At 35.0% G+C, this 72,089-nt stretch overlaps 1 protein-coding gene across 1 annotated transcript; it reads right to left on the reverse strand.

Annotated features, from left to right (window-relative positions):
* Window positions 1-20,038: 20,038 nt before the first annotated feature.
* Window positions 20,039-25,000, reverse strand: LOC123547903 (uncharacterized). Its single transcript, XM_045335152.2, has 4 exons — window positions 24,887-25,000; window positions 24,623-24,741; window positions 20,595-20,755; window positions 20,039-20,380 (listed from the first exon to the last, which is right to left on the reverse strand). The coding sequence occupies exons 1-4, from the start codon at window positions 24,892-24,894 to the stop codon at window positions 20,129-20,131; spliced, it is 540 nt and encodes a 179-aa protein (XP_045191087.2). The 5' UTR covers window positions 24,895-25,000; the 3' UTR covers window positions 20,039-20,128.
* Between the last annotated feature and the right edge of the window lie 47,089 nt (window positions 25,001-72,089).

Below are 72,089 nucleotides of genomic sequence, written 5' to 3' on the forward strand. Positions count from 1 at the left end.
TACGTGAATTTGATGTGAAGATTGCATTATTAAAATTGCAAGAGATGGCTAGTGAACATGATAATTTGAGTGAATGAAGTGTTGCATTGTTCATGATTGTTCCTATTGTTTGTTGTTTCGCAGTTTTAACTAGACTTCTGAGGTACCAAATTTATTTCAAGTATGTTTCAATAGAAGGGTGCCTAAACATTGCAGAACAGTAGCTAGAATGATAAACTGAGCAGAAACAGTGTTGTTTAAGACTTATTTGTTTGTGTTGATCAGTTCTTATAGTTAATATATGATATGTTGATATCTCTCTCTAGAGTAAAGTTTATGTATGTTATATATATTCTTTAATGATTTATCTCAAATAACAAAGCAATGCCCTTGGTAGAACAATAACAACTGAAGGTAACACTAACAGTAACTGAAATAGAATAACTTTTTGATTATCCAGGAGGATAATTTTCGGCAAAGGAGGGGGAAGTGCAATAGTCAGTCTAGCTGACACTGGTAAATAAATATACAATCACAAAATAACTGGGTGAGGAACTATTTCAGATCAAACCAAACATGTACTATGCATAAATCATCTTAATAGACCAGTAACTAGTGTGAATTGGTACACAAATGGCAAAGACATGAATTCCATCAAGATTTGTTATGATCGCGGAAATGCGTTACAATTGCAAATTATGTTTCAACAAACAAACGCACGGCAGCTATTCATAGTCATAGATATTTACCATCATCAATAGAGTTCATGCCAATAACAATCTCGTTCAATAATGTTGACAAACGTATAAACTCTGGATTGCTTACATTTACTCGTCAAACTTTTGACGGAAGCTAGTTCCTTCCATGCCAGACGCTGTGAGAAATTACCAACAAGCAGCATAACTACCGTTAGTAAATATTAAATCCCCTAAGACTGCCAATTACAAAGCTGTAACCCTTTTAGGGATCCGTTCTGTGTGGACCTTGTAATCGTGCTTTTACTGGACCTTTGACGGATCTATCTCGCATGACGGCGATTTGATACAGACGATGATCGTGATGCGTAACGATTTCATTGGCTAACTGGAGCCGCTGTGCGAGCTGATTGGACAGCGCTATGTTTGAAACTTTTCTGGCGGGACTATTCACCCTGGGGATATTAGTACTCAAAAGGCTATAAATAAAGCGAATGCCGTCAAGTTTTCAGCTTTTCCACCGTCAAAACGGGTAAATGGTTGAAACCCGTAGGTCACCAGAGATAGGTCTATAGTCCGTCAAATTTCACTGGTTCCGTCAGCCGTCAAGGTATACCGTCAAAAGAGCATTAATAATATTGATTTCTACATGACAATACTAAACGCCGTCAATTTCGCGAATGCCGTCAAAAGGTGGTTGCCGTCAATACTGTAAAATCCGTCGAAACCTGTGGACGCCGTCAAAATAGTGAATTCCGTCAAAATAACACAAAAACAGCAAAAACGTGTACATCTCCTTTGCCAAAGTGACATTTTCATAACATTTTAACAATCAAGAACATTGAAATACAGAAGTTTACAGCTACAGTGACACTACCAAGGGTTATGAAATATAAAACAACACAATAACGTATTAATTACATGATTTAATTCAACATCGCTATAATAATATAGCAAATATTTCAACATCATTAAAAGTAATTGAAACGAATAAATCTTTCTATTGAATTACGTCTCTACCATCAGATATACGTGAAGGTTACAAGGTAGTAAATGCCATCCAATGATATAATTCAGAGATCAGGTTTTTAAAGTAGTAAATTCTAAGAGCTATCCAGTACTAACTGTTATAGCGCCATCCATGACAAAGACCGGGTACGATTACAATATTGACATCAGGTATTGTTCGGTTTTAAAGTCAGCGATGTTTTTGTATTTTTTATAATGGAACGGTTTATGATGATTTAGACATGAACCGCCCAAATAGCTGTGATAGTAAGGTCGGTATAAGAGTTGCAGTCTTTGCATTTTGTGGGTGTTGGTTCAATATCCATTAGAATCAGCATACGAAACTTATCCGATAATGAAGCATTATGCATGGTATTTTGCGTTAAGATGAAATTTATTGTACATTATAAGAAAAATGGAAAACATATGAATGAAAGGATGAATCAATTTTATCACACCTAAAAGGTTCATAAAAATGAATTGAAAGAGTACTGAGCCAAAACCGCTTCCTACGTGACAAGCCTCCACGCAACCACAACATCATTTTATTTAGACAGAAGTGGGTATAACTTAAACAAGACAGATATCCATCATCGACAAACTTCTATAAATTGAGCTCTCAAACGTCAACTCAACATTTAACGCTGAGTTTAGGCCATAACTATGATGCAATTACCTCCCCTGATTGCATCTTAAGAAAATGAAAGTAGAAAATCCCGCGCTTTTCTAAATGGCAAATGATGGTTTCGAATGTGGCAAATGATGGTTTCGAATATGGCCCGGGCACATTTTCTGAATAAAATAAGTACATGTATTTTAAAGGCATTTATACTCAAAGAGTTAATTTTTATGATAACTGAAGTAAAAATATAAACAACAAATTATAAGAAGTTGCTGTGTGCTAGCATCGAATTTCCTAGCTCCCGACTAAACCTAAAGAGTGGCGAGGAAGATCAGACAAAACAGGAAAAGTCAATCATCCACCCATGTATTCATCCATGTACATGGTAGATTAAAATAATGACTGTTAAATACGACAGAAGTTTGGGGGTCCCCAGCTCCGCCCCAGACATTGACTTTTGGATCGGACCGGGTGGCCGTTGTAGAGGAGGTTGTCCCCCTCCCGGCAGGAGTGGCCGCCATTCGGGGAAAACTCTTGTTTGGGAGGAACCTGGGGTGAGGTGTGAGGCGAGGGGTGGCCTAAAATGCTCACAGCAGTTAATAGGAGGACCCTACAGGACCTTGACTGGGACGGGACCGGGTGGCCGTTTGCTTTGACTGGAGCCATGTTAATGACAGTCACTGTCATAAACTATTTTACTTCTAGCAGTAACATGAGCCTGGTAAACCGCTTTCATAAAACATTTAAATGCTGGTAGTTACATGTAGAAAACTAGTATAGTGGTCTTATAAACCATTTGACTGCTGACAGTAACACAAACTGCCTTCATTGGTCAATTCACTGCTGGAAGTGACAGGAGTCTCGTAAACTGCTTTAATAGACTACATAACTGATAACAGAAGCATAAATGAGACTTGTAAACCATTTAACTGCTGGTATCACATAATTTATAGGAGAAATTTAAGCTGCTATTCTTTGTAATATTTAAATGCTGGCAGTTACGTATCTAGGAAACTGGTTAACGTTCTTATAAACAATTTAACTGGTAAGAAAAGTGAAGATAATGCTCTTAGTAATATCGTTTTAATGTTGGAGGTTGCATCTTAGAACCTGTAGTAACATATACAGGAAACTGATGAAGCGTATCGTATTTTTTAAAACATCTTTTAACTGTATCTGACACTGATACCAGATATCGTCATTTAACTGTTATCAGTATCGTAATTATAAAATTATTGGAAATAATGAAAAAAAACTCAAAATATCGTATTTCAACAGCTGTCAATACCATAGAAAACAGCTAAAATTGCAGTAAGTGACATAAGTGCTGGCAGTGACATACACATAGAAATGACAAAGCTGGTCGTAGAAACATCATTTACAAGCTGGCGATAACATCTGTAACGGGCTGAGGGGTGCTCGAATCCCGACTCGGCACATTTCCCGCCTCATTAACGTGGAAGAAGCACAGATGTAAAATCATTAGACGTAACACTTAGCAACAGAACATGATAAGTCTTCGGCAATGTCCGTAAAAGAAATGACCATTGAGTAATTTTGTAACAAAAATTGAATATCATTGGGTGTTGCACGTGCGCGATCCAATAACATTAAATGTAATAAGAACAACTGAATGCGCACGAGACTTGGTTTACAAGTTTGAAGATGATTTATAAACAATACGGACAAATGTATTTATAAGCGAGAGGGGTAGGTTTAATAGCCTGTTACACATCTGAAGGAAACTGGTAAATCGGATTTTACTAACACAATTTAACTGCTGACAGTATTATATGTAGGACACTGACAAAATAAATATTATGTCATTCTCATCATCTAACTGGTAATACAGCTTTATTAACTGTTGTAACTGCTGGCAGTGGTAGCAGTTAACTGGTGTTAGTACACACGATGAATTGATGTAACCGCTGGTAGTAAACTACGACAAGAATAAACTGCTGTAACTGCTGGCAGTAGTAGCAGTTAACTGCTGTAACTGCAGGCAGTGGCTGCAGTTAACTGCTCCTACTGCTGCTACTGTTGTACTGCCAATTTCACGCCGATCAATAAAATGAATCTTTGAAATAGATGCATAAAATCTTTATCATGCAAATTCAGGCATTCAGAGTACTTCCTATTCACATATATTTTAGAATACACGACCGGTATACAACAGCAAACTTTGAGTTAGTGCTGTGTGGCGGATGTAACAATTTTTTTCCATAAATGGATTCAGTGTTGTTATATTTTCTGGCCATTTGGTATAATGGAATACATTCAATTGTACTATAATAGAAATCCGCTTAAGCCGGTCCTAGGGAGCGTGATGGATGTTTTTTAACTGTCCCTTTCCATTTATCTGCCATCTATCTGTTTACTATTCATTTTAGTCCTTTTTACCAAAAGGATACTACAGAAAAATAAAAAATCTGGAAAATGTGTTATAGATATTACAGACATATGTAATTGAAATGGATACAAACAAAATGCACCACCTCAATAGCACTTTAGTCCTCAACTTACATCTATGCTATAAACAAATTTGGCATCATTGGCCCGGTCCACGGCTGACAGTTTTATTGTCCAAATATGTGTATATTTCTAAACGTTTAAAGAAAGCCTGACGCAAAACAAAACCCGCTATTATTTGCATTTGTACTTTACCTATCTATCAATAGCTATTAAGAAATATTTCGTATCAAAAGACATAATTACATTGTTACAAAATCATCTGAAATGGACGAGATTGAAGCTGATAACATCTACAGCAATTGAAATCTTCTCCGGAAAGTGTACTCAAAGTATAGCCCTCATATCGCTTATCTTAATAAGACAATGCATACGTTCAAGTAGATTTTATTATCTTAAGTGTTCTAACTATTGTTATAGCTGATTTTCGACAAAAATACTTAACAAGACAATCAATTTAAAACTCTTCAAACATTTTGTTAATTTCAAGTTTACAGTTATCAGTTAGAAATCCAAGGAGAATAGAAAATACGTGACGCGAAGGACACCCTGACAGTCCAACAATCTCTTTAATCTAGAGTAGTTGACATTGAAGGGCGGAAGAACAATGTCATTTCACTTATGAAAGATATATAATTACTGTTGCAGTTATTCAGACAAAGTCACCCACCGCAACACCAGAAAGCAGAAATGCCTTTTATATTTAAAGACTCGTCAGTCAACTTGGACTATTTTACCGACGACCATGCTTCAGGTGGAGAAGGAGGCCAAGCGTTTCACCACATCAAGATAAATGAGGGAGCTATGCTCACTAAAATCAAGGCCTGGAAGAGGGACTGGCGTATAGGTGCTATACAAGTTTGGATGAGCGACGGTAGTAACTATCTCGCTGGAAAACCCGGTGGTGGTGAGTCGAGTGAATTTAAATTCAAAAAAGGCGAGGTGATAGTTTCTCTCAATGTTCAGGCAAGTGGACCGTATTCTTCCATTTTGAGCAGACGCCGTCTTGGAGCAATTTGGTTTAAAACGAGCAAAGATAGATCCTGGGGAATATTTTCGCGCAATTTGAGTGCAGATGGCCGTTATTGGCCTGAAGTTGGTTCTGGTGTCTGCTGCGGGGTGTTTGGAGGAAGTGGAGATGCGATTGATCGTTTCGGGTTTGCAATGCTTCGACCGGTTGAGAGCTCAATGCTATCTGAAATAAAGTACCCACAACTTACCAATGAAATTGTAGCAACCAGGCCAACCACGGTGGCTCATCAGATCTTCTGTAATGGGAGCAAAACTGAGCAAACGTTTACTCTGAGTGGTAGCAGAAGTGTGACAATTAAAAGGGAATGGAGCCTTTCCACCCAGCTGTCTATGACCTTCAGTATGCAGGTCACGGCAGGAATACCGTTAGTGGCATCAGTAACTTCAGGGTTCAGCTGGACTGTAGGCAACACATCTACACACACTGTCTCTAATACTGAGACAGAGACACAGTCATGGTCATGGCCCCTGAAATGTCCACCACAAACTAAAATCCTTGGCGAGGCTACCATGTACGCTGATGATATAGATACACCGTATGAGGGCGTGGTAGAATTGCGACTGAAGAATGGGAAGTCTTTTAAGTATAATATCAAGGGCGTATATAGCGGGATGAATGCAAGATCCGGATCGGTGACGGTGAAAACCTTAGGCCCGTGTGGTAGTATGGAAAGTCTTACAGAGGAGCAGTACCAAACCAGTTTGTGGTAGCTGACATACATTTGCAACATTCAAACCACTATATGTGTTTGTTCTGTTTAGTTAAAACAATCACTATAGTTTGTACTCTTTTCTTTACAATTCTCTCTCATTGGAAACATTTGGTGTGCCGTATAGATAATAGACGGATAATTGGAAGATTTGACGTGTGCAGTTGTTCTTATGATACCAAATATAACATTGTTGAAAGGCGGTTCTGATAGAAAAGCAATGTCAAAAGAGAACTCTAAAATACCATCAGCAGCCAAGACTTGTTATGTTTGGTCACATGTTTTTCTGTCTCAAAACGAAAAGTTAATAAGGACTCGTATGTTTTTACAATCTAATATAGAATGAAAAAATGAAACAACAAATTAAATCAATTTTATTGTTATGACAAAGATATTATGAAAAAAACAACAATAACAAGTTCTATTTACAAGAAAAAAAGACAGACCATTGCACCACATCTGTTGTATGTGCATATTTCGTCCGAAAAACTCGTGCTAACAATGTAGCTGTAAACAATAAATATGATCAACAAATATTATAAAAATGTGCAAAATTAGTTTAAGATTTTTCATAAACTACTGATGCAAATAGGACAATTGATGTACGATGGTTTGATATATAGATTAAGCATACATGTATATCATTAATTATATTCGCTCACCGTGCTAAGACTAATATCCAAATGTATAATAGATAATTATGTCTATTTTTCAGTATCTTTAAAAATTTTACCTGGTAACTAAGTTGCAAACTCTTATTATAGTCGTATTTTTGTAGTCGACGTTGTTGTCGCCATCGTTGTTGTTGTTGTTGATATGTGTGTGTGCGTGTGTGTGCGTGTGCGTGTGCGTGCATGCGCATGCGTAAATTTACATGCATAAGTAAATATGTATGCGTACGCTCCACCCCTCGCCCCCCCCCCCCCCCCCCCCCCCTTGCGCGCGGGTGTAGATGTTTTTCATACTTGAGTATGTATCACGCATCGCTATTAGTCTAAAACCTCGATCTATTAGCCTAATTAGTTTCAAGCTTTATTGGCCAAATAAAGCCTCTATATACTGACTTGATTAGTTTCAAGATGTATTAGCCTAATAAAGTCTCGATCTACTGACCTAATAAGTTTCAAACTTTATTTACCAAAAAAGCTGCGATGAACTGACCTAATTCGTTGCCTGATAAAGACCCGATCTACTGACCTAATAAGTTTCAAACTGTATTTGCCATAAAAAGCTGCGATATACTGACCCAATTCGTTGCCTGATAAAGCCTCGATCTACTGACCTAATCAGTTTCAAACTTTTTTTTGCCAAAAAAGCTGCGATATACTGACCAAATTCATTGCATGATAAAGCCTCGATCTACTGATCCAATATGTTTCAAGCTTTATTAGCAAAAAAACTTCCATCTACTGACCTAAAATGTTTTAGTCTTTATTAGGTTAGGCTTTTTGTTGAGGTTTACCTCACAACGACGCAGTGCCTATCATACGGCGGCTTTCCAGCTTTTCATGGTGGATGAAAACGCTAATGGAATGGGCGGGTACTATACTAGAAACACCGACCTTCCATAAGCCAGCAGGAGGGTGTCTCACATGAGCACGTGATTCCAGATCAGCAACCGTAATCAACTCGGACATGGAGGCCAATTTTATTTGTTTAATAAATGACATAATGATTTTTCCATACAAAATGTAGTCCCAAGTAAAGGCAGTATTTTTTTCGACACATTGTCTAAATAAAATGATTTTGATAAACATCGAGAATGAATTTAGACATATATCTTGCAAAACAACTTCACAAGTTTTTGTAGTTGTTTCATTTTTCAGTTTAAAGATTCCAGTAAGTCAATCTTATACGGACGTCACATTTCCGCTGATGAAATGATTAAAGCATACCAACATTTACTATTGATATCACCAACAGCTATGCCGCTAAAGCTCGCTTTCATCTTTATCTTGCAATACACTAGAAATAACCATATAGTTCTTATATATTAATATGTATTGTAAAACGGAACACTATAACAACCAAGCTCTTGTACGAATTTATTCTAACTAGGTGGCCTAATGGACAAGAAATCTGCCTTTCAATCGGGAGGTCGAAGTTTCGAGCCTCGTCAGAGACGGGTCTTGTTACTAAAGTGAGACCGTTGGTGAGCCGCCAGCTATTTAAATAATGGTTTCCGATTATCTACCTGACTGGTGTTTGGCATTGAAGCATAGGAACCCAGGTGTCTCATATGTCAATATGGCTGGCACTTTCAGCACTGGTGACACTTTATTAAACAAACATATTTCGATCCTTTTTTCACTATGGTAATGTTTCCAATTTTATAGTATATCCGGGAGCTGCCTAGCATTCTATTAAATGTTCAGTCCGAAGACTGTTACCAGAATTCGACCTGGACGTCTTTTATTCTACCGGGTTCTGTGATTAATTGTTCGAGATGACCTTACCACTGACATAATTCAAAGAAAAGTTTCCTCTTAAAACCACTTTTTGGAATATTTCGAAGTCTCTGTAGTACTAAATGCTGCAATAATAAATCTAATTATAACCACACTACGTTGACTATAGAGAAAGTCAGCACGATTCTTAAAAGAAAAATAAAGTCCAGTTTTATAAAACACAGTCCTAACTACACAGTTCTAATATCAAACAGTCAGTAACAAACGGAAGTGGCGAGCCTGGAGTGATTATTGGTACGACTAAACCTATACTTGTGTAGTCGTGGGTTCGCTCTCTGGCCGCGTCATACCAAAGACGTGAAAGTGGTACCTGTGATTTGGCACAGTATAATGTGACTGGATGGAGTATCATGTCCCGTGTACACGGCGTGAGATTCTGCTATATACAAATAATGTTTTGTGAGTGAAAAATCATGTTTCCAATGAATACTTTTTTCAGAAAAGCAAACTTTAAGTAAGATAAATCTTCAATAACAATGATTAAAATCATCTGAGAGAAATGTTCATTTATAAAATTTACAACAAGATTACTGCAGGATGCTTTGATTATCGGTCGTGTACATTTGATTACCAGCTATGCTTCAGCACTTCTTAATCATTCCCATCTCTCATAATCATGCTAATTACTTAAGAAATAATAAATATGTGCCTATATTTGATCAGTTAATAAAATATGGGCAGGAGTTCGGATGCGTAATAATTAAATCACGAGTGCGTAGCACGAGTGATTTAATATTCGCGTCCGAACGACTGCCCATATTTTATCAACTGATAAAATTATTGGAACATATTTATTATTTCGATTCTAACCACGCAAATTCTTCGCGTTTTACAGCACTACATTTTAGCGCGATATGTCATTCGGTTGGCCATATGCCATTATAAAAACCTCCCCACGAATGGAAAGCGTTACATCAAACGGAATTTTCCGATATTCAATAAATTTTAATTAAATTATTAAGTAGTTATTGCCGTGAAAATGTTATTTTTAATAACATCTAAGGTTGGATATAGAAATCAGAGATAAATACTTAATGCAGAGTTTATATATGCAGTTTCTAAAAATAGTACACGTCACCTACATGATGGCACTGAAACATACACGCTAGGACATTGCGGCGGCATATAAACACGTAAACACTTGAGTCTGGAAGATTGGAACATGAATTATGATTTATTTACTGTCAAAGTAGAATCTAGTTGACATTTGTTGTGCCTAGCTACAACGCAGGAATTGTACACTACACACACGACCAGACATAAATGCACTGGTGTTGAAGTTGAAACTTACCGGGCTGAAACATTTTCTTACGGTAAAAATATCAACAAATAAATTCATCAGTTAGAAATTGTTTGTTTCAGAAAATTTGATGTACTTTTTATTACTACTAGCACTGAAAAATCGAATATTTAGTCGGTATTATACTGTATATAATGGAAGCAGAGTAGAATCTCACAGTCATGTTACAATCGTAGGGCGGAATGGAAGAGCTATATTTTATCGTAGATTCATGTATAGGCGAATTCGCTATATGTTTATATAGCAGCTGCTGCGGATCGTGTTAGAATGATTCATCGTTCTTTTATGGAATGGAAAATATATCAACATTTCCTTTAATAAACTTTCAAACTTAAAGTGTAACATTATTACTTTCTTGCACAAATAAAAAATCAACAGATTTGTCTGTTCGAGGAATTAAAATACTGTAAATCAGAAACTTTCGCGAGGGTATAATTTTCGCTATATTCGCGAGGCCCTACATCTCGCGAAAATTAATCCTCGAATAAAATATTTAAAATTAGTATAAATCTAACTCAAGCAGGATACTATTTTTCATATTTCGCGAATATTAAACCTCGCGAACATACTCAAAATTTCAAGTTCGCGAAGATATATGCACCAATAATGAAAACTTGCCAAACGTTTACCTTCCTATTTTTGTTGAGCGTTCCCTCTGAAAATAACTCGTGCCTAAGATACATGTATTTTTATACAATTTTTAATTTTTTCACAAATTTATAGAGTATCTAGACTCATAAACTACATCCGTTTGAGTAAATATTTCATACTTTCGCAAAACCCCGAACATTTAAACAGCATGGGCCTTGAAGAGACTTACTTTCTGCAATTAAAGTTAAATTTATTGAGTAAGCAATTTTCCTTTGTTGTGTATAAAATTGATTGTTTTGTTTGGAGGAGAAAATAGATAAACACTTTTGTATTTTGACCTGACCTGTTTTACCGACAAACGTTATACTGGAGAGATTTTAAATAATTGCACTGTTATTGCAGAAGTTATGTCCTGACTTAACAATACCGGTATAAAGTAAATGGAAAATTAATTAAGAGATATTCTAAATACATGTAATTGCATTTTTTTCACAAATACAGGAATAATGAATGCTTATAAAAGCTGTTTATCAATACAGTATGATGTCATCTTTGAATGAAACAACGTGCGCAGCTCCCGCATATTGCTCTTTCATGTAACACGTCTTTTAAATGTATAATTATAAACAGCTGCAGTGTAACTGAAATTTCGAAATAAGTTAAGTGTGGATTGTGACGTTGACGTGATTGGTACAGACGTCGTTATTTCATTTCTAGGTCCTGATGTTGAAAAGATCCCAGGTTTGATTCCCAGTCTCGGAATCGTAGAAGCATGTATTTCTTTTTAATTTTTATACAGAAAATTTTTGAGGACGGTTGCGGCAGTCTTGGGTAAAAAAAAAAATCCTAATAATAGAATTTGTTCAAACCTTGTATATGAACACAGTGTCATGTTAGAAACAGAATTATGAAAAAATTCGAAGGTCAGCATGCTTGTTAAGGAGTTATCTGCCATTGAATATATGCAAATTTGATGAAAAATCCAGTTTTAAGGGTAGATAACTCCTAAACAAGCACGGTGACATATGATTGGTTTTGCATTTTTCTGTTATTAACTTGAAACTGTGTTCGTAATTATATAAAGCTAGAACAAATTCTATTATTTGGAAATTTTTGCCCCATCTCTCGTACAAGAAACTGCAGCAATAAAGTGTCTTTAATTATTTATAAAAGAAGGAAATATAACATTTCTCTATCAAGCATGTCTCGTTTGTATTTAATGAATAAAGTTGCAATGTTGAACATGCATTTGTTATGTATTTTAACCATCTTTGTTTTCATATTTATTGAATGTACATGCATTACTTCCGCGCAATAAATTTTATCATTATATAAGAAGGCAAAGTTATTTTGCTATCACATGTTTTGACGAATGAAAGTGGACGCAGTGGTCGAGAGGGCTAAGACGCTTTCCTATGGAGATGAAGGCCCCTGGTTCGAATCCTGGCTACTCCCATTGCAGTGTGTCCTTGGACAAGGCACTTTATCACGATTGCCTCAGTCGGCCCAGCTGTAAATGCGTACCAGCAAATTGCTGGGGGTAAGGTATAATTGGTTTTTTAATGTTTTTAAAATAGGGTCGCTCAAAAGCTCTACAGAGCTTATGTTAATTGTTTCTCAAAGCGACGGTAAATAAAATTTACCTTTACCTTAAAAAATTTACCTTTTCATCTAGTGTATTAGTGTTATACTGTATAAATGCAACAGAAAACGCCGTAAGTGAAGGCTAACTAAATGATATAGAAAAAAGGAAACAAAAGAAAACTCTCATATTTGTTAACAAATAAAATGATAGATAAAAGAATTATATTAAAATGCTTGTGACAAGTTCTATTCCTACCCCTTTATCTTTTTGAACAAGGCCGTTTGCATAAATTACATGTCTTATATTGAATGCAGAGCAGCGGACTCCTATCCATACATGCCATACGATCGGAAGTGCACATTTGTTTGTTATAGGAACTGATTCTAATCAACAGCCGCAAAGTGATGCTAACCTTATATAAATTGCCTTCTATTTTAAAGATACAATCAGTTAAGGTTAAAAAAAAAAAACTAGTGTTTTCAATGACAGTGGGACAGAATAACATAAACTGAGGAATTGAGTACACAACATCTTTCTGACAGCGGCCATCAGTTACTCTCTAATCTCTATGAAAATGTTAGAAACGATTATTTTTTTCTTACGGAACTTGAGCAAGTGTTCTGTCATTATCTATTAACAAATGTTGAAAAGACTGATCATTTTATATAATCAATGGTTTATTAGAGTGGAAAGTCGTGTTTCCGGGGAACATTTTTCTTTAGAAAAAACATATCGGTATGATTAAGTCATAATAAAATGGTTCAATATGTAACGCTGAACAAAATCTCTAAGAAGTTTCTCAACAAGAGGATGTCTTAATCAACTTGAGCACTTCTCTTACATTACCAATAGGTATAATTACACCATTTATCCAGATCCTTTGTATTGTGTACAGGAGATAACTCCTGAGGCTATTCAAATTTTATATATTAATGGATCGCGATAATTTCATTTTAACGGTACTCGGTAAAATCCAAAAACAGGTAAAGCAGGTGTGTTATCCGATAAGTGGTATTAATTTGTACATTGTAGTATTCTTAACTCTAAATAGGATCCTTTATTCCAAAACAGATTTGTAGTCTAGTGGATAGTGTGTCGGACATATATTCTTTTTATGTTTGTATGGTGTAGGTTCGAGCCCTTCTTTTTTTAAAATGATCTTTACTTATTCTATTTGGAGGTTTTTGTTTATATCGTCTTTTGTATTTTTCTTTCGTTCTTTTTATTTATGTATTTGTTCAATTATTATTGCAATGTATATAGATTCAATGTCTATTCTAATAAGAGATCCTCTGAAAAAATTTCAATAAGTACTCAGCATAAGTGCACGAGAAAGTCATGATATAAATAGTTTTACATGAATTCCTTCTCCAGGTAAAAAACATGCTAGAAAAATATAAAAAAAAACGTAGCTCGTCCTGTATTCGAACCAGCACCGTTAGCATACAAATCATACGTGTTAACCACTAGACCACGCCGCAACTTGCATTGGTTTTGCGATATAAGATATTTGTCATATAATGTGTCCACCTGATTCCCTATTTCATTGTTATGGGTTAATCCGGTATTAGTAAATAAAGGCCACAGTTATCGCGTTTTGTTAATACTAACCCTTTTGGGGATTTTCTTAGATAGTTTAAAAATCTGGGAATAGATATTTCCAAAAATTTAAGAAACAAAAATATTTTCTAATAGGTAACAAAACAAGTTGTAGTACTATATTGTATCTGAATTAGAAATGGTTTACTGTCATACAATTATTGGCACAAATTAGAGATTGCACACATAGATGATTTACTGGTCAGTCAGATTTTGGCCATACACATGATTACTTGCCATTCATTTTCGGCAATTTCTACAAGACAGTCAATTTTCCAACACAACTGTAAATGCTTTTGTTTCATGCTTTGTCTGGAGATAGAGTTATGAAGTGTATTAGACTGACACTAACTAGTATTAATTTGTATTTATATTGACATTAAGCTATACGAAACAATATTCTAAAGACAGCATGTGGAAAGGGTGAATGATAGTACATACAATATAGCAAATATCGTCCAACATAATGTCATCTAGTGTTTCAATGTAAAAGCGATGCGTGTTGTTCATAGGCAGGTCACTTCTTCTGTATCTCTAACAGTAACTGTACTTTGAGATTTTTGCCTGGTCAGCTTCTTAAGGTTTCAATTTTCGTTGGCAAAAACTTTCAATAAATAATCAATTGATTTAAGCAAATAACGTTTTACATACAAAATCCCTACCCACTGATCAAAGTATAAATGCAGTCAAATGCTTGATCTTGACACAAATTAGGCTGATTATTTGCCACATCTATATATTTTTAACCAATTAAAAAACTTTTCTTTCTGATGATGCAGTAGAAAGCAGTACAGTATTGTAAGATTTAAAATGCATTCTTAAATATATACATCAACATCCGAAACATACAGTCCAAAAATTCTACTTTTTTTTTTTTTCGTACTGGACTCGTGTCCGAAAATGCACGACGTTACAACTTTTCCAATTCCTTATAAAGAATCACTTTGATTATGGCGTTTCGCCTGCTTCGAAAAACAACTGCGATTACTTTCTTATTTTCGAACGGAACATATAAGCGTGAGCACTCAATTTCTTAGTTTGAACAATTACGATCCAAGGAGCATGCATGGTTTCGGTTCTTTTGATGATAAGTTGTTTTCGATTGTTTCGTAATGTTGAAAAATCGTTGCTTAAATAGGTTTATTTGGAGTTGTAAGAAGTGTTCATGCATGTGAAAACTGTGCCTTTATAACGCACACATTTAAATAAACAATACGTATTATCACAGAAGAACATGGTTAATGCTGTTGTTCCCAATCTTCAATTTAAAAGTGTGTGAATTTTTGTTGTTGTTTTTTTTCCACCATTTCATTTTTTATTATGTTGTGAAATTAAAGTGTATTTAACAGTGTCGAGTACAATACTGAGATCCATATTTGGACTCGGCATTCGCCTTGTCCTCATACGGGCTATTACTAAATATGTACTCGTCCAATATAATTCAGTATTGTACTCAACACTTTCTTTTAAATAAACGCTAATGTCTTTAATGCTTGTAGTAAACAAAAATGTTAGATCTATGTCTCTAAAAAAATTATCACCTTTCACATTCTGACATAGTATCGGCTTGTTCAACTGCATCCATATCATGTATCATGTCAAATAGGTTGTAACTGTAGCCTCGAAACAATGCAGAACAATATAGAAAGCTGCAACGAAAGTTTGGCTAAACATTTATATGTACGCATATGCTTCAGTAATATCCTCATACCACGAAGAAACCAATCTACGCACATCATCAATAAAACATTTATACTAGGAAGAAGCAAATCTTGAAGTAGGGTCTAAACCTTTGACGACAACATGATCAGTACAGTAAGAAGTGGTCCCAGGTTCGAGATTCATATAGAATCTAGAGATATAGTTCTACCGCTCTTTTTAAAATACTGCATGGCAGTCTTATATGGAAAAGTGTTGTGTTGTTTAAGAAATAATATATCTCGCCCTGTGATTTGTCGTTGAATAAAATCATTGTTTGGAGTTCAGATGCAAAGGAATTAGGCTATATCATGAGGGCGCAGCCCGAGTGATATAATAATACGCATCTGAATGACAAGCAATGATTTTATTCAAGAGCAAATCACCAAATGAGATATATTATTTTGATTCTAACACGTTATCAAAAATTTTTAAGTAGATCTATATACTTGACGACGTCCACCAAATATTTGCCTGTTTTTGCTGGTTTCTTTTCCAACGCGCCGCTATGCCGTTTTGACGCTATGACGTAGATCTAATAATTGTGACGTCAGAACAGTGAATTGTTGTAAAATAATACGTGTACAACTTTCAGCCTCCTTTGTTGAATAGGAAAATCAATCAGGTCGTGTTCGAATAAAAAAAAAATAGAAAAAAATACTGTTTCAATATTAATAGTTACATCGCCAAGTGTCACGTTTAATACGTGAAATTTGAATGTAAACGTGTATGTGTAGGCCTATTGCATTTTAAACAGCCTTGTTTCCTTTTTAAAGTAGCCTACAATATCTTTATAACTGTTAATTTGTATTGTTTTGTTTTTTTCTACAAATGTAAAAAAAAAATATGTTCTGATATATCGTAAACAGTCGCGCAGTGACGTTTAGTGTACTTTGTTAATCTATTAATCATTAGCACTTGATTTCACTTCAACTGTGTATCAAATGTTGACAGGCGAATAGCTCATGGGCAGTGCATCAGTGCATATCCCCTACATGTAATTATTTGTTTCGAATCGAAACATTTTAGGAAAGAAATAGTAAAACAGTGTTTAAAAGTTGGAGTCGTTCTCTATTATATATTTCATTGATTTTATTGCATTTCATGAAACTGTGTTGAAAAAAATTAATTCAAATGTTCATTTACAACTTTAAACGTGTTGATACGTAGATAAAGAAGTAGATAGAATATGTTTAAGATGTTAATGTGTAATATCTTGCTAATATAGATAAAAATGATTATATACTCAATGAACAATTATACATGAAACATGGTTTGCCATGTAATATATTTTTATATCTTTACGGCTGGGAGACGGACAAGCTTCCGAGTTAACAGGCAAGTTCAGTGTTGTGCGGGAAGAGCATTGGACACTTAACACGAAGGTCACAGGCTCGCACTATGCCATCTAATGAATTGTTTCAAGTCTCGACCCCAAGAACAAGCAACCTTTCTTTCTTCTCGAAAGCGTTGCAAATGTAAATAAATTGTCTGTTTTCACTAGCATTATCCAGTAAACTGTTAAACTTTAGTGACTTCATTTATAGTATGATTTACTGCAGGAAAGAGAATAAAATCAAATGAAGAAATTAATTCTTAAACTCAGTGATTTTATGTATTGCATAATGTTTTGCCTCGTTCAGTATGATTGTATATAAATTAAAAAAATATATATATTCTTACCTTCTTTCCGGTACGGTAATCCAGTATATATGAACTCCAGTAAAATTACAAACAAATCAATTAAAAGTTTATATGATGTGAATTGACACTAGTCCTAAAACAAACGTTCCACATTAATCATTTGTTAGACATAAAAACCTCAATGAGTTGACATATTTTCGCAAATTAATTGATCATAAAAATCTGAATTAAGAATCCTAAGCTGTAAATAAATGTTTGAAAGCGATCATTAACGCCACTAATACTACGGTTCGTTTATTTTTTGCGTGTAATATCTTTATATATTTCTATTTGTTTAACCGTAATATGATGGATTAATTTATATAAAACGCATACGTGTATATAAGACTTGAACATTTACAACTGAAATAAATGAATAATCATGGAAATTAAAAAAAAAACAACAGTATTATATGATATTGCGATAACAATAAATGAAATCAAGTACATAAAGTTGCTGGAGAATGTAAAAAATATATCATTAATGCGTCTAAACTATACAGTTTACAAAACTCGTTTGCCGTAACTTGAGCTAAGACAAAAAAATGCAATATCAAAACAGGAAATGTTTATTTGAAGCGTTTGAGAGATTACTGTATTCTGACAGAGCTATTTATGGCTGAAACAACAATTGTTCAAACACTGGCTTCCCAATGAGATGACCCAACGGCGGTTGGACTGTTTCTTCAGCCCGTCGGGACGGGTCGGTATTGACATAATTTTTTCTATAAAGCAACGAAAAAGACAGAAGCGTTCGTGTAATATGAGTAATCTTTTTACCCTGCATTCTGGGCAATAAGCATTTGGCAAGCTGAGAGTCAGCTTACCTATCGTAATTAGCCCAAAGAGACTGTTCTAAATGAAAGTTGTTTGCTGCGGTATTGTGTATGTACCACGTGTCTCGACATAGATTACAGTTACAAGTTAATGAAAGTAAAATTTAAACCCTATTTCAGAAATATAGGAAACACGCTTGTGGGACAAACTTATGAAAATGAAACAACGATTCCTCTGACAAATGAGTATTAACGCTGTGTATTATTATCATTTTTCTTTTGCCAATGTGTTAATTAAATGTATAGCTTGTTATAGGTGACATTTACCTTGTCTTTGAAATGTTCAAAATGAGACCATAGTCACAGATCTTTGGTTTCCGTTATGTCATAGTCGGATACCCGCGATTGCCCACTTACGTTAAACTCATCATGTCATGAATGGGGAGTAATGGGGAATGAATGGGTATCTGACGATTGGTTATTTCGACCACTGACTAGTTTTCTGAATTGTGTGTCTTTCGGGTGAGACTTGAAGTCGAGGAACCGTATAATGTTCTTTATGTCCTGCACTTTAAAGAATCATGGGAATTTTCTGAAATTATAGTATGGTCTTTAGCTTGCTATATTCACGAAAAACTTACATTCTAGAGGAGTCGGTCATACATATAGGAGGACTTCCTCACATGAAAAATCGCAAGCGAGGTTTACAACCCACAACGGTCATGTGTAACTGATTCATAGAAAGCAAACTGAATCACTCGACAACGGTTGTCCTTTTACGAAAGAAGAAGTGCGAACTATAGAAAGTTAGTGTGTGCAATTTTTTTAAATATACTCAAGGAAATATTTGTCCAAATGCACCAAAGTGTTACGATTACTCGTAAAGAAATTTCTATGATATATGCAAATACATATTTAATATAGGATGACCCGAAAGAGTCACTACACTACCCGCGCCTTTTATTCCACTACGACACATTAGCTCCTCATATAAATACGCACGAAACAACAAACATTGTCCGTATCACATATTAAACCAATGGGCATTTAGCATTCGGTATTTGAATTTAGCATTTGGCAAGTAGCATAGCGCACCGGCCTTCCATGGTTCAGCTGGCAAAAAAATGGAAACAAAGTGTACTTCGAGCTGAATGTCGATTACTAATTACTGCATAGATTCACATTTCTTTATACTTGTATATTTAGAAACACTATATATCAATATCCTAGCGGACATTTTGAAATATTATTTATAAAATTCTACCAGGCACACACAAAAAGGTAACGGAAAATTTCGAACATTTTATTATTTGAGTCGTCAATTTCCCGAGTAGATAATTTTGCGCTGCAATCTGTCTGCATACATTTGCGATCGCCGTTGTAAGATTTCAAATTTCATCATTGCAGTCGTTTTAACCTTTTTATTTCCGAGTGCTATCATGCAGTATTTTAATAGTCCGAGGATGTATCCCGCAAGACTGGCCCGCTAGATCAGTCAATTAAGGGGACCATACATTCGACCCCCCGAACAAGGTGACACCCAGTGACTCTTTGAAGTTGTTTGACATCCGCTTCTGATTTATGTAGGGAAGTTGTAAATACCTGCGGAGAAAGATAAATTTGATCCTGGAAAAGGATGCACGGGTGCCACCGTCGTTACGTAACGGAAATATTCTAAATAAACGTTAACGGACCAATATTGAACACTATACTTAAGCATTAAAAAGCTTTATGACATCTTTTTTTTACTTCATCTTGCAAGTTAAGTTCTTTTTTTCGAGACGACTCACATATACATGAGATATGAAAAAGTGAAATAAAAAGTGAAGTCTGTTTTGTTTCATATTTCATCATAATGTATTTATGTGTTGTTATGAAGTAAAACTTAAAAAAAAAGAAACAACAACATCAGATCATTCGTCTAATTCGTCAAGGAAATATTCATCAGGCAGAAATTCATCGTTGCTGTCATCATCCACGCCAGGTACTTCAGCAAATTCCTTCACTTCATTCTCGCTGCCACCAAATGCCATCGCAAACAGGGGAGAAAACTGTGAGTCTTCATCTTCTATGTCGATTACCGGAAGGAATCTTTCCCGCCAATTCTCTTCCTCTTCCGGTACACTTGGCAGTTGTTGTACAGTTGGCATACTGACATCGGGTTGCTGAAAACAAAAAAAAGCTTTTACACTGTCACCCTAAAAGCTAAAACATAAACAAAAGTATATCAAAAATCTGTTTTGATTTACAGTACATATGATTATTTTTTCTGGTATTTCACACTTATATGACTTGCACAGAAAACAATTTATAACTTTTATGATATATGATGAAATATCATACTGTTGATAATAATGTGTGCTTAAAACTTGAACTTACCGGTGCAGAGGGGAGTGGTGGTGCAACTTGAGCTCCTCCGAGTTCATCCCAAGAAGCACCGGCATCAAACCTTGTCTCTCCTGCCGGTCCAATAAATGTCACCTGAGGAAACGCGCGCAGGCCTCCATCCAGCATTGTCAGCATGTCACCACTCCGTGATGCTGAAACCAAAGAAAATATTACATGAAAGGGACTGTATCACGAAATCTTTTCTTCAGAAGCTTTATTTTCAGAAATCGTAAGTATAATGAAAAGGGACTTTTTCTTGCTTTCATTTATTCAACTTTGGCAAAAGAAGTGTTTGAGCCTGAAGATGGGACCTTGTTTACAGGTGAAACAGTCCGCATATTCCAAATGCTGAATAGTATGTCTGAATATGTGTTTGTTGAGTTTTTAGCCACACCGACGAGCGAACACTTCGAAAGAACCACAATTTTGTTAGAGAACTTTAAATCACAAGTGAAGTTAGAACAGGTGATTCAAAGTCAGTTATGGAGGCCTCGTTTCTGACATACAGGAAGTAAATATTTCCAAAACAAGATGAAATTTTTTAAGAACATTTCCAAACTATTGGAGAAAATTTATATATTTAAATCTAATTTCAGGGAAACCCGAAAGCAGTGTGTGCGTGCCGGAAAACAGGACTGTTGGTGTGGTCGTCAGCTCCCATTAAAATTGTTATCTTCATAACTTTACAGTTAAATGTATGTAATAGGACAGAATTCTTACCACTTTTATTTGTTAGTAATTTTCTGTCATTTTCAGTATGGAAGTCGCCATTTTGGAAACCCTACCTAATGTTAAGATAATATGCCTTCTGTCATTGATCAGAATTTAACTATATTCTATTTTCATTGGTTTGCATATTTGATTGGTTTAAGAACTTGTTTATTCCTTAGATTAACCAATCAATTGTTTTTGTTCTACCACTGACCGTATATATACCGAGACACAATAGTGTATCGGTCGGTTAAATACTGCACCTCTAAGGTCAGTATAACAAGGCTTAGCCTTGACATTTAAACTTGGACTTAGTCCACTGCTCATAAACGAATATCGTTGACCATTAAATTCGGCCATATCATTATATTTTCAATTAAATTAATATAAATATAATTCTTTAAGTAAATTTAGGACTTACAATATAATTATCATTCATTTAATAGCTAGTTTCTATATTAGTATAATTGAATATATACTAAATAAAATATATTAGTCACTATATATTAGTTCGTCTTATAACAGCGTCCAACATCCAGTGTCCCACTGTCTACAAGTGTGTTCATGATTATCCGTCCGTCTGTTCGTGTAACGCCATTGTGATCACTTGCTGTCTGTCAGCCCGAGGTTATGCTAAGAACCTGGGGCCACTATTACATTGGTGCCGTGACCGTAGCATAAACTATTACACAGCAGTAGATTCTATTACATTTCTGTTATCAGAAACTATATTTTTGGACCGTGAATACGCGACTATAATTACAAAAAGTTATATACACACATGTTCAGTGGCTAGTTGGGTGTTGGACTCATAAATAAGATAAAATAAAGGTTTCAATTTCAAAGTAAAATAGCACAATAAATAGGCGATAAACTAGGGTATAATAGGTCTCTTAAAATAGTATTAAGATAAAGAGAAAAAATAAATAAATAAATAAATAAATAAACAAATAAACAAATAAATAAATAAAAAACCAACTGAAATGTATGTAGGTAAATAAAATTTTAATATTGAAGTATAAAGTGTATTGATCAGTAATTTAATCGTAAGTACGATAAGTGTATAAAATACTCGTTTAGTTCAGGTAGAACAGTGTTGATTATGGCAGAGGGTGTTAATACATGTACTTCATATTCTACCGATGGTATCGGACCATATCATATAGTGGACATGACCAGTTTTGATAGACAAAATGTATATGTACATGATTTATCAGGCACGAGAAACATGACTTCCGAAAATCCTACACGTAGTCCTAATATAAGGTCATTTCCTTCACACCAAGGACAAGGATACACGTCGGATTCACAGAGGTACAGAACAAACTTTGAAAATACTTTTGTAACTGATGAATCTCTTATGTTACATGATGAAGAGGCATTTTTACGCTCTCCAACTTTTAGAGAAGAATTAATTAAACAAAGAGTGAAGTTTAATACACCTGAAATGGTTTATTATTTTCAACATAGGTCGGAATTACCACAGTATCGTGCTCAATCACCACATGTGAAAAATGAAGGGTTATTACGTACCAGTGACGGCTTTGCTTTGTCTAATACTGACAAAAAGCAACATGTACGCCTAGGAACGTCAACCCCACATGTTCATAGTAGAGGTCATCCAAATGTAGGGATATTTTCGCCAATAAATCAATCATGTACAGCACCGCGTGTGACTGTTAGGCAACATAGTGACATTGGGATCTCATCCCCTATTAGTACTGTTCCAAATCTAAGTAGAATGACTACTCCAATTACAGTAAACACTTATCAAGGCCCGTTATCGCATACATGGCCCATATGTACTCTGGAAACGTAGGTCAACATACAAATACCGGCTTTCAGGTGCATGCTCCGCAAACAAATGTCTCATATTCGGTACCCCAAGCGTTGCCAAACCAAGCAAGTTTTATAAACACGCATATTCCTATGACTACTAGTGGTCCTATTACTAATACTTGTACGAATGTTACTGGTGCTCAACCTAGTGTGATTAAAGGCATAAAACCAGATACGTTCGATGGTTCTACCAGTGAATGGACCGATTACATAATACACTTTGAGCAAGTTGCTCAATGGAATAAATGGGATGAACAACTGAAAGCATGTATGTTATCTATCAATCTGAGAGGAGAAGCTCAACGTTTACTTTCGTCATTGAGTCCCATTCAAATATCTGACTATTCTGAAATCAAACGTGCCTTAACTCAAAGATTTAGTCCTCAAGAACGGGAATTGGCATATCGTTGTGAATTTCGAAACAGGAAACGCAATAAGGGCGAATCTGTTTCCGATTACGGATACGCACTGCGAAGATTAGGTCAAAATGCATTTCCTTTAATGCCTAGCACTGCCCTCGAGTCTTGTATCATAGATCAATATATTCATGGTTTAGGTAACTTTGAACTGCAGAAACATGTGCAATTTTTACACCCAATCACTTTAGACAAAGCAATTAGTGCCGCGGTGGAATATGCTGCATTACAAGGGTCGCTTGATAAAAGTTACAAAACCGATTGACGCAGATATAGTAAGGGAGACAACTCAGTCAGTAAAAGAAAATGTCATTTCGCCAGTATCGTCCCTTAGGCCAATGAAAATGAAAACAGATTGCACTCTAGAAGATTTGCAACAAATGATGTCATCTTTACTTGACAAAAAGTTAGAGCAAAAACTGTCAGAAAAAATGTCTGTGTTGCATAATAACAATTCGCATTATGGCCAGAGACCAACTCTACCGAGACAAAATAACCCATCTCGTTATGGACGCCCTACTTATGGTTATCCAAGTTATAATTATACTGGAAATGCAAATTACTCATTCCCCGGTGTACAGTATGGTTCCCCGCACAGGCCTAGGTTTCATAATGAATCACAAAGAGGTTCACAGTTCTCAAATAATAACATGAATTTTGGTGTTAGGGATATTATCTGTACATTTTGTAACAAGAAAGGGCATGTTGAAAGTCATATAAATATGACATGGTGATTTGGAAACTAAAATGCTCAAATTATATTATAGATATTGAAAAAAATGATATACTAATTTTTGGATCAGATATGTAAGATTGCACGGACACTTCTTGAAAATCATTTTTTTTTTCTATTAAAATGTGTTAATTTTTGTTAATCACTACGTATATGGTCATTTCACGTGTCAGTTTTATTTCATATTTATAGGCCCTATAGAATAAACGATTTGTATCTACATTTTTTATACTTTGATATTTTACTTAAATGAATAATAATGATAATAATAATTATTATTATTATTATTATTATTGTTATTAAGACATATGTTTGCTTACTATCTTCTTCATTAATTCCCCACATGAGTGCAGCATATTGTTCCATTCTGTAAGGTACCTCCAAAGGTGCCCTTACGTCTATCACTCCAGGGTGGTTTATCCAAGAATGTACAGTTGATCTGCAAAATAATAATATAGAATAGTAGTAATGATAATAATGATAAAAAATTTCTACTTTAAAGAAATTTCGGGAAAAAAATATTTCTGCAACTCTGCGTACTAGGCATTTAATATCTAAATAATTCAGCGATTTATATTACATACCCGTTCATTTTGCGGTTAATTCAGCTGATAGAAATTGTATGTCTTCTCTCTGAAAATTGCGCTATTTTGACGTTCAGTAGTGTCCCTGGGGACGACGTGAATTTATGACGTTCTGAAAATGTTGCGTTATTTATTGCGTCAGCGACGTTAACTCTTTCGGTGTTGAATCATTTTGAGAGTCGGTGCAAAAGAAGCAGGATTTTATTATAACCCATCATATTTTTATCATTTTTATTCATTATCTGAAAAAAAAAACAGGAGATGGTGATAATAAGATTGATGGTGACAATATGTAACTTTCCTCACGTGAGTGTTTTAGGGTGTAACTGCGTGGATTACAAGTAACATTTATTCATTAACCTATTGTACATGATGTTATCTTCTGATATTGCCTGGATTTTACACTATTTTCTAATGATTAGTTTTGGTTATAATACGTCATTAAACCCATATCATGCTGGCCAAGATTGGTCTTGCTTTTGCGACCAGTGTAGATCATGATCAGCTTGCACTTAAGTGTCTATGTTACAAACCAAGGATAGAAATTGAAATTATTAAGTTAGAGGGCCATAAAGGTGGAAGGGACAGAACTGCAGCTACGGTTTTGTAATTCTACACGTCGTAAGTTATTTCTCCTTACTCTGTATTTTTGATATTTATCGCTATTAAATGTCAAACCGGAACCAATAGACGAACTAAAGTCTTCTTTCTATAAATGTGATATAAAACAAAGATAATAATAATGCGATCCAATATCAAAACAAACGGTCAAAATTTTGCATGCACTTTCGCTTGAAAATTCCTGAACATTTTGCATGCTTTTAATATAACATAGTTAGTAGGCCTAGGAATATCAGCAAAATAATTTTGTAACCGCTCACTTTTTGTACCATTGTACCATTGTACAGAACGTGGCAGCTTCCATTTTAAGTACCATTGTACAGAACCTGGCAGCTTTCATTTTATGTGCCATCGTACAGAACCTGGCAGCTTCCATTTTATGTGCCATTGTACAGAACGTGACAGCTTCCAACATAAAATAAATCTTATTGCCGGACAGTTTGAACAACATTGTTTTAATCAAAGACCTCTTGCCTCATTTGGGTGGATACGGCAGCGGTGTCAAACCATTCACATAACTCGTGGTTATCACTGTACATATTTATTGTTTTTCCAGTTTCAGTTCCTAATGTTTTCATCCATCATTTCATCTTAACTTGTTAAATTATGAAATGCAAGTAATTACATGACTGCTTTTTAGATGCATGTATTTTTTTAGGGGAGCAGGTGTGAAAAAAATGTAACATTAAATTAGTCAATAATGAAATTTACATAGAAAAATTTAATCATTAATTTAGCAGAGTTAATATTCACGGAGACAGAACAAAACTATTAAATTAATAGTTTGATTATGTATGTCAGATTGATATTATAGAAAAATATTGGCATGAACTTTTCTGTTATTGTAACAGCCACAGAGTTAGTTGATGCTAGACATATTTTATGTTTTTGCCAGTCGGATATTTGACTTAACTTGAATTAATCTGTAGGGGTACAAATGTCTTGATTTCATTTAAAATGATATGATAACGATGCCGTTTTGTTTTATTATTAGTGCAATTCTTGTGCGTGACGTAAAATAGTGCTTTTTTGTAGTATGTCGAGCTTTGACCACATTGCTCAAATCCTCACCCATCGTATATACCTGGTGCATACCTTTGCTTTTCCTACATGCATCATGTATTGATGAATATGTACGAACATACAACTGGGTTTCAACTGAGTTAGCGCCGTTTCTTCAAGATTCAATGAGGCTATTTTAAAGAAAGGACTTCAAGTTTATTTTTAACAAATTGACAGCTTAAGTTGATTACTAATCTCTACTATAAATAGAGAATATTAGGTTACTGTTGTGGCAACGTTAAATGTCGCAACGCCGCTAAATGTCGCAACCACCATTAAATGTCGCAAGGTTGACGTTAAATGTCGAAACCACCGCTGAATGTCGCAAAATCGTCTGCCGCTAAATGTCGCACCTTTAACGTTAAATGTCGCAAAAATTTGCCCACCGTTATATGTCGCAACACCAACGCTAAATGTCGCACAGCAAAATAAGGTAAGTTAAACAGTCTTTACAACTTAGAGATAAGACTGGGTAATGCATGCTTGATTTGGGAAGGGCTGAATTGACCTTTCACTCTAATCTGCACGTTTGCTTTTCAGTGGTACCGCACCATACATACGTTATATTTCATATGTAAAGGTTTGAGCACTAACGTGGTTCTCGTCACAGTACTAGATTTATTTCAGGTCTGAACTATGTAATTCTGTGGAGTCCTGTTTAGCTCATGAGACATTAAGCTCGGGCTCCATATTGTCGCGCGTTGTATCGCGTGTCTTTAGTCGACCTGAATTTCTTTACACAACAGGCCGGGGGCCAGAAATTGTTGATGGAGGATGGGAGGTGGGGAGGGGCGGGGGGCACCAGTTTTAAACTAAAACGTCACCGGCGACGTGCGGTAGGTACGGGGTTCCTCTGTCTGTATTTGTGGGAAAGTTTTTTATATACAGGTATGAAATGTTGGCCTGTGGTGCATTTTTGTCTAATTTTAGGTACGTACTAGAGGGGCACTCCCCTTATTTTAGGTGGTTAGGGTCTTTTCCCATGGACAATTTTGAAATACAAGTATGGAATGCTGGACTTTTATTGCATTTTTTGTTCAAAATTTCGGTGTATGGGAGGGGTTATCCCTGTCATTTTCGAGGGCTCAGGGTCTCTCCCCGGGAAAGTTTGAAAAACAGATATAAACTGGTTGCCTCTGGTGCATTGTTTTCTTAATTTTAAGGTACTGGAGGGGTACTTCCCCCATTTTAAGGGGTCAAGGGTTCTTCCCCCTGGGGAATTTCCAAATATAAGTATAAAATGTTCGCCTCTGGGGCGTTTTGGGTCTACATTTTCAGAAAATATTATTTCCAAAATAATTGGGTGCAACTTTGATGAGTATAAGTCACTAGTAAGCCAACAAAGGTGGGGTTTGGGGTGGAGGAATCGGCTCGGGCAACAATCCAGGCCTGTTACGCAACAGGATGTTCAACTACGCGACACGAAGACTGTGTTTTGTACCAGCTGTAGAAAACAAAGATTTTCTATTAATCAGCCATGGGTTCTATTTCTTTGTTTGTAGGTTTACATTTAAAGCCATAAGGTGACTATCAAGCTTCTATGGCGGAGAAAGATCCTATGTGGCCCTCTGTACATTCTTTCAGGTAAAGCGGGAATTTTGATATTATTTTACTTTTAGTCTCTTAAAATTGTTTGGTTCAGTCTCATTCCCCTCATTATCCTACTTTTCCGCCTACCCACATATAACCCCCTCTCCCCCCACCCCTTCAAACATGTAAATATTTGTATTTTCTATTAATTGTCTTGGTGTTGTGTGTTTGTGTCTTAGATTTCTGTCGTTATTCACCCCGTTCCCCACACATACCCAACCAACACAAACATACATTCTTGCATAAAAACTACTTTTTTCACTGGATCCGCCCATGTATAAACGGGAGAAAAATCGTGTGCAAACAAGGCAATTCACGTGCTGTTAATACATGATTTTTATTTTTGAAATGCTTTGCCAGGGACGTATGTATGTATTTCTGCGCAGACTGATATTTGGCATCTGCATCTTGTTTCTTCCATAATAACCTCTTCTTGTAGCATTATAGATACAAATTCAATGTAATCCATAGTATGTTTAGCTGTATCAGTTTCCAACCCCAAACGTACTGCCCCCATCAATGTACGCTCTAGCTTCTCTTAGAGTTTACTCCCTTTACAAAGCGTCTGTTCAGTTATTGTAATTAACTGTGAATAAATAAGTATCGCGTGTAACTTGTGCTATTGCCCGTTTTTAGGTATTATATTTATGATTTTTGTTAGTACCAGTCGGTTTGTTTTTACCTGATTGTTCGCAGAATTCATATAATAAACATCGAAAGCTAGTCACTAGCTTCGTACTCATCCGTACTCTGTTTGTTCGTACTCAAAATAATTCGAACTTAAAGTTGTTATTCTTAAAATAATTGTGTTCCTGCTTGTCAAATATTTTAGTTATATGCATAATTATGATAATTATGTGTAATGTAACGTTTGTAATAACTAAAAATAAAAATAAGATGCTCAAAAACCTTCAAATCACGCTTTTAGTAGTGTCGTTGTTATGTGTGCCCCGGTTATGGATATTTAAAACATGTTTACCGTTTCCAAGAACAACAAGAATGGTAAATAAAAAATGTACCGGAATCGTCAAGTCATCACATATGAAAACAATGCATTTAGTCGTCGTGTAATGTTTTTTATGCAAGAATAGCGACATTACACGTTTGTTTTGTGTATTAACGCCTGCAGAAGCCCTTGGGATATGTTTGTGACCTCGACCTTCGGTCTCGGTCACAAACAATCCCGCGGGCTTCTGCAGACGTTAATACACAAAAAACGTGTATTATCCCTTCAACACTATTACCAAATCGTATTTAGTTAGAAGAAACCTTAGAATATTTCTGTCCTAAAATACTGGCCCTATTACAAAATAATTTCACAAATATTTTTCTTGCGTGACTGTTCAAGCATGGTGTGGAACTCAGGTGAGCGATCTAGGGCCAACAAGGCCCTCTTGTTGCTATATGTAACAGCACTTATCATTAAGATAATTATTTGTATTACATAAACCTGCTAATTTTTCTTCCCTCAAAAAAGTAATTATACACAAGGAATTGATAATCATAGTGTCAAATAGGAATTGCGACATTTAGCGTTGGTGTTGAGACATATAACGGTGGGCAAATTTTTGCGACATTTAACGTTAAAGGTGCGACATTTAGCGGCAGACGATTTTGCGACATTTAGCGGTGGTTGCGACATTTAACGTCAACCTTGCGACATCTAACGGTGGTTGCGACATTTAGCGGCGTTGCGACATTTAACGTTGCCACAACTGTCTTTCTTAACTTAAGTTTATCCACCGAGCTGGAGAAAGGTTTATCCACCCGAGGCTTGCCGAGGGGAATAAACCTTTCTGAGACGAGGTGGATAAACTTAAGGTATTTCCGCAAATTGAAATTAGAAATTCATGTGAAAAATCAGAACCCTCGAAACAGCTTTCGAAATGCAAGGACACAAAAAATGTATGATAAAAGTTGAAAAGATATATCTGTAGGTTAACTTGCGAGCATAAAAGCTACGCTGAACCCTAATCTCCACGGTGCTTTGGAAGAAAATGAGTGAACATTTTTGGTGCAAAATTTTGGTATCGTATGCAACCTAAAATGCTATAAAATATTTATTTTCAAATCAAAGAAATGCCAAAATAGTGCACACGAGCGTTACTTTTTCAAGAAAATGTCGTTAAACATTCTAATGCGGAAAACACGTGCACAGTTTTTCTAAAATATTTCGCCGCCATGTTTATTTCAAGAAATAAAATATATGATTGTTCTTTTATCTGAGATTTCCTTACTGAAATATGTATGTCTCCTTATTCATGGTTAGAGATATCCATTTAGTATAGGTTTTCACTGTCCGATCTCCTTAATCTGTTACTGATTTCTTCACATTTAAAGAATAAACGCAATGTGTAAAGATAGTTTTTCGCTTTACACACCTCCCTTGGACAAGAAAGCCGTTTCACTTAAAATTTGTAAGCATCCGCTGACAAAATATTACTGAAAGATCGAAACTTTTTATTAAATAAAGTTGAATTTCAATCATTTTCAAAAACTGGAAATATTGCACATTGTGTTGAATTTATAAATAAAACAAAAATCCCCAAAATAAACCATTTTAGATCTTTTCCGGGAACTATACGTTTCAGCCGAACAACGCATTTCAAGATGACACAAAACTGATTTCTCTTCGTAAACAATGTCAAAGTTCACCTGAGGAACATTGCTGAAAAAGTAAAAACGCTTACTTGTTTCAGTTTTACGTCCTGTAGAAAACAATCAACTTTCAACTTTAAATGCATAGATGTTCTATAATTATTCCAATATAAAAAACCGTCCGATCTTTTCCGTGAGAAATAAAACGAAGCAAATTTAACTATTTGTTTACACTTCAACTATGTGAAATTAAAGGCATATATTATCACGAGACTCCCGTGCATTTTGAACCTCGTGGTGAATAAACTGAATTTACTTTAAAGTATGGTGTCTCAGTTGAGCCAGTTATTTGTTCATTTCAGAGAACATACATTAAAGAAGTGTTTATGAGATTATGCATGTGTACGAATATTTACTAGTCTACTTTATATTAACGACGATAGAAAACAAGTGTGCACTCGGCAAATAGCAAGTCTATCTTTTTCAGGTGTATACTGAACACTGATCCCAATGTTCGTAATTTTCAGATAAAGAACTCGTTATCCTTGGTTTCGTAGACAGTCTTAGTACTGGACCGCTGTTTCCGCTGTCAACACCGCAGTAATGTAAAGTCAATGTCCATTTCTATGCCGGAATTTCAATGCACATTTATTATCAGTTTAAATATATGAAAGTGTGAAAAAAATATCATTGTTTAACGAAGAACCAAGATGCAGAAAAGTTACTTTTGAGATATTGCTGATTTTAATCATCAGGTTTTCGCGTGACAAGTTCAACTGATTGCATTTTGTAAAATGTTTCGTAGTTATCTACAACTGTATACAAATTGTATTACCTCCTAACATATTTGGCTGTACATTTTTTCTGCGATTTATTCTCACTGTGTTTTCAAAAACATGCTGCATTATTCTCATATATATTGTTTAAAAAGTCGATAGCTCAAAATTGGTTAGTTTACGACGCATGAAACATCTAATAAGGAATCACTATACACATCGAACTTGTCCCGGACCAGTATGCGGAAATACTGTGGCCTAATGTTTCAAGATTGTCTAAAAATATTTGCATATATCGTGATAAAGCAAATATTTCGATTGTTTTTATAATTTATAAATATACAATCATGTATGCAGGGCAATAGATAACTTTTGAGGACAGGTACCCATACCCTCAGGAAGGGGAATTTTTCGACATTTTAAGACGAAAAGGGGAAGTTTAAGCCATGTATATGTAACTACTTTTCACACTTATTAATACTGTTTTCAATCATTCCTAACTGATGTGACTATATTGCAACAGTAATCTTCTTTAGAGGCACTATATAATATTAAAAGAAAGAGTTCATATCTATTTGTGTCAAACAACCTATCATCAGGGGAATTTTCTTTTGAGAAAGGGGAAAAAAACATATTATTTTAGGAGGGGAATGGTACCAATATTCGGCCCCAAAAATGGCCAAACGAGTGCCCTGCCGTATGAGTGAGAAAGTTACGTTAAGTAATTTCGGTAGTTACCGCAGGAAGTGCCGAAAATTCCATTTCCACCAAATTTTCCGTGAGATAAGCAGCGCGTAAGTACATAAATTCCACTATAATAGATTAAACCTTTCTTATACTTGCACAATCGTTGAAAAGAATTTTGGATTGTTGCCAAATCTTGTTCACATTAAGTCTGAGACTTGTCTTACAATTTTAGGCAGTTTGGTACACTATACGTACAAAAATCATTGTCCGCACATTGCACTACTTTTATGTATGCTGAAAATAGCAACATGTACAGATTTATTTTCGTTTTAATACATGAGGTGGTCAGATTTAAAAACAGATTTTGTAATAAGTTCAGTTCTATTCAGTAAGACAATTCTCCTATGCACTAATTGAAACTTTGAACTAACTTTTGCCATTCATGAATTTTTAATAAATTATTTTGAAAGGATTTATAAATCTAACCAAAAATTTGGAAAAATACAGGTAAAATATCTTCTTTGTTTATTTCCAAATTTTAGTTTTACTTTTTATACATCTACTTTTAGTTCAGGTCTTGCAAACTGAGCTGTTTTTGTATTCTGGAACAGCTGCATTTGAAAGCTTTTGTTCACTATATTTTCACACTTCAAATGAAGGTCACTCTAAATTCAAGATGGCGGAAGTACCTTAAGTTAAGAAAGACAGTAACCTAATATTCTATTTATCCTGCAGTCAATAAAATGTGTGTATAACATATATTTACTTTCAAAATGTTGTTTTTTCTATACAAAAATAATCCAGAATTGCACTCACTTGTGAATTCCTACGCCCTTCAACCCCTTTGTCTGCTTGATCCAGTTACTCACGATTCCTTACAATAAAACATTATTTCATGCCTCATACTTTGCCTTTTGAAGTTCTGTGTATTATAAATCATCGGTGCTAACAGGGCATTCGCGTACAAAACAAGCAGTATGGTTTTGACTCGGATAAAATACAGCCGAAAACCACGCTTGAGATGAATTCAAATGCCCGCAGTCCTAAATTTACTTCATTTTCGTACAAGACAATGTGAGATAATGAAATTCCTTCCACCATGATTGGTTTAGATCCAATAATTACAATAAACGACTGCTCAAATCTAATTATTTGTGTAAATTTCTAACTAAAAATGAGTGAACGCCAAATAAACAAAGTCAAGGACGATTCACTCAGACTTTAAAAACCGTCACCGTACCATTCCGTATGGAGGTTTACTAGGATCGAGTGAACCATTTTTTAAAAAAATTTTTACCGTGGCTGTCCTCATAAAATGATGAAATGTTTGAGCTTTGAACTCTTAGCCCAGTTTACTTTGCCTATAGCACATATACTTGAAAAAGTAGTCCGTCAGTTACATTGACGGTATAAACCTGCATTGACTGAATAAACCTCAAGTTTACACGGCAGGCAGATATCAGCCTGATAAATGCATAGTGGTAGGATATATTTATCTTGCTTTTAAAGCTTTTGGTTCGCTATACTAAAATTTTATTTAAGCCTGGCTTCTTTTCCCACTAAGCGAGCATACTAGAATGTTCGCTTTTGTTGGTAATAGTCGAATAAGCAAAACATGCTGGAGATGCCAAATATATATATAACCATCTGAAATTATTTTGTCCATATCAAGGCCGCTGCACGGCAATGGTGCAGCCGCTGTAGGGTTGCCGCGCGATGATTGCTCAATATCCGTGCGATCAAGTTCACGGGTACTGCATGGGCAGCGAGCGGCAACCTTGCGGCCGCTGTGCGAGGGCCGTGCGGAGGTCCCACGAGTCTACAGTCTCCGTACGATTTCTTTTGGACACCATGTCTACGAAAAATCGTGCGTTGGTTGCACGATCAGTGCGCGGCCTCCTAACGATACCCGTTCGGGGATTGTGAAATGTCATCTACAACATATCTACGGGCTACGGGCTTACGTTTTTTTTTTCAAACTTGTATAATAACTTTTCGCTAAACAAAATCGTAGAGGCTGCGGAGCCCGTGAATCCGTACAAAATTCGCACTACCGCCTCCTGCATCCGAGTGGAGGCCGAACGGAAAGCAGGATACGGGCAGTCTTCGGGCTCTGCAGACTCATCGCAGGACAAATGTGAACTAGGCATAAGGGAGGTGTTCGACGAACACTTTCTTATCATACAGCGTTTTCACACCAAGTGATCCTTGTTCTGTCCAAATGTTGGATTTAGGAAATATGTTGAAAACATGTTGAACTAAATTAATGGTGTGTTTACATAGGATACCGTTTTACTATTTTATTCACCATTTTGTGATCTCTTAATTTAATTTATTGATATCACTAATTCATTCTGTGATACCATTTAGTCATTATTGGATATCATATCATTAATTCATAAATGGGTATCACAAATTCATTTTATGATATCATATGTCATTTTTTGATATAACTGAATGTATTCAAAGATATCACAAAATGAATTATAGGTATCTACAGATCGATTTTTTGACGCCATAGGAAGAGTTTTAATTTATGATATCCTTAATCAAATTTAGAAATATACTTAATTCTATTTAATGACATCCATTAATGGATATTTGATATCACATTATGAATTTATTACTTACTAGAATTAAGAATTACATTAAATAAGTCGATTTTGTGGCATCTCTAGACCTATTTTATGACACCATTTAATAGATTTAAAATCTCTCAAATCCAAAATAAAGACCTTTTAAGTATCTTAAAAATAGGAAAATTGAAATTGAAAACCATCGGTCAAAGTATTGAGAATTGGAAAATTGCACAAATTGCATTGACACTACTGTTAGAGATAAACCATAAGTAAATCAAAATTTGAAAAAAAAAATCACCTTCTGTATCACATAAACTTAACATTTTATCGCACGGTATTTTTAGCCGATTGTTAAGATAAATCGAGTAATATACGGGTTTCAAAACACAAATTTTGAGGCAAAAAATGGCCCTTATTGCATACCCTGTCCCGCGACTGATCTGTAACCTGCAAGCGACTGATCTGTAACGTGTATATAATTAGATAGCATGAGACTTAAACGTAAACAATGGTGTTTAGAAAATTACCTCATTACGGGTTACGTGAGCTTAATCTAGCTGAATGACCGTTTCTTTTCTGATTGATACCCGTTAACCTTTAAAGAGCGATGGATATCGATGCAAACATTTATTTATGATACACAATAATTACTCGTTCGTAGAATTCCTTAGTTCTATAAACATCAGGAATAACCAATTGAATACAAATGCAAATAAAAAGTAAACGTATCCGGCCCAAAATTTGCTATATTTAACATAATGTTGCAGTTGACATTTCAACGTAAAAGGTGTTGTATGAAAGAGCATAGAAAAATCTAGACGCAGCTGCAGACACCTTTGATTTGTCACTCAGCAAACGAGAAAGACCAGGATAGTCCTATGAGTATAACGGCCGTAAAATTGATGACTGTAATCTTGTTAATAAAAAGAGAATTTATCTTTAAAGCGACATGCCTCCAGATCGTTCGACAACAAAAAAAGTAGTTTTTTAGATATCTTGAAATAAATGCTATATTTCTTAAGAAGGCTTTAAAACTTAATTACTGACAAACTTTATGTTACGGAAACACAGAGAATATGCTGTTTTTACTTCTTTTTACGATGAAAATCGAAAAGCGTTTCTCACGCTTTTACTCTAGGTAAACTGCCTCGATTATAAATATCTATATTTTGAAGTCATTATTCACTACATAGCTATAGCACTATTGATCACGACGACGGGAAAATGTCTTTTTGCCGCGGCGGTACAGGGTTCGATTTCCGACGTGGTCACCTTTTTTCTTGATTTGGAATTTTAAAAATATTTTAGAAACAAAAATTCATATTCTAATGTTCATAATATGACCAAACTTCTATTTGAAAGAAAGATTATTTTTAGCCAGATCTGGAGGTCAGCGCCTTCAAGGAAAACAAACTCTAAAAAGGCCTAATTCATAAAGACATTCCATATTTACTAAAGATGAAATCAAAGATTGGCTGTTTTTGACGAATGTATTTTTATAGAATATCACATTTTCCTACACTTACTTTTCATGAAAAGCTGTCTTAAACTAGACAAAACATAAGGTGTTGAGAAAAATCAGTCAATGGTGATTTACTACCCTTATAAGGACGCATATTTGCCCTTGTTCAAATATCAAATTCTTCTTTCAGTTTCGATCTGCATAACTTGCCATCACTGGCATATAACATGAAAATGTTTTATTTCATGCAAAATGCATTTGAAGCGTGAACATTATTATTGAAGCACCAATTCTACATGACATTGCGCGAAAAATGGGGAAAATAGGATTTGCTGATTTGGATCTCATTTCATTACACACAAAGAAGATCATTTTATCTGAATTTCTGGCCTTATTCCTATCAGAAATTTGTTTCACCGTTATTTTAAAAAAAGATGCAACCAAACATATTACCAAGTTTCAAAGAGAAATTTCAAGCTTTTACATAATATAGATATTTAATTTGAGTCACGCCATGACTATTTGCAGGACAGAATTTAGACCATATGGTCATCTTACTGCAAGTCTGGGTAAAAAGTTTAAACTTTTTGCGCTATTCTTACTTAGATTTGAAATACGATTCCGTCATGAATAACAGCCACAGGCAGTTTGCACATTGTCTGACATTCAAGCGCTAAATGGCTTTTCTGATTTTAGACGTCTTGTGCGCGCATATCCATATTATGGTCAATAGTCAATTTTGTTCAAAGTTTGTGAAAAGTTGCAAAAATTATTGTCTATTGGGGTATATCTATTTACTTTGGACTTCTTTCGACTACACCAAGGAAGCATATTTTAACCGAATCACTGACTCTATTCTTACGCATAACTTAATTTATGATATTACAATAATTACACATATTCCGAGATATCCTTAATGATTTATTGAAATCATTAAATGCATTTTCAAACATAATAAAATGAATTTTATGATACTATTAAATTGAATAAAGGATATGAAAAGTATCCATATTTAGAGATTTTGTTATACATTTAAATGGTATCACAAAACACATTTAATGATATCGTAAATTATAACAAATGATGCCATTAATTACACAACAGTTTAAGATGTCCATAAATACATTGACGATATGATAAAATGAACCAAACATGTCAACTATCACAAAATAGTAAAATGACACCCAATATGTTTTCCAACTTTGTTTGTTTGTTTTGGGTTTAACGTCATTTTTCAACAGTATTTCAGTTATGTAACGGCGGGCAGTTAACCTAACCAGTGTTCCTGGATTCTGTACCAGTACAAACCTGTTCTCGGCAAGTAACTGCCAACTTCACCACATGAATCAGATGGGAGGAGGACGAATGATTTCAGGCACAACGTCTTTTATCAAATCGTCAGGGAGAACATACGCCTCGCACAGAGCTCAAACTCACGAGCCCGAAATCCGTAGATCTACGCTATCCCTAGTGAGCTAAGAGTGCTGGTTATGTTTTTCAACTGGCAAGTATGTCTGAAATAACACCTATTAATAGCACAATATAATGCTTTTCTTAATGACCGTGACACCATTATTGTCACTAGCCTCTGTAGTCTTAGATGTTATTACAGCGTATTACAATGTACTTTATGTAAAAATACCACAAATATTTTAAAACAAAATATCAATATTATTGCTTATTCTTCAGGTACTTATTCTATTTACGTCTTTTACTACTTTTTTTTAATCTAAAAATTTCCACTCAATATTCTTTTTATCTGTGAGAATAGGTTCGAATGTTTGACTTGAAGACTTCTAAATTAAGTTAGAATCTGGGTTATGTATGGTCAAAAACTAGGTCACCCGATCAAATCATAGGAAAAGCTTGTTAACACCCTAGATGCTACATTTATTATCCTACCTTCATGAGACTTGACCAGAATATTTCAATATATCTTGATGTTTCCTAAGCCAAGTCTGAAACATGGCTATGTGGGATCAAAATCTAGGTCACCCGCTCAAATCAAAGGAAAGGATTGTTAACATTCTAAAGGCTACATTGATGATCCTTACTTCATGAAACTGTCAGAATGTTTATCTTGATGATTCCTAGGCCAAGTTTGAAAATGGGTCATGTTGAGTCAAAAGCTATGTCAACTAGGCCTGAACAAAGAAAAAGGTTTTTAACACTGTAGATATCACATTTCGGACCATATCTTCATGAAACTTTGTAAGAATGTATATCTTGATGATTCCCAGGCCAAGTTTGAATCTGATGTGGATTTAAAAATAGATCACTCGCTCAAAACAAAGGAAAAGCTTGTTAACACTGTAGAGGCCACATTTATGACACTATCTTCATGAAACTCGGTCAGAATGTTTATCTGGATTATCCCTAGGCAGGTTTGAAACTGGGTCATGTGGGGTCAAAAACTAGGTCATCCATTCAAATCAAAGGAATGCTTGTCAACATTCTAGAGGCTAAATTTATAACCCTATCTTAATGAAAGTAGATCAAAATGTTTATCTTGATAATCCCTAGGTCAAGTTTGAATATACTTTTGTGAGGTCAAAATCTAGGTCACGTGCTAAAATCACATGGAAAACTTGTTACACTCTATATGATACATTTATAATCCTATCTTCATGAAACTTTGTATGAATATTTATCTTGATGATTTCTACTTCTTGTTCGAATGTGGGTTATGCAAGGTCAAAAACTAGGTCACTCGGTCAAATCAAAGGAACAGCTAGGCTGTAGTTCCAATTACACAGGTAAGCGATTCCGGGTCAACATTATCCTCTTGTTCTCATTTGTAATATTTGAGCCGCGCCATGAGAAAACAAACTTAGTGCATTTGCGACCAGCATGGGTCCAGACCAGCCTGCGCATCCGCGCAGTCTGGTCAGGATCAATGTTGTTCGCTTTCAAAGACTATTGCAATTAGAGAAACCGTCAGCGAACAGCATGGATCCTGACCAGACTGCGCGGCTGTGCAGGCTGGTCTGGATCCATGCTGGTCGCAAAACCACTATGTTGGTTTTCTCATGGCGCGGCTCATTTTAAGAAAAGAAATGTGAATCAACTTATTTATTGAAACTCGAACAATAAAGAAGACAACACTCTTTCTTCATTTTTTTGTGAAATTACCTGCATTATCCTACTTGAATTTAATTAACATTGTAGAAAATCTCATGGAGTACAGAAAATATAACGTAGCAAGCGTAACAGTTTACGAAAAATATTGCATATCTCGCAGCGATATGAAGATTCCGCGTCCTTCCACCTTATTGGAGACATGGTGTCAAATGTTGGCATATTTTGCAAAAGATATTCAATTTGAGTTTTTTTTTCTCTTTTTTTCTTTCTTTTTTTTTGTAGTCATTCTTTTTCATATAAAACCATAAGTATGAAGTGTTAAATAACTGGATTTGATTATAAAACTGTATTTTGTTAATGTTATAGTGCAGCTGCTTTGCTAACTATAGTTTTACCCCATTACATTTTTGGTATTAATATGGCTAACTAAATACAGAAAATCCTAGCTTTTGTTCTTAATACTATAGAATATTCCAGTATTTTCTATTTGTTCTATGCAAAGACCTCTGAACACACATGCGGATATTTATGAAAATTACTAGAAAGTATTGGAGATGATTTAGCTTATATATAAGGATATCTTTGGAACAAATATTTCATATTGTTAGAAATAAAGTACATTTGGTTCAAATATTTGGCTTCTGCTAAATGACAGTTAAAGTTACTATAAACGGATTATAACCAGAATAATGGTCTTATTCTGTGAGGAAATTATTTCAATATACGATTGGAAATCTTTTAATTGTGATTTTTCATATGAATTGTTTTGTGTTCTGTGAATTACACTTGAAAGAACTTACTGAAAGCTACAAAGCTAGGATCAGTGAAGACTGGATAGTACACATTTTAGGGCGTTTTTAACATAAATATTACTATGAATAAATTTTGTTTTGTCAGAAGTTTGTTGCTGGTTTTCCTTTCTTGTTACGCGTGGCTCATGAAAATAATAACTATCTTAACACTGGATTGTTTACATTTATATTGTGATTTTGATCTAAGTCTGGCGCTCATACAAATTCGAAAGGTTCATAGTTCATCCTTATATATGTTCGCAGCAGGTTTCAATGTAAATATATATTATAAATTATATGGTAGCCAAACAAGTGCGCTTTTAATGGCAAGAGTTTATAATACATCAAGTAAATCAAATACTATTACACAAAGGATTTTTTGTTGTCAGCTTTAAGTCAATATTAAAACCAACTGCACGTGTGGTGACTTTTTTTCTCCTTAAACATACTTGCATAAAAGTGACATGTCTTGTCAGTTGCGGTCAGAAATTATTGCTCGTACAATAAAGATTTATTTTGTACACATAATACCAAGTTCGTCCACTTGATGTTGTCCCAGAAAACTATGTCAGGACAAAGTGGAAAATATTTCTGTTGTTTTCTTCACAGACATACCTACCTTGCCCAGAAAGTCACGTGTTATACTAAAACAACCTTAGAATACAATATGGCTGGCAACGGAAATTGCTTTTTAATATTGAGCGAGCCACCAAACTATATGAGCCGTGCCATGAGAAAACAAACACAGTGGCTTTGCGACCAGCATGGATCCAGACCAGCCTGCGCATCCGCGCAGTCTGGTCAGGATCCATGCTGTTCGCTTTCAAAGCCTATTGGAATTAGAGAAACCGTAAGCGAAAGCATTGTATCCTGACCAGACTGCGCGGATGCGCAGGCTGGTCTGGATACATGCTGGTCGCAAAGCCACTATGTTGATTTTCTCATGGCACGGCTCATATATCATATTGCCTAACAAGAGAGTACGTAATCATGCGAAAATTGTCGGAAATTGTCAAATATCATTATATGGCCATATTTTAAAGTGAAGTCTTTAATATTTTGATAACAGATAATTGAAATTTAACTGAAAATAGAAAAGAGAAATATTATATGGGATTAAAATGTATTGATGTACGTCATCGATTTAAAAACTCAAGTTGTAGGCGGTCATTACATTGTTCGGATCAAGGTTTTGCAATGTCAAAGACAAACACGACATTTACTGTGATTGTAGTTACTTAATGCATTATTAGACATGACATAACCTTTCTGGTTTTTGACTGAGACATTTCGACTGTCTAGAAACTAGAATGGCTGAAACTAAGAACTTACGGGACATAAATATTAATGAAAGTAGTCCAGGCTCAGGCATGAATCCACCTAGCAAATTTCGAGTTTCTTAGAGAAAAGCCATGCCGTATTTTACAGACTACCGTAGGTATACAGTTTACTAGTATCACTGCCTACTTATTGACCGTAAGTAATGAATATTCCGTATATTTCCGTAAATTAATGTTCGGTGTCCGAACCTAAATAGCAATATAACTATTGCATATATATATTCATTGACATGAAGTCGCAAGTTCAGGTAGCTGTGCAAATAAAGCATTTAGCTGTCAATCTCAGGGTTGTGATTTCGAGATCTACGTCTGGTCGTATCTTTTTTTTCCAAATCAGTCTATTTACGCAAGCTAACAACTTGATCAAACTTATCGCGATTTTAAGGTTCATTTCTTGAAAGTTATCAGAACGTTGTAGAAAAAGTCGAATAAGAATTGTTATAAATGTATCCTTGATACAAAGAAAAATTGCTTGTCATCAGCGTTTCCAGAAAATAAATTCTACATGAAAAAAAAAAAAACAATTGAAATTCATGAACTGTGATACATAAAATAGTGTAAAAATCTAGAGCTTCTTTTGATAAAAGTGCATGTCTCTAACTGCTTAATTATCTGAATAGGTATATATCTGAGCCAACCATGCACCAGTCACTTAAAGTGTGGATACTTGGCCGGGGACTTATTGGTAAACACATCTTGTTCAAGTTTAATGAAGATCGAATGAGAAATTTTCGACTTAGAGTGTGGACAAGATGTGTGACAGACGGACAGACAGGAGTAAACACCGTGGCGTGGGAGACATAATAAAAGCAGTATTGATAACATTACATCAAAAAAATTCTTAAGGTGATTTCGAACACCTTACCACTATACCACCGTGTCATTGGTTAACTGTATATATTATTTTAGTAATAAAGATATTTTCAGAATGAATAAACGAAAACGTCCGAAAATATTGGCGAAGATTAATGAGTGCCAGGTCAGTATTTACGGACAATATATCTATTTAACTATCATCAAACAAGTTGATGTAATATACAACGTTCTTAAGAGATCCAAAGAAATAACAGGGTAATGAGAACATTTATAGAATTTGGAATGGGTTAAGTTATTTTGAATTAACATCCGAACATTATCTTTGATATTAAATATCAGCCATTTAGGACACAGCAAAGTTTTTTTTTTTCAAGTTTAACTTGTATCACCGATTGATTATATTAAAAACGTGGAAGATAACTGAGCCGCACCATGAGAAAACCAACATAGTGGCTTTGCGACCAGCATGGATCCAGACCTGCCTGCGAATCACGACAAACGCTGGTATAGAGTTAAAACTTGGGACGACGTCATAACTATTTAGGGGCTTTCTTCTTTGATCTTCAATTATTCTCTTGTGCATACACTACATATCGTCTGAAATGTATCCCTGATAAAATATTTTGGCATCCTCTTTTTGTTGATAGAGTCATTTCACATCCTTTTCAGATACTGGTGGGCACCTGTGTTGAACTATCGGCCTTCCGTAAGTCAGCTTCATGGCTTACTCACATGAAGAATTGTACAGCCAGAGTAAGGTTTCATACCTACGAAGATGGGGGAAAAAGTGATTCGACGTCTGCAACACCATCCGGCCACCAAAGCACTTTGACATGATAATTAACAATAATATTTTTGCTCGACTTTGAATAACTGAGTGGTTGAAACGAAATTTACGCGAAACACCTTTAGCTTATAAGTTCAAACTCTGTTCTAAGTAGCTTTGAAACTTGATTCTAGCATAAAACTGCTGTTCTTGTCACTTTTTGGGGATGTTTTAACAGGAGAGAAAACGTGTGTTAACGGAGAGATTCTCGCGCTCACGTGCTGTTATAACACCTTTTTATATATTCGCGTTCCGTGGCAGAGCGTAAACGTATTGCGGCCCCAAAATGGATAGTTCAAATAGAAATGACGTCAACGTGAAAAACAATTCGGATATTCGCGCGCATTTCATGGAAATTTGATGACGTTGAGGGATAATGTATTCATTTATTCGGGTTTTTTCGCGTTTTATGCTCGGGCTCGGGCACCAACCAACCCCTCGGGATTCTGCAGACGTTATAACAGGAAAAAACATGCGTTATCCCTACATTAAAGTATAACAAAGGAGAAGGACATAAATAACAATGTATTTTATTGGTATCCGTTGTTTAATTTATGCATGTTCAGTGAAAATAAAAATATTGGACTTTGACTTCACTTACAGAACTAGATAGCGCTGTGATTTATTAGTGAGACGAAATGCCAAATTGGTTTAGACAAAATGACCAAATCAGGTACGAACTGACAGGGACCACCTCGATAGCCTAGTGGTCGAGCGTCCACTTCGAGTGAGGAAGGTCGTTGGTTCGATCCCCATAACCAAAGACGTAAAAATGGTACCAGTAGCTCCCTTATCTTGCATTCAGCGTTAAAAGGGACAGGGGCTTCTCTTCTCTCTTACGCTCGTGGCGATGGATTCCATCAGGAATGAGATGTCGAGAAAGATAAATATAAGTTGTAAAACTTGCTTCACAATCGACCTAAAATTTAAAAAAAAAAAATAAAAAAGTATAAACTAGCTTGCAGGGATGAGATGTATAAATTGTACTGTTGCCGCAGAATGCTTCTCCTTTACTTGTTGACGCATCACTGCAAGGGAGTGAAGAGAATTGGACTGTTATAAAACGCAAAGCGTTCGAACTCAAAATGATAGAAAAACAGCGAATAAAGAGGATTTTCTATTGTAAACCCGGCTGCAAACACTATAAGTAGCATCAAAAGTGACATCGCCCGGGTAAAAGAAAAAAAACGGTTGGGAACAAGTGTAATCTATTACGGTGTTTACCAAGGCTTTCACTGTAGGTATGTATGTACATATATTCAGTTTTGATACACTTTAACTAGCCTGTTGTTATATTGCATTATTAATCATAAAGCCATAAATATTGTTATATTACATAATATAGAAGATACCCAGAAAAAATATTGTATTGGGAGTCTGAAACACGACCAAAATATATCATAAATGTGTTTCACGACAGGACCCTGTTGTGCAGAACAAGTTCCATTACATTTAAACAAAATCAAGTCTAGATTCCTTAAATGATCCCTGTTGATGAAAACATAATTAAATGTTCAATGTTTCTTTGCTGAACTATATCGGTAGAACAAGTGGAACAAAGACAACATAAATACAAAATTAAATAAATAAAAAACGTAAATGAATCATGTTGTTTCAAATGTGGGTTTATTTTGTGAATGGTAAATGTCATGTTGCATAATATGAAATATAATTTCACTGTCCTTGTATGATTTGCCAAGACTGTATGAACCTATAATTTATTTTTAAAAATAAATGCAGAATTTAGAAACAATTCCATATAACAGTTCTTTTTCACTCTAAACACGTGCAGATGTATACAAACAATATATAGAAATATATAAGAAGGTTAGCAAATAAAACCCCCACAATACGCCCGGAGATGGAAGGAAATTAATGTTTGAGGAATATATAAATCTAATTTAGTTGGAAAAATAGCAATGAAAAAGATATCAATTATTAATGAATCGTACACTGAAATGTCGGCTGACTAAATAAACTTTTAACGTCAAAAAGTCGGCAACATTTTAGACAAACTATTTATAAAATATGAGCTGATTCGAATCAGCAGATATTTAAATTTCTTTAACCATTGCAAAATAGATCACTATAAATGGTAAATGTTCTACGTTGGCAAGATAAAAATTTGATTTGTTTAACTGTGTTATTTAGCTACAAACGACGTGTGAAGTAAAACCCTTTGAAACATGCGTAAATGTTGTTTTTATATCTTAGACTATCCCTAAATTGAAATGTAATAGTATCACTTAATAATTAAACGATTTCAACAAATTGTTACATTTTCACAATTGCGCTTTACTGTACGGAAAGAAGTTGCGCCTTTTCATGAGAAAGGGTATTGTTTTCTTGTCGTATTTTTAACAATGAAAATTGCAAATTTTGTGCATTCGCAGTTAACATTTGTGTAATATTTATATGTTTTGTTTACAACTGATATATATATTTTATAATCTTCATCATTTAAATGACTTGAGTGGCTCTTTACGTGCGGTGTGGATGGAATTTATTTTGGAGTGACGTTTATTTTTTATTTTTTTCCTCGGGATATTCAAGGGGGTGGGGGTTTCTCTTGATGTTTATTGGATTACGAGGACTGGTTAAATTAGTAATCAACAAAACATTTCTATTTCTATATTCAATGGATACGATTTTCAAATTGTGTGCGCGCATGAGGAATTATAAACTTTGTCACGTTGTATATAAGCCCTCTGTCGAACAATATTCAAGCTCTCAATTCTAAAAACTTAAATCAAGTATTTCTTTTTATTTCATATTAATAGGCCCGATTCTGATACAAAATGCTCAGTTTCTTAAATAGCTAGTTCCTAAACAAATTCGATTAAAAATCCAAAATATTATGCTCTGTTAACGGAATGTCGGACCAAAATAACACTATCATAACTATTGTTTTAAATTTTAGGGGAAATACTCCATGCTATCTTTTATAGGAAGCAACACACTACAGAATTTTAAATATCGTAAAAATGTATTAGTTTGTTTCATATGTTGTAATAACGACAATAACTATACTAAACTGCTTGTAGAATACTTCAAACCTTTACTTTCAATCGTACCATAAAGACTACATAAAAATTAATGTCGTTTTACTGCCTAGAACAAACTGAGTCAAACAAAAGAGCTTTCTAAGATACGAAATATATGAAAAACATTTTGCGAGATTTCCTTTAAAAAACGGCTAGTTTAGAAAGAACTATTAAGAAAATCATTATTTTCCAGTATCTTTCTAACCATGTTAGATTTACATACATGTATATTAGGATTCAGCATGCCGGGTCAACATCATTGAAATTGGAAGGACATTTGAATTAGTTGTAATTGTTATCATGTTTTGTGAACTGCTGATGAAATAGATATAAATAATATCATGTTTTGTGAACTGCTTATAAAATAGTTATAAATAATATCATGTTTTGTGAACTGCTTATAAGATAGTTATAAATATCACCATACTGCGAATGAAATAGTTGTAAATGTTATCATGCTTTGTGAACAGCTGGCCAAATAGTTATAAACATTACCGTGTTTTGTGAACTGCTGATGGAATATTTGTAAATTTTATCATGTTTTGTGAAATACTTGCTGGAACTAATAAACTCAGTGTTTGTTGAAGTTCCTTAAAATTTCGTTCAAAAACTTTTAGAATTATGGTATATATACGTAAACTATTATTCATTATTTTGAATGAAAAGTAGACTCGAAACATATCAATGATTAATTAGATTTTCAGTTCATATAGCAGTACGCACGTACAGGATATTATTTTGCAATAATGAAATGTCTGAAACGGAAGTTATTTGCTTTCTGTTTAATAAGAATAGTTCTTTCGGTGGGATATATTCTCTGAAAGTTTTATTTTTATTTTCTTTACTTTGAAATGCGTAAAATTGTTGTAGAAAAGCATTCACTAAAGCAATTTTGTTCAGTGTAAATGCTGCACGTCAAACGGTACTGTTTTTGAGAACAACATTATTAGTATTATTCTTTAATAACGTTTTGCATTTCTAACTACTTAAAAAACTCTGAATCACATGTTAATACATTCGTCATGCCTCCTACAAGTTTCCGGCAATTTTATTGGTCAAGAAACGTCACGTGCTAACCCGATATAAGTAAATATCCATTTAAATAAAATGGCTGCCAATTGTTTTCTTAGTCAGATTTACTGAAAAGTATTTAAAAGTAAACGGTAGCCGTCAGAATAAAATTGTAAAATGGTTTGTTGGTATTGATACAGGATGTAAAAGCTATCTCTGAAATTCATAGCAAGATCGGGTGTCGCACTCGCAGCATCACGTTTTTCAGTGGTTTTCTTGTAATACAACGGCATCAAATGTCTTTTCAAACTAAATGTTTCAGTGCGTTATTTTTCTAAAACATAAATATTTAAGCAATATATCACTAACATGTTCTGCCTTTGTTCAAAATAAAGACTTCATAAAGGCACGGATGTATACTTCGGATTTTACCAGCTAGACCCTTTGATATTTCAAATGTCTGTGGAGTAAACATTCAAGTACCTGTTTTTGCAAGCAACAATCTGCTTTGAATAAATACTTTTCGCACACATGATATTGAAATCAACATTTTTGTGGCCAAATTCTGCATTCTGCACCTTACGGGAATCTATACACTGATATTCAGAAGAATTGAAGTATGACAAACTGTTTGGATCAATTGTGTGTTTAAAAATCATATGAAATAGGAAATACCGGAAACACTGGCATGTCCAACTGCGTTGTTGCCGATAGCATAAGGTTCTTTTTTCCCAGTATATCAAGGAATCCTCAGGTTGGGATTGTTCCGACATGGTTTATAAACTGACATCAAAAAAGCGTTTAATTTTTACTGAGATAATTTGTTTAGCCGGAAAAAAACATAACTTTAAAACATCGTAATTTTGCTTTAAAAAAAAACAGCAAACAGTCAAGGATGACCCAGGCCGGAATGCCACGTGGAAGAGTCTGTAACGTGATAAATGGCATTTTCTTAAATTAAGGACACGTACATTACGGCTGAGATACTTTAGCATTTTTGTAATACACAATTGGTATTAAAAGTTTATTACCAACATATGTGCTAAATAGATGAATTGTCAATATATAGGTGAAAGTAAGGGATCTGTTATGTCAGATTCCAACGGTGCGAATTGCTCTAATTGGTGTCAGGTGAATTCTTACAGGATCTACAGTTAGTCAACAGTCAGTTCCTTTATTGTTATAGTGTATGGGTTGCAAACGATAATATTGAAGAGCCTTTTTAAGAAAATTAAACTGGAAGGTAGAAAAAAAAACAGCAAACTTTTATTTAGGTCATGGGTCAGTCTTCCACCTGTCAAATTAATTATGTTATTAGTTTTCACGATCTATCAAACTTATTTTATCTCTCCATTCTTCATACGCGTTGCTTTTGTATCTTGGTAACTCTGCAATAAATTTCATAACAATTTTTGTGCTAGAAATTGTTTTGTTGAACTTTCGTAAGGAGTACTTTTGTTTAAGTTTATTTTTAGTTATAAAGGTGCCAACATTTGAACTTAAGGTATTGGAACGGTTCCTTTCTGATAGACAAAAAAAGCCAGAAGTTTGGATCATATCGTTATCATTTTTGGAAATAACTGAATATTTGTTCGTGTAATATCATTTACCGGAAATTCAAAACGGGGTACCACCTTAATAGGCCTTAAATTGTTCAGACAGGTTTCATCTTAACTTTGTTCATTTGTTTTCGAGAAAAGTAAGTTAAGTCTTTCTGATGTTTGATAACCACGCCACCATTACTTCTTTCCAAGTCAGCAAGAATGGACCAATACCGCCCAAGGAAGAGCGCAGATCTACGGATCGTAGAGTCGTGAGTTCGATCCCTGGGCAAGACGTATGTTCTATGTGACGATTTGATAAAAGATATTGTGCCTGAAGCTGGCGGAGAAAAGGCTAGTAAAAACTGGTTCAGAATCCAGGAACACTGGTTAGGTTAACTGCCCGCCGTTTTATAACTGAAATACTGCTGAAAAACGGCGCTAACCCTAAAAAGAAGTGTTTAGAACTATTACAATGAACCAACATAAAACCCGACATTATTCATACAATTTTTTTTTCCATATATTCATTCAGTCAAACAGTTTCTTTTATTATTCAAATAAATATTTTCTATATATTTTATATATATTATCAAAACAAACATTTCCTATATATTACTCAATCAAGTATTTTCTATTTTTTCATACAAATATTTTCGATATATTTTTGTATGTATGATTAATACAAATATTTCCGATATATTACTCAATGTAGTATTTTCTATTATTCTAAACAAATATTTTCTATTTATTATTCTCTGAAACAATAAAGCACGTGTTAAGTCGTAAGTTAAAAATGAATAATATGGTCAATTTCATGCGAAGATTCAAAACCTGTATAACTGTCAAAGTGGTATGACCTGTCGATATTTGTTAGTGTATGTTTATGAACGTAAATACTTAAATGGCAACGACCGAAAATGTTAGAAGTAGCGGGTTGGTCTGAAGAGTATTTTAACAAAATGTAAATTTTCCAGTTTGCAGAAAATTTTATATAATCCAATAAATCAATATTATAGCCAAACGTATTGCTTTTTTTTCAAAATGAAAATAGTACAGAACATAATGAATTATAAAATATTATGAAATATTTACGGAGGGCTTGCGCACTTTTTACTTAAACAAAGAATCTTTTACTTACCTTGATTTTCTATTTGTAGGCTGCAACAGAATGTTTTCTACAGCGTCAAGAACGAGCCATGTTTTCGTATTCCTTGCAGGTATATGCTTCTTTTTCTGTGGAGTGCATGAAAGGCTATCGGACATCAGTCAAGATAGTATGGCAAGATAACGGATTTTCAAACATCATTTAGACTCACTGGAGATGGTACCATTTCTGTCATATTTATGGTTTACATAAACTGATTGGTCAGTTTGAAAAGTGTGCGAAAAACCCGGCCAGTAGTATGGTTAAAATTTAACCAGAAACCCTAGCTACAGGTCACGGACTTAATGTTTGACACACTAACAGAATTTTAGTTTAGATTTAAATCAGCGATTTGAAAATAGTGCGAGAGCTTGATAAAAGCTTTAGGATCTAATAATTGTTTTGAATGTTTCTGATAATAATTGGTACAAGCTGTGATTGAACTAAACCGAAACTGTACAATTATGATATTGCAGTTATGATTATGTTGTTTTCACCTTACTTGCCAGTACGATAATTTCTTTCTTTAATTTTCTTTGCTTTTTTTTTCTCCTAATACATATTATACGACGAATGGGGTTTAACAGATTTTATATCACCTCAATACAATAGAAAGTTCCAGTTGAAATGATTTATTTCTCTTTAATACAGGTCTTATCGGCAATGTTTGGGGAAATCCATTTTCATCCTGGTCTAACTTGGGCTCGTCTTCGGCGTTTAACCCTTCAGCAATGCATACTTCAACATCAGTAAACTGGTTACAATCATCGTCTTTTGGCATACAGATTAGTTTGAGCCCAACGAAAGCATCAGCAATGCAAAATCCAAGTTCTGCTGCATCATCGTTTATGAACCCATCTGTAATGTCTTCAATGCAATACAGTTGGAATCCTTCGGGCTCGTCCTCGATGCAATACAACTTGAATCCTTCAAGTTCGTCCTCGATGCAATACAGCTGGAATCCTTCGGGCTTGTCCTCGATACAATACAAATTGTATCCTTCAAGTTCGTCTTCAATGCAATACAGTTGGAATCCTTCGGGCTTGTCCTCGATACAATACAGTTGGAATCCTTCAAGTTCGTCCTCGATGCAATACAGCTGGAATCCTTCGGGCTCGTCCTCAGTCCAATACAACTGGAATCCTTCAAGTTCGTCCGCGATGCAATACAGTTGGAATCCTTCGGGCTCGTCCTCCATGCAATACAACTGGAATCCTTCGAGTTCGTCCTCGATGCAGTATAGCTGGAATCCTTCTGCATATTCTTCAATGCAATACAGCTGGAATCCTTCGAGTTCGTCCTCGATGCAGTATAGCTGGAATCCTTCTGTATATTCTTCAATGCAATATAGCTGGAAGCCTTCTGTATATTCTTCAATGCAATACAGCTGGAATCCTTCGAGTTCGTCCTCCATGCAGTACAACTGGAATCCTTCGAGTTCGTCCTCAATGCAATATAGCTGGAATCCTTCTGCATATTCTTCAATGCAATACAGCTGGAATCCTTCGAGTTCGTCCTCAATGCAATATAGCTGGAATCCTTCTGTATATTCTTCAATGCAATACAGCTGGAATCCTTCGAGTTCGTCCTCAATGCAATACAGCTGGAATCCTTCGAGCTCGTCCTCGATGCAATATAGCTGGAATCCTTCGGTATATTCTTCAATGCAATACAGCTGGAATCCTTCGAGTTCGTCCTCGATGCAGTATAGCTGGAATCCTTCTGCATATTCTTCAATGCAATACAGCTGGAATCCTTCGAGTTCGTCCTCGATGCAATACAGCTGGAATCCTTCTGCATATTCTTCAATGCAATACAGCTGGAATCCTTCGAGTTCGTCCTCAATGCAATATAGCTGGAATCCTTCTGTATATTCTTCAATGCAATACAGCTGGAATCCTTCGAGTTCGTCCTCGATGCAATACAGCTGGAATCCTTCGAGCTCGTCCTCGATGCAATATAGCTGGAATCCTTCGGTATATTCTTCAATGCAATACAGCTGGAATCCTTCGAGTTCGTCCTCCATGCAGTACAACTGGAATCCTTCTGCATATTCTTCAATGCAATACAGCTGGAATCCTTCGAGTTCGTCCCCGATGCAATACAGCTGGAATCCTTCTGCATATTCTTCAATGCAATACAGCTGGAATCCTTCGAGTTCGTCCTCAATGCAGTATAGCTGGAATCCTTCTGTATATTCTTCAATGCAATACAGCTGGAATCCGTCGAGTTCGTCCTCGATGCAATATAGCTGGAATCCTTCTGCATATTCTTCAATGCAATACAGCTGGAATCCTTCGAGTTCGTCCTCGATGCAATATAGCTGGAATCCTTCTGCATATTCTTCAATGCAATACAGCTGGAATCCTTCGAGTTCGTCCTCGATGCAGTATAGCTGGAATCCTTCTGCATATTCTTCAATGCAATACAGCTGGAATCCTTCGAGCTCATCCTCGATGCAATATAGCTGGAATCCTTCTGCATATTCTTCAATGCAATACAGCTGGAATCCTTCGGTATATTCTTCAATGCAATATGACTTGAATCCTTCGGGTTCGTCCTCGATGAATTATAGCTGGAATCCTTCTGTACATTCTTCAATGCACTACAGCTGGAATCCTTCGGTATATTCTTCAATGCATTATAGCTGGAATCCTTCGAGCTTGTCCTCGATGCAGTACAGCTGGAATCCGTCAAGTTCGTCCTTGATGCAGTATAGCTGGAATCCTTCTGTATATTCTTCAATGCAATACAGCTGGAATCCTTCGAGCTCGTCCTCGATGCAATATAGCTGGAATCCTTCGGTATATTCTTCAATGCAATACAGCTGGAATCCTTCTGTATATTCTTCAATGCAATACAGCTGGAATCCTTCGAGCTCGTCCTCGATGCAATATAGCTGGAATCCTTCGGTATATTCTTCAATGCAATACAGCTGGAATCCTTCGTTATATTCTTCAATGCAATACAGCTGGAATCCTTCGAGCTCGTCCTCGATGCAATATAGCTGGAATCCTTCTGCATATTCTTCAATGCAATACAGCTGGAATCCTTCGAGCTCATCCTCGATGCAATATAGCTGGAATCCTTCTGTATATTCATCAATGCAATATAGCTGGAATCCTTCGGTATATTCATCAATGCAATACAGCTGGAATCCTTCGAGCTCGTCCTCGATGCAATATAGCTGGAATCCTTCGGTATATTCTTCAATGCAATACAGCTGGAATCCTTCGAGTTCGTCCTCAATGCAATATAGCTGGAATCCTTCTGCATATTCTTCAATGCAATACAGCTGGAATCCTTCGAGCTCATCGTCGACGCAATATAGCTGGAATCCTTCGGTATATTCTTCAATGCAATACAGCTGGAATCCTTCGAGTTCGTCCTCGATGCAGTATAGCTGGAATCCTTCTGTATATTCTTCAATGAAATACAGCTGGAATCCTTCTGCATATTCTTCAATGCAATACAGCTGGAATCATTCGAGCTCATCCTCGGTACAATATAGCTGGAATCCTTCTGTATATTCTTCAATGCAATACAGCTGGAATCCTTCGGTATATTCTTCGATGCAATATGACTTGAATCCTTCGGGTTCGTCATCGATGCAATATAGCTGGAATCCTTCGAGTTTTTCCTCGATGCAGTACAGCTGGAATCCGTCGAGTTCTTCCTTGATGCAGTATAGCTGGAATCCTTCGGTATATTCTTCAATGCAATACAGCTGGAATCCTTCGAGCTCCTCGTCAATGCAATACAGCTGGAATCCTTCGAGCTCATCATCGATGCAATACAGCTGGAATCCGTCGAGCTCGTCCTCGATGCAATATAGCTGGAATCCTTCTGCATATTCTTCAATGCAATACAGCTGGAATCCTTCGAGCTCATCCTCGATGCAATATAGCTGGAATCCTTCCGTATATTCTTCAATGCAATATAGCTGGAATCCTTTGGGCTCGTCCTCGATGCAATACAGCTGGAATCCTTCGAGCTCGTCCTCAGTGCAATACAGTTGGAATTCCTCGACCTCGTCCTCGATGCAATACAGCTGGAATCCGTCGTTATATTCTTCTATGCAATACAGTTTGAATCCTTCAAGCTCTTCTTCAATGCAATACAGCTGGAATCCTTCAAGCACGTCATCTATGCAATACAGCTGGAACCCAAGCTTGTCCTCAATGCAATACAGCTGGAACCCTTCGAGCTCATTCTCAATGCATCAGAGTTCAAACTCGTTATTGTATAATTCAATGTCTTACAGTCTGAACCCTTCAAGCACATACTCAATGTCATATGGCTGGAATCCTTCGAGCTCATCATCAGTATCTTTAGGTTGGAATCCTTTAGTTACATCTTCGGTGTCGTACAACTTTCCTTCAAGTTCATATTCAGTATCATACAGTTTAAATCTATACAGTTCATCATTGGTATCATACAACTGGAATCCTTCAATTTCATCTTCGATGTCATACAGCCACAATCCTTCAAGTTCACCATCGCTTTCTTACAGCTGGAATCCTTCTAGTTCTACGCCGGTATCATACAGCTGGAATCCGTCAAGCTCATCATTATTATCAAACAGCTGGAATCCTTCAAGCTCATACTCAGCCTCATACAGTTGGAACCCTTCGAGCTCAGTTTTGTTGTCAAACAGCTGGAATCCTTCCAGTTCGTTATCAGTGTTGAACAGCTTGAATCCTTCAAGCACATATTCAGCCTCATACAGTTGGAACCCTTCGAGCTCAATTGTGGTGTCAAACAGCTGGAACCCTTCCAGTCCGTCATCAGTGTTGAACAGCTGGAATCCTTCCAGCTCATATTCAGCCTCATACAGTTGGAACCCTTCCAGCTCAATTTTGGTGTCAAACAGCTGGAATCCTTCCAGTTCGTCATCCGTGTTGAACAGCTTGAATCCTTCAAGCACATATTCAGCCTCATACAGTTGGAACCCTTCGAGCTCAATTTTGATGTCAAACAGCTGGAATCCTTCCAGTTCGTCATCAGTGTTGAACAGCTGGAATCCGTCAAGCTCATATTCAGCCTCATACAGTTGGAACCCTTCGAGCTCCATTTTGGTGTCAAACAGCTGGAATCCTTCCAGTTCGTCATCAGTGTTGAACAGCTGGAATCCGTCAAGCTCATATTCAGTCTCGTACAGCTTGAATCCGTCTAGTTCATCTTCTGTGACATACAGCTTGAATCCTTCGAGCCCATCTATGTTGCAGCCTAGCATGAGTCCTTCGAGCATCTTGACGATGTCCTCCAGCTGGAATTCATTGGGATCCTCATCGTTATTGTCTAGTTCAATGAGTTTTTCTCTTGTGCAGCCAAGTTTGAGTACTTCAGGTACCATTTCGATGTCCCATAGCCTGGGTTCTTTGAGCTCATTGTCGATGCAGTCTAGTCTTGGTCCAACGAGCTCGTTAACAATGTCTTCAAGTCTGTACTCTAGCTCATATTTGATGCAGTCAAGCTTGAGTTCTTCGACCTCATTAGGATTTTCATTGACAAGCGTTTCGATGTCAATCCCGATTTCATCGACAATGATGACTAGTTATGCCATGTCAAGCACTGTATCAGCGACGGTCATGTCATCTAGTACTATGACTAGTTCAGCCACTATGTCAATATCCATTAGCAGTACTATGACCGCATCAACGTCGGCTACCATAACAGCGTCAGCTTCGACAGGGAGTACAACGAATAGTGCCTGCGTTCAAGGGTCTGGACTCTGCATCATCAATGACCCAGCTCTTGACTCTAGTGGTAAGTATTATCAAATTACGAATAATAATGTTTACGTACTTGAACAGATTGTAAAGTCATTTATTAGATATGCGATATTTCGTGCCAATGCTGTAAACTAGAAAATGATCAATAACCATTGTTGAGCAACTACACCATTTTTTTTAAGTAAAAATCAACTTTGCAAATTGTGTTCTTCTTGACTCAGCCTACTTGGCAATAATATATGTAATCAAATATATAATCAAAGTAAGTGATTATTAATAAATTAAAACGGGTAAAGTAAATCTTTCATTTGTTGTTGTTCATGTATTTGCACTCCATATTCCTTAAAGGTATATTAACACAAAACGTCTGTTGGTCCATTTTATTTCTATTTCACATTATCCATTTCAGTTTCTGGTCTGAGACCTTCGTACATACTTGCCGGGGTGCTTGCTTCGTTGATGACGATAGTTCGGCATTTATTTTGAAACTAACAGTTACTGATGCAATTCAACCGGGTGTGAAATTTTCTCTGGTTGACTTCATGACGATTCCTGTCCGAGAAGTTGCATATACATGAAATAGATTTAGAAAAACGTATATTTTTAAGTAATGTGGCAGTTAATCAACGATTCAGCGACTAGATCCCTAGCGCATATAATATCTGATCTGTGAACATTGATGCCTTTTCTAATATTAACAAAAAAACAAGATGGAAATAAGATGAAGAAAATAAAAAGGAATATTTAAATTTGACTTTTTATGAATAGAAAAAATACGTAATCGGTTGGTTCAATGTGATTTGTATAAAGTTTATTTACTCATTGCAAAATTATTTTGTTATGTAACATATAACTAAGTCATATGTATCTTCAACAGCTGGCTGTTATAGTGATACATGTACTCCGGTTGACATTATAGAGCCAGTACTTTATAATGTACATACATTACAATTTTAATATTTTTCATCCATATGGAGCAACCAAGTGCTAACTAAGTGCTATTACTTATTGATTTATTGATTGCATTTATGATGATTGTTATGGAATATTACCCATTTTTAGAATCGTTTGCAAGATTCTGCAGTGAAATCATTTAATTTCGTAGCAGACGTTTTCGTGGCGTCGTCCAAAACAACTGCTTCGAAGGGACATTAGTTGATGGATATTCAGGTTTAGAAATAAAATAGATAACTGAGAGTATTATTTTCATATTTAATTTAACTTAATTTCTTGAACTGACGCAACCAAACAATCCACAAAAACTAGTTCCCCAAGAAGCGTAATGATTTCACTAAATTGCAGAAATCAATTTAAATATCGATAAGAAACAAAAGTATTTTTTCGAATATCTTGAAGATTTGTTTGTTTGTTTTGGGTTTAACGCCGTTTTTCACAGTATTTCAGTAATGTAACGGCGGTCAGTTAACCTAACCAATGTTCCTGGATTCTGACCAGTACAAACCTGTTCTCTGCAAGTAACTACCAACTTCCCCATATGAACTACCAGAGGTGGAGGACGAATGATTTCAGACACATTGTTTTTTATCAAATCGTCATGGAGAACATACGCCCCGCCCGGGGATCGAACTCGCGACCCCGCGATCCGTAGACCAACGCTCTCCCTACTGAGCTAAGCGGCCGGGCGAATATCTTGAAGAAAAGATAGGCAAATGCTCTTGTTAATATATAAAAAAATCTTTAAAATGTTGCATACGTGTTTACTGTTTGATTTACGAAATCTGTAACATTTATATTGTTATTTAGCAAAAGTCAGATGTGCTTTGTATTAATTCTCTAGGTATGATGAAAAGGATGTTTCGCATTTTGGACATATGACAAACGAAAAATAGAAAAATTTGTTTTGAAAAATAAACACTGATTTAGTTAGTACTCTGTTTATGAAAAAACATCACTGAATGAAAAGTATTTGATAGAAATTTAAAAAGCTGAATGTTTTTGAAGGGAGTATACATTATTATATTGATTTATGGCAGAAAAAATCCTGAGACATCAGTTAGATGTGGTGTTTATAACTAACCATTGAAAAAAAGCCCTGTACATACTGAATCAGTGCGTATGTAAACAATTGCAAGGACATATGGATTTTTATTAAAATTAAATTACTCATTTAAAATTTATTTTCTTTGAACTGAAATGCAGGAAAAGTTTGTTAGCCTCTATACCCTAAAGCAATATATAAATCAATAAAATATTTTTGTATTCCAAATCCTAACCATTATTTCTAGTATATTAACACATGTGATGAAAAGAAATAGTATTTATCTACATCTCAAAATCAGTGGAAAGTAATGTATAAAAATCGAATTTAAAAACCAATTAGAAAACAAAAACGAATGTAAGATTACCCTTTACAGCTGAGACGTCATAACGTTCGTAAATTTTAATTGGTACAATACAATACAATACAAATCTTTATTGTGATTTAGGCCTCCGGCCCATACACCATCAATCATATACATTATATACATATATACAAACATAACATTTACATACAACAACTCTTATAAGGAATAATGAAGTAAATATTAACTATTTATATCACTCATGTCATAAAAAGCATTTGTTTTGAGAAAGAGGTTTGTACATAATTTCTAACTTTTTAAAGCTTCAATACATGCCTGTCCATGTATCTTGCCGAAACGAAATAAAGAAAAGACATGGACAGAATAGATTAATATCTGTATCTTTGTTACTATGCCCAACTATCAGCCTTGTCAAGGCAAGACCAATATCTTGGCTATAATGAAAGTAATGCTTTTCCATAAAATAAAACTTATACAAAATATAAATACAATAGTTATGGCATATGTAAAACATACAACACAAAATTTAAACTATCTCTATCTCAGACAGCCGTTACTTTAAAGCATTATATATATAAACTGCAGTATTTTTAATAATATTTTCATTTTTGGAAGCCAACAAAATATTAAATTTATGAACATTTGGATTTTCATAGAATTTTTTTGGTATGTATTTTTCTCGAAGTGTTTTATACAAAGGACATACTAATATAAAATGACATTCATTTCCAACAACATTTTTGCAATAAAAACAAAATCTCCTGTCTCTGTCTATACCAAAATAACGACCTTGTTCAATCATTAGCGGATGTGAGGATATTCTCAAAGTACTGAAAGCATATCTATATTTCTTAATATCTAATATATCAAGATAAGGTTCATACATAAAGGTTGTTTTAAAGTGCCTATAAGAGATCAACTTGGCATTATTATTACATTCTTCCGACCATTCTTGTAAATATTGATCTTTTAATCGCTGCACATACTGGCATACAAATAATTCAGGGTTCTGACAATTCTGATTTTCCCAAATATACCCAAATCCATTTCTGTATAAATTTAATCTTACATTCGTTACCCAATTTTGGTAACCAATACTATCATAATAATATAACATCTGATAACATTTCTTAACATATCTATAATCAGGCATATTTATTATCCTGAGCCAATACCTTATACAACGTTTTGATGCTATAACATGCATAGGATATCTTTCACAATCACCAGCAACAGCTGCATTACAAGATTTAAGAGGAACTGACATAAACCGTTTACAAGCATACATTTGTACCTTTTCAATTTCATACATATAATCTAAACCCCATATTTCAGATCCATATAACAATATTGGGGCTATTTTAGCATCAAACAACTTAAAAAATGTAGTTTTCGTCATAGGCATTAAATGATTCAAAGATGATAAAAGAGACACTAAGATCCTTTTTGCTTTACAAGCCATATGATCAGACATTTTATACATAGAAAGTTTACTGCTAAAAAATAAACCTACATAACAAAAACCGTTAACTACTTGGATTTTCTCCCCATTATATAACCATTTTTCATGTCTTGATAGATGCCCACCGTTCTTAAAGACAATTATTTTTGTTTTCTGAATATTTACACACATTTTCCATTCATGGCAATAATTAGATAGTATATTTAACTGTTGTTGCAGACCATTTACTGTATCTGCAGTTAAAGCAACATCATCAGCAAACAGTAACATTAAGATCTGAATCATATCTGGAGTTAATTGTATACCAGAGAGGCCACTTTCATCCATAGCAACATATAATTCATTTATAAATAATGAAAAAAGAACAGGGCTTAAATTACAGCCTTGACGTAGCCCAATAGGGCAGTCAAATATGTCACTACACACAGTTCTGTTTCTTACACAGGCCTTAACTGAATTATATATACTTTTTATAGAATCTAGAAGGTGTCCTTTGACACCATATTTTGACAAGACAGAGAACATTTTTGGCCTATCTACACTATCAAATGCTTTTTTAAAGTCAATAAAAGCAACATATAACTTTCTGCCTTTTCTACATAAATGCTTGTTTGCAAGTGAATATAAAATAAAACCATTATCTATTGCTGAGTACCCAGAGCGAAATCCAGCTTGTGCTTCTGTGATTTTGCTATAAGCATTAGTAAAAAATGTTAGTCTTTTATTTAAAATACTCACATATATTTTACTCAAAATTTGTAGTAATGTTATTCCTCTGTAATTGTCAGGGTTATCTATTGGTCCCTTTTTGTATACAGGTATTAGGACAGATACTGACCAATTTTCAGGAAAAAAATTACTCACAAAAATTCTATTAAAAAGTTTGCGCAAATAAGGTAACAATACATTCACTGTGGTAATAAAATGCTCAGGTATCAAAAGACCAGCGGAGGATTTATTTCTCTTCAATTCATTTACAGCATAAATAATTTCTTCATCAGTAATTTCACCATTGAACAATACATTTTCAGAATCATCAGTGAATTCCAAATTTTCATTTTCATCAATATATAAAATTTTAAATTTTAATTGGTATTAAGCTATTTTATGTTTTTGAATTATTTTCATTTTAGGTTATTTATCAGAAAGTATATTGTTACCTCGTGTAATTTATCAGAAAATATATTGTTACCTCGTGTTACGCTATTTTACATTTTTAAATTATTTTCACTTGAAGTTATTTATTAGAAAGTATATTGTTACCTCGTGTTACGCTATTTTACATTTTTGAATTATTTTCACTTTAAGTTATTTATCAGAAAGTATATTGTTACCTCGTGTTATTTATCAGAAATTATATTGTTACCTCGTGTTACGCTATTTTACATTGTTAAATTATTTTCACTTGAAGTTATTTATCAGAAAGTATATTGTTACCTCGTGTTATGTTTGTAACATTTGTATTCCATCAAAATCTGTTTACACGAAACTTTATTCCATGTTCTATAAGTTTGGTTGTTAAGATCTATTGTTAAAGCTTTTTACAATAAACAGTAAATTTCACAATCTTATACGTTTATTTACAAAACTTTTTTTTTACCAAACACTACTAATATCTTAAGTACAAACCTTTGCAAATTTTAGTATCAAACTACATCTTTGCGTATGTGTGCGGAGGGGTAGGGGGGCATAATCAACCCGATTTTTTTAAATTCTACTTCCACAAAAGAGAAGCACGGCCCATACTGTAGGAGAAGGACCAGTGCTATTTTGTAGGTGAACTGCCGGTGCGAGATTAAAGCTACAAGTAGGTGATACATCAACTCACTACCCTTCAAAACCAAGGACATTTAACGTAGGGTGAATAGAGCCACACCACACCATCTCAAGACAGTCTTTATGTTTGAGCAAAATGGAATGTATACTTAGTCAACCGAAATCAGATATTGTCTCACATGAGGGTACATATCGAACATTTGACTAGAGCGGAAGTTACAACAAAAAGAAAACAATACAATACCTTTCTCGTTTTCACTGGATGCCATTATGTTTGTCAATGCCATTACATGGAAATTCCATGCCGGTGCATAATCAGAACAGTAAGGGTCGTCTCACTGAGCTGAACGTCTGTTTTTCCTGACAAAATAACCATAAGATGTAAGCAAGAAGGAAATCTTTACAACTGGACTTTATTAATGATATATCTTTCATTTTATCAAGGGGATAAACTATATTTGTTTACAAAAAGTAGCAAATGTGTAATGCAATCAAATGATAAAAGCTGCAATATATCATGTCGCGGTAACCAGAGCCAAAGGTTTGGAGGTCATCCTAAAATACAAGCTTTTGATTGATTGTAGATTGTAACATCGGGCAATAATAAAGCTACATTCTGACACTGGCCTACACAATACCAGCATACAGCAGTGTTAGAAAAAATTACCTTAAATTCAAGTACTGATTATGTATAAAACACCGTTAATGTACAAAATATAATCCTGAGAATATCAGCTTTCATTCTCCTAGCTAAATAAAGAGAAAAGAAGAGTTGAAAATGTTTGACATTTCCGAAATGAAATTCGTATCTTATTCTACATTCAAACTCACAGCATTGAGAGGACAGTGGACCGAAGTAAGCGACCTGAACTATATGGCTAGGGTTATCTTATTTTTTAAGAACCCAAGTATTATTTTGAATCTGAAATATTAAAAAAACAACCTATTGTTTATGTCGGTAACGCTTAGAAAAGTATATAAAATCGGGTTATGCCGAAAAAAATCCGTGATGTAGTATATCCGTCATTTAGACTTTTTGCCAGTTTTTCTGTCTTTCAAGACATTTGCATTTCTTACATTGGCTCATTCGTACGAGTTTCTCAAGAAACTTGATATTCGTGGGATTGAAGAGAATTACTTTTGCACAAGTGTACCAAAGAAAAAATTCTCCATAGAAAATAATACCATAGAAAAAGGGCCATAGAAAACATTCACCAAAGAAAGAGAAAGTCAATAAAACATAAGCAAGAATATCATAAAAAATTAAAATTTACACTTTATACTGATTCAGTTCCTTCTTTATTTCATACTGAGACAACATTTTCAGTTCTTTAAATCAGTTCAGTGATATGAAAACTATAGACAATATATAGCTAGATTGTATAGCCAAGATAACAACAAATATTTCGATGTTATATAAAAATAATAATAATAATCTGTTTTAGAAAAACAACACACCCTGAAAATACTCCATTGAAAATTGCTCTTGAGCAATTACGCTTATATACACATTTACTCAATGGATAAAATCTAATACTGAAGACTCACAATGAAAGTCGTCTAGGTCTTTTTTCAATACAGTCAAACCTATGTTAAAGACCACCTCTGAACATAGACCATCTGGCTCCAAAGACCACATACGTTGTTTCCCATTCTAACGTTTACAGTTTATTTAAACCTGTGAATAAAGACCACCCAATAAAGACCACATTTTGGCTTTCCCAAGGGTGGACGTTATAGACAGGTTTGACTGTACTCGTGCAGTCGGCATTCAGCAATAAAACTTAGTCGTAAATAGAACTGCACATCCTTCTATATGGCTCATTTATTCCATATTTTATCAACAATTTGGAACTATATTTTAAACTGCTTCATACGTAACACACAGTAGTCACTTCTTGTCTCTCAATATAATAAAGATGATCCTGTCCAACTACGAAATCTGTAATCGTGAGTTTGATCTTCTGCTCCCCAAGTAAAAATAATACAAAAACTGGGTGCTTCACATATGGCACGCAGAAACACTACACTGGCCATAGCTGTCACAGAAGCTATGGTCCATCGCCGTTCCGTTTGAGGATTCGTCGCAGAATAGGTGGATAAGTATAATATTTTCACTGTAATCGGTATCTTTACTGACGAGTTTTAGTTTGTTTTCGCTTTTTACTGGAAACGACAAATGAGCCAAGAGCTTGCATATATCCCTGCGGCTAACATTTGCTCAGAGAAATTCTGTGCCATTGATAAAAATATTCTGTACACTTCAAAGAGAGAATGCCGTTTTTGCAGCATTTTTAATAAAGATGGGAGAAATTAGTATAAAACGACATCTGCCTGCGTTTGCATCGTAGCGTAACTATGACACCATCATACAGTAAACATTATCTTGTAGTCGGTGAGTTGTCATTTCGTGCACACAAAAAGTTTGACAAAAAGGTGATTCAAATGCAGATGGATAGAATTACAAAGCATTACGTTGTATCCGGTTCCGTAAATATCCACAAAACTGAATTGCAATTTCACGAGTTGTAGACCGCCGTACGGCTGTTTCGTCATTTTGACACTAGACAGCCATATCAACGCGCGTTTTTCAACAGTATTTCAGTTACGTAATCATGTATCAGAGGTGGAGGACGATTGATTTCAGACACACTTTTTTTTATCAAGTCGCTTCGAAAACATACAAATTGCCCGGCGATCTGCGCTCTCTGTTAAAAATAATTTAAGCGGCCGGGCGGGCTCCTCAGCCTTTAGTAACAGTATATAATTGATTTTTACTGTCATTTCTTTCAGATGAATAAATGTACGCCTCCCACCTCCCTCCAACAAAAAATAAATATAATAAGATTTAATTTGACCATCATATAACAAGCTCAATGGATTTAATGTAACACCAGATGTAATTTTCATATTGCTTTGTTCTTGCTTTGGTCATTTGCCCGCTTAGCTCAAATACCGAAAATACATTTATAGAAAACGTATACACACAGCAGCTACACTAGTCATATGTAAAGGAATTCTGTCTTTCATGCAAAGGTTACAGTAACCCATATTCTCTTACGTAACGTCACATTACTATTTTTTGCACTTCATCGATAAATTATTATTTTTACGGTGGCAAACTTCTAATTTCTGAAGTATTATTAACATTAACATCGTTACAAATACGATTTCATCACTACATGTTGCTATCTCGAAACGTAATTTTGTTAACTTAAAGTGGAATTATGCGCATTTTTAAGTAAAAATCCAGCTAAAATAGATGTGTGTGTAAAAAGGGTGGAGGAAATTATAGCTTTTAACCCAATATACCAAAATCTTCCTGTTCCCAGTACGAAATAATAACTTTCAAAAATACCTTTAATTAAAAAAATACAGGTGTATTCCGGTTATGGAAAGTGTATTCCGGTGTATTCCGGTTTTTAAGTGGATTCCGGTTTAATGTGTGACCGCTTTCAAAGTATAGCTTTTCCTATTTGACTGGAGCAGTCTTGTTAAGAAAAGTTAAACTGCACGCAGGAGTAGCCTCCCTTCAACTGCAGAAATCTCTACTTTTAGGTAAGGGAGATCACTGCGTAGAAGATTGAAGAAAAGAACTATTATTTTATTAGTCCGATTTCTTTATTTCTAAAGCATCAACTCCAAATACTTATGCGGCATTATGGTTTATTAAACAATTTAAATGCCCAGTAATTATAAAATTACTTTTATAAAACATTCACCAAAAACACACTATGTGCAGTAAGATGCGCATAATAATGCACATACAGTCAAACCTGTATTAAAGACCACCTCTGAACTGAGACCACCTGGCTCTAAAGACCACATGTTTTGTTTTCCTTTTTAACATTTATAGTGTTTTCAAACTTGTGAATAAAGACCACCTTCAAATAAAAACCACATTTTGGCTCTCCCAAGGGTGGTCTTTATAGACAGGTTTGACTGTATTAGGGTGTTTTGGGGAAATACGTGCAGTTGTATTACAAATAATGTAATGATTGATCCAACCTGTCCGAATTTCAGAAGTTTTGACCTATGTTATGTGTATTCATTTACTGCAAGTTCTAAAATAATGCATAATGACAAAATATCACTTTTATAGTAAGAACTATAACCAACATAGTTACCAAATTATCAGTCTTCATTAGGAAAGTAAGTATTCCTCTATAATTATCTCACATTTTTTGTTGACAAGTAAATGTTACCTTTAAAATATGAATATTGTAACAAGTTAAAGCATTGCAAGTTCCTTCTAGGGCACATCTATAAAAATATTTATTACATGAGTACCTATGTAGGGTTAACGCACGTTTTTTTTGTGTAACAACATCTGCAGAATCCCAAGGGATTGGTTGTTGCACGAGCCCGTAGGGCGAGTGTACCAACATAGCCCGAGGGATTCTGCAGATGTTGTTTCACGAAACAAACGTGTGTTATCGCTATTCTTGCATAAAACACAACTAAAGTGCTGGAAATATCGAAAAAACAAGACTATTCGGCTGACATTAGCCGATCGAAGTCGGCCGCTTCAGGTTGTTATGGACACGTGTTTTATTTATGCATTTCCAGGGCATACAGAAACAGTGCATATTTTATACATGTCGAACGGACATTCTTGTTGTGGTAATTTCTTTAATATTAAATATATGTAAAATAAGCATGACTCCCCCTTTTCCCGATATATCGGTATGAACTTTAGCTTTAGAGGCTCGGAATTATGAGAAAAGGGCATACACGGCATCCTGTGTTTACACAATTTGCAGGTGAGGTGCGGACAGAACACAATTCTGCTTGGTTTAAATTAATAGTCTGTCCCTTACGCTTTTTAAATGTAAATATTATTGTTTAATAGAAACTGGTATCGATACCTATATTCTTCATGTCGTTAAAAAAGAAATCTCTAGGCCTATAACTAGAAAATTTTGCTTTGCACCCCACCCCATCGCGATCAAAGTTTGATAAACACAAAAATTTGAATTTTTCCAACATCGATATATAATCAACTTAGATTGGATTTATAAACTCAAACATGGTTGATGAGATCTACAAATAAATTGAAAAATATATAATAAATACCTTCTGTTCATCAAATGTTCATTAACTATGGAAAAATCCTTCAAACTTTACGCTTCGTCATGTTTATGCTTTACATTACACAGCATCACTACATCAGTAGACTGCATAGATGTGTAAAGTAGACACAAACATTTTTAAAAGTTTTCGTGTAAAATTTAAAGTTAGCATGTCAACTTTCTCGACTCAAATTAATTTGGAAAACGAAATTGTATTTTTGTAAATGTTGTTTGCCTATCATTTTCAGGGATTAAATCGCGGCGTGTAAACTTACTTTGAGTCAAATACGCGTAATAATACAATAATAAGGAACGCCAGTTCAGTCGCGTATCAAGAGAGGTAGCGCTTATTACAAGTTAAAGTAAAGTTAGGTTGAAAAATGATATTTTTAATAAAAATGCAGATGAAAAGATTTCATAAATCTCGGACCTTTCGACTTCGGGCAAAATTGATTCGGGATCCATAATTTGCTTACGTTGGACCCGCAACAGCATATTCAAAACGTTCACCAACAGCGCGTGCTCACGAGAATCTCCTTGTTTGTACACGTTTTTTCCCTGTTTGTGCATGCCCGAAATTGGCAAAAAACAAAGGTTTTATGCAAGAATAAATAGTAACACATTTGTGCTGAAAATTCTCCCATTATCGCATTGTGTCATGCATTATCACATTATCATAATAAGCCCCGGGGCCATTATCGATAATGGCCCTGGCGTTAGCGCGGGAAATTAACGCCCGTAAACAGAAATGACGTCATGGCGTTTCATGGAGGTAAAACAGCGAATATTTCCGTTTCATTTTATCATCTTGAGCGTAACATCGTGTATTCTTCGTGAAATAACATATTTTTATCCCTAAATTATGCAATAAGCAAGAAAGTACAACTATCCAGGTATTTGATTTTATACAGTAAATAGACTCTTATACAAATAATATAGAAACTGAAAAGCTGAAATTTATTGTGCCAGAAGATGCAAGTGCCCATAAAAATGACACAAAAAACATTTCTTACTATATTATAGGTAAACATGTAATAAACAGGTAAATACATGGGAGAGCGGTGCCTTTGAGTGATAATGGCCCTGGAAGAAGATAATAGCCCTCGGGTTAAAGCCCTCGGGCTATTATCACTCAAAGGCACCGCTCTCCCATATATTAACCTATACATAATGATTATCTTGTAAACCTTTGGTTGCAATGTCTGTTTTAAATATAATATTGGTCATCAGTGTGTGGAACCCCAGGATTGGACACAAGGACAAGACCATTCTACCTTATTGACATATATATTCGCTTTATTTTTTCTGTTTAACATCCTAATGTGATTTGATGCGCTAAGAGTCTACGTCCTTTAGGGGTCATTGATCAAGTAATTCATGGCTATAATTTAGTAATATCTTTCCTAAATCTCGTGAATGTGACATCCGGGCATTCGAAGCATGAATTTTTGTTGCGCACAATGAGAGGGACGTAATGGGGTTTGTTTTCACATATTGACCATGCATTCGAAGGTAACGAGGTATGTTAACCTTTGTTAATGTGTTAATATGTTTGGCATGTTTCAACAACGCCACTTTTCCATCCTCTGGTTTAGTAATATGTAATCCACAGAGCGCAAGCAGCCAGAGAGTCGCCTCAATTAGGAGAGAATAATTTTAACGTCAGAGGTTATTTCTGGCGTCATGGAGTTTAATTTACCAGCTTGTAATGACAACAGTTTGCGAGGTCAGTTGCTCAGTCAAGTGTGACTTACCAATTCTAATGGCGTCCTTGGGCGCTTCGTTCTTTTTGTTCTTCTGTGTCCGACCCGAGATGTAATCGTCCTAACGACATGAACAAGGCCCAAGAACATTTTTCTCGGGTCAAAATTTCACACCACCTCCTAATCGGGAGGACCGCGAACAATGCGAGAACAATATGGCGGAATGAGAAAGTGAGGACGATTCGTGCATGATTTGCAGGGCAAAAGAACTCATTTCCTGATCCTTTTAGTACTGCGTGCAAACATATGATAAATTTATGACCAAATGAAATATTATTTGAATGAAGAAATTACACTATTTTTGTAGAAATGTTGGTTTACCCCGTCGATAATGTAAACAAACGCCGTAAACAAGGCTATAAAACTCCACTTCCGGTTCCCGGTGTTAGAGCGTTTTACTTGAGCTACGTGATCCGACTCGACTCAATTCCATCCGGGGAATAAACGCCCAAGGACGCCCTAAGTGTTCCTTCTCAAAAAAGGAACAATAATGACTATTTTTCAGAGATCATAGATTTTCGTAGATATGAACGTGCTACAGGAGTAAGTAGAAAGTTGGTGTCATTTTTACAATAATGGAAAGATGGAAAGGAAACAGTGTTTAATGATTAAAATACATGTGGAGACAATGACATGATACTGTTTACTATGGTACCTTATGTGTAAATGTAGCATATGCAATGCTCTCTCTCTCTCTCCCTCTCTCTCTCTCTCTCTCTCTCTCTCTCTCTCTCTCCCACCCCCAGCCCCACCCCCTTTCTCACTCTCTCTCTCTGTTTAAAGTATGCTCATTTTTGTTACAGTTAATCTTGTGTGCAAAAAAGATCGGAGCTTAGTGTGTACTGTAGTGAGTACGCTGCTTTTGTTCTCATTGTTGATCTGCAGATTTACATTACGTTCTTAAATGACGTGAAAAGCACACTAAACAAGTCTGACCGAGGATCCTTGCTCTAATATTTTTAAAGCAAATATTATATGTTATAATTATTACGTTATAGCACAGGTGCATATGGACAAAATATGGACCAAATTGCCCGCTGTAAGTGAATGACTACAAATGTAATGAAACAAATATTAACATTGCGCAATGGCAGTTATTAAAACATGTTTGACCTTAATTCGATCCTCCTAGATAATCGGAGGGTTGACTTGGAAGATTATTTATCTCAATACTGTAAACTGAGATATATTCGCAAAAGTTTGATTTTTGCTAACATTCGCTATTGAATACACTCATTACATTTATTACTAGAATGGTGTATAGCCGCGAATTTTCGGTATTGCGAATAGGTCTTGGCACAATAAAGTCGCGAAGTAATAGAACATTCTAATGTCAACAGTATATAACTTGAGTCTGCAAGTATTCTTGTCTTTGTTAGGTTTTGTGTGGACAGTACTAACAAACGCAAAAGGTGAAAAGAAGTCAATATTATCTTTTAGACTTACTGTCCATAATATGTTTTCATTTAAATTTAAATATTTATGTATTAAATAAATACCCTTATCTCTATTTAAAAATTGAAAACTAAAGTCGAAAAGTTTCATAACTTCTTCGTGTGCCGTGAAGGTATTTTGACAATGCACTTTTAGCGTTCAACTAAATGAATACTTTAAAAAAAATCTTGAATTTTTAAAATCATCTGCTTATGATTATGATAAGGAAAATTTTTATAATATTAAGTGTAAATCTGGATATTAGGAAAAAAATACATTTATCTGTGTAGTCCTGTGAGTGAATTCTGTATTTCTCTGACCAAAGAAATATGTCCGAGGTTTTTTTTTAAAGAAACTAAACTCTTCTTGCTGCAAAAAAGTACGTTAAACATTTGTGAATACAGGCACAATCCATTTGAAAAACAAAAATCATGGACACATGTACTGTAGAAGGAGTTTATAGACGATTTTCTTTCTAACAGTATTTGTTCCGAATTTTTTCCATCATCATATTCGTCCATTAAGTTTTTGTTCTAAATTATTCCCTACATATATTCTTTAAACAGGCACGATGGCGCTTGACTCCAGGACGACAACATTGCTAATCTTCGTAGCAGGTAAGAATACCAAAACGTCTTATAGCAAAACATTTTTTTAAATGCAAAATATACACACTTAAAGCTATATTCTTTTCATTATTTATTTATTTTATCATCTTATTTTATTTATTTTTTATTTTTTTCATCCTTATTTGTTTTTTCCAAAACGGAAATATCTTTGTTAATTGTTAAATGGTTTTATACAGATAATATTTTACACCCGCCCGCTTAGCTCAGTAGGGAGAGCACCGATCTACGGATCGCGGGGTTGTGAGTTCGATCCCTGGGTGGAGCGTACGTTATCCGTGACGATTTCATTGTGTCTGAAATCATTTGTCCTCCAACTCTGATTCATGTGAGGAAGTTGGCAGTTACTTGCGGTACAGGTTTGTACTGTTACAGAACCCAGGAACACTGGTTAGGTTAACTGCCCGCCGTTACATAACTGAAAAACGGCGTTAAATCCAAAGCAAACAAACAACCAAAACAAATATTGTTTTACATCAATCCTTAGCAAGTTAAATTCTGAGGGTGGTCTCTGAAATCAATTTAAGACCAGTGGAATCATATTGTCACAGTCTCAGTGTCAGAACTTTAGAGTATGTTCAAAACATCACTATGCAAAGATTGTACCATCATTTTTGTATCACTTGTGTTATACATTACGTGTATTTCGCACTTATAGTTTTGAACATTTTGCCAGCGATATTCAGTTTTACGTTACAGCGATCATGCTCTCTGAGAGCTAGCTAAGTCACTAAGCTAATTTGCATTTCTCAGGATGCAGCATCAAAATATAATAACGTAAATTACTAATTTCTCAAAATAAGTGGTTTCTGAACCAGTTTTTTCAATCCCGACCATGATAAAAAATATTTTTAAAAACTTTTCTTTCTCCACTAAGGTCATATATATGTAGATTCCGCCTATGAATAGTTACTTTAAACTAGACATAGCATCTAACAACAACTAGAGGGTTCAAAATTTTTAGACTCGCGTATCTGTATATAATATGTGAAGCTTCACAGTACCTGTTAAGTGAATTTATCAAGATCATTTAATTGGAAAATACAGGCGTTGCTAATGACTACCTACAGTTTTACTTTTTACCTTTAGGTTATAGAATATTTACCTACAGTCTAATCGTATACTTAGTAAAGTAGGTTATTGCTATCATTTCCCATAGGATCGTTACTGTGAAACTTGATCACTAAATGATCTATAACATATTCTTTATTTTCTATAGATCAATAGCCATCCTTAGTTTTTAAAGGTGGTCAATCACATTTAAGCAACATTTTGACATTTTCAGTTCCCGCATGTTCCGTTTGAGATTTATTTAAGGAACATAAAGACCCATTCTGCATAGAGTTAGGTATCTGTTAGAAATGTATGTTTCATTTTTTTATTTTTTTTTTTTTTTTGGTTAAAATTTGTAATTACCTCCCTTTTTAAATAAAAGTACTACAAAACGGATAATTTCTTTTAATTTCAATGTGATTTCTAAGGTTCCCATTAATCTGGTCTCATGTCAAATCCGAACGAGTGAATTTGAAAACAAAAATCATAATGATCAAAACTATTGTTTGCCGAATGAATTAACAAAATTATGGGGTCATCTAATTCATTTATTTTTTCATGATACTTCATACAGTAATTAGAGCTGTTTACTATGTATCTGTTCTTAATCTTAGCGCTTTGACGTTACGCTCATTGTTGGCGTACATTAGCATAACTGACGTTATCGTCGTTTTTAGCCGTTTTGACGTTACAGGTATTCCTTGGGGTGGTTGGACTACAGTTTTCATAAATTATGTCGTTTCGATATTTAAGAAAATATTTGATATAGATGTAGATATAGTATTTATTCAATCAAATTATTTATCAGACAGTGAATTATATTGCGATGTTTAGATACAGTTGTAATACGTATGCGTTATTTAGTTTTCAAACGTATCATCGCCGTTACATTAATTTCACGGCTGTGACATCTCGGCTAGATTTTGCAATCTTAATGTGTTAAATTTAATTCATATTCAACGTAAGACTTATGCATATTAATTTGC

The sequence above is a fragment of the Mercenaria mercenaria genome, chromosome 9 (assembly GCF_021730395.1).
Source record: "Mercenaria mercenaria strain notata chromosome 9, MADL_Memer_1, whole genome shotgun sequence".
In the NCBI taxonomy this organism is placed as follows: Eukaryota; Metazoa; Mollusca; class Bivalvia; order Venerida; family Veneridae; genus Mercenaria; species Mercenaria mercenaria.

Coding starts and splice junctions, on each gene's coding strand:
- LOC123547903 (XM_045335152.2), bottom strand. Junction 20,756..24,622: donor GGGAATTAATGAAGAAGATA/GTAAGCAAACAT, acceptor CTTTGGTTTCAG/CATCACGGAGTGGTGACATG. Junction 20,381..20,594: donor CACCACTCCCCTCTGCACCG/GTAAGTTCAAGT, acceptor TTTTGTTTTCAG/CAACCCGATGTCAGTATGCC.